This window comes from Strongylocentrotus purpuratus, unplaced genomic scaffold, assembly GCF_000002235.5.
Source record: "Strongylocentrotus purpuratus isolate Spur 01 unplaced genomic scaffold, Spur_5.0 spur5_scaffold_21, whole genome shotgun sequence".
Classification (NCBI taxonomy): Eukaryota; Metazoa; Echinodermata; class Echinoidea; order Camarodonta; family Strongylocentrotidae; genus Strongylocentrotus; species Strongylocentrotus purpuratus.
Window position 1 is genome coordinate 41,199,256 of NW_022145607.1, and position 66,964 is coordinate 41,266,219.

Here is a 66,964-nt window from a genome sequence, read left to right on the forward strand (position 1 = left end):
CTCAGCTTCTGATTTTCATTTAATAGATCAAATCTATTTTAAGATGTGACCTAGTACTCTAGAAGCCTTGTCTCAGAATTGGGAGTTTTCTTCAATTAAAGGTAATAGACAAGTTTTGAAGAGGCACCCCCTCTCAAAACATGAAATCGAAGCTCTTATTACCAATCATGTGAAAGAATATGTTTTGACTAATACGTGATGATACAAACTTTGCTGGGAAACCGCCTGCTTATTGATATTTTTGGTAAATTATCATATCGATCCGGCCTGGATAAATATCGTGAATGCACTTCAACATTGAACATTTGGGCATATATTTCTGGTTTTTAGCAAATTTAGGTTGAACTATTGCTATCTAAACCTCTGAAGGCAATATTTAAACAATATTGAATGTATATTTTGCACCCAAAACCCTTGAACCACAATTTTACCGCTACCGGTCTACATCTATAAATATTTATCTGAGAATAGGGATTTCCCCTCATAACAGCTCAGTTCTAATCTTTCACACTGTAAAAGGTCTCATGTAATGCGCTATAGTTCTCCTTAGAACTATAAGCTAAAAAAGATAATCAACAGTCTTATTCAAGACTACACCAACAGTCCTTTTCAGGACTACAAACCCTCAAGAAAGATTACTGAGAGTCCTTTTTAGTACTCCTCAATCCTCCCTCTCTCTCACATGTGCCGTGTGGTACACAGTACACTTCACTGACACAACAACTGTGTGTAATACAATATGAATATCACTTTAAAATCAGGTTTTAATTTTAACCATACTTGCATCACAAGCAGGAGTTCATGTTTTAATTTACATTGTATTAATAGTATACTCTCACGCTCCAAACAATACATAGATATATATATGTGACGTTTCATTGATAACAATTCTTGGCAGCATGGCAGATATTCTTCCAAATTTAATTATCAACATCACATCAGTAAGGCCAATTATTATACATTTAAAAACATTAAAATCAAAACGATTTCAGATGGTTTATTAAAATGCCCTTTGCATACATCATAGTCACAAACATTTTATATTGATAAAAGCGAACCGTCTAGACCTGGATACATGGGGGTAAATTAAACTCTGGTGTAGCAAAGGGTGGAAATACTTTTACATTCAGGTAGGGTCAATCATAACAAATAAAGCTGGGGTGATAATAATTGCCAGGACTTCATAAAAGAAAGTATTAATAACTGATGAGGTTAATCTAGATAAATAAGAATGTAATATGAACAATATGACTATAATCATTTTCATTAATATTATTATCATTCTTCTTATTATTGCTATTATTATACTGAACATGTCAAAGTTTTAGGGACAAAGAAACTGCACTGTGGGTTCTCGTAGAGAATTGATGCCATTTTGCTATTTAGCCGCATAGAGTGTTATCCATCAGAGAGTGGACTTCAATTTTTACAATCGAGCGGTCTTGCGAAATGCTTGCATCCTCTATCCAATAGAAGAACCAACCATAGAGTGCATAGAGTGGGTGGGGTTCGGAAGGGGATGAAATGCTCTAAGCACTTGCCACATTAGTAAAGGGGTAGGATCTCTGGCATATTTCACCTGAAAATATATAAAATATATAAGCCATTTTTCCTGCAATCTAAGGCACCTAGTGCTTACTGTAAAAAATTGTTTAAAGGGTTATTAATCTTCTTTTTTCTAATTTTCCTGAGGCTGGAAACATCATAGGGGTATTTCAGATCACAGAATGGATAAAAATTAGGACAGTTCCTTGTTTAAAAAGTTTTCATAATGTTCCTGCTTAGGAAAACCAATGGGCGGTATTCTGGCACTTTTTCTGACCTCTAAAATATTTGATATTAACTTTATAAAATAATCAGTATTCTGAGACCACTGTTTTCTCAGATTTTATCTTTCATTTTATCTTAATGTCTTCTTGCGTGCCCATTACAGTTAGGCCTATACTCATGATATGAACGACTTTAACGCTAATGTCCATCTTATTTTATGTGAAAGATAAAACGTTTGTATTACATGAAAGATAACGTAAAAGTTAGGATAGGGTAAGGGCTATTTTATCTCCAGGACACATGGGAAGTACAACATATGTTTTAAAATATGCAGCTAGTTACAAAATTATTTTTTTTAAATTGAGTGCAGACTACATGTCTCATGCAACATTCACGTAGGGTTAAAACATTGTATTTCAAGAGTTTTGACGACTACTATCATACTTAAAAAGCCTCTGAAACTACCTCAGTCATTTTCGAAGAAAATTTAGCAAAAAAGTATTTGCACTTTGAGGCAGGCACGCATAGTGAAAATTGTAATAATTTATGAATTTCCACTCTTGCCCAAGAGACTTGCAGACCGTGACTCTATTGGTTGAACATGAAGAGAGTGAAATCTAACAGCATTTTTTTGTTGGTTAGTGCATCACAAATGGGCATGTTTTAGTGAGATGAGATTGAAATAAAACAGTTTTTATAATACTTAGTTCAATAGAAAAACTGTAACAGTATTTCATCTTACTGAGATAAAAACTGGGACTTTATCTGAGATAAAATTAATCTTAGAATACCGCCCCAGAGTTTAAAAGTGGCTACTAAATCATAAATATCATGTATGTGCATGTATTGCAAAAAGCAAGGTTTATTTTGAGTTCTTGTATCAGAAGGGTGTTATAGCACCTTTGGCTTACATAGAATAAATGCCCTGATAGTTTTCATAAGCCTATAACGTCCAGCCTGTTTAAGTAGCTATGGTGGTTAAAAATATCTCATAAATCCATCAAGTAATTAAAATAGAAATGTCTAGATAAAATCTCATAGCCTTGTTATCGTCATAAAGCCTTCTTCTCTTCTTCTTTTGTTTTCTTTCTCCTCTTGAGCTTCTCCTGTTTCTCCTCCTCCGAGATGCTCCAGTAATCCTCCGTCTGCATCTCGGTGAGACGGGAGATGGTCCTCTGGAAGGCAAAGAGCTCCTCCTCTCCGGTGAAGATGCTTGCTTGGGAGAGCTCTGACCCCTGTAGCATCGACAGAGGATGGGAGAGGGAGAGAGGGAGAGAGAGAGAGAGAGAGAGAAAGATGGAGAAAAAGAAAGAGAGAGAGAGAGAGACAGATGGAGAAAAAGAAAGAGAGAGATGGAGATGAAGAGCGAGTGAGAGAGAGAGAGAGTGACAGAGAGAGAGAGTTAAAGAGAGATAGAGAGAGAGAGGTTTTTTCAAACTTGTGTATCATTCTTAACTGAGCTGAATGTGAGAAGATATTTGTTGGCACAAAATGGCTTTGAATGATAGTAAAGATAATTGATTTATTTATCTACCTATAAATCAATCAATCTATCTAATTTCTATACCTTTTATCTATTTATCCATCCATTTATCTATCCATACATCCATCAAACATCCATCCATCCATCTAATCTATCTATCTACGTCTAATAGAATAGGTTCATTAAGGCAACAATGTGCTGGATCTTGAGACTCCAATTCTCAATAAGTCTCCATCTTTAGCTGTTCTTAGTTAGCTTCTCAAAAGGCATTCCTGTCCACTGCTTGGTGTTATCAATCCATGTCTTACTCTGCCTGCCCTCTTTCTGATGATTTATTCTATGTTATTCTTCCATCTAGATATATGCCCAAACCACTGCATCTGTCTTCTTTCCGAAATTGTGATGAGGTGATCTTGTTCCCTATTATAACTCTACAATAGCTCTCTCACTATTTTGATGGGCAGGAGGAGTTTAGAAGGGACTAAACTATATCTATTTTCATTTACTGTATATCAAGATTCTATATCTCTGATCATTCAATCATTCAAAAGCAAGAAAACTGAACTGTCAATTAATTAACAACAGCATCATAATTACTGGGCAAGTCTTAAAAATTATGCCCATGCAATAGCCAAATGCAGTGAAACCCTTATCCACTTAAACATTGGAAATGTACATGCATTCTACGTAGAGTGTTTCATCAGTAACTGACGTATTCTTACAACACAGGCGTGGCATAAATATTGGGAGCCTTTTCTTTTTAAATCGAAATTTCCCTTTTTAAGGTTACACTCTTAGGATGGCGTATATAAAATTTATGTTGAACGTTGATCATTCATGTCATGGTTAAAACATGAGGCCACTATGCCCATACTATGCCCTTAAATGAGTCACATTAGATGTCCATCCTGCACAGAGTTTAGAAATCAACAAACACAATTTTCTCTATCTAAGCCACAGACATATCTTACTGTAAGTTTATGAATAGGATATTGGCCTTCTACTCGTTCACAACACAAATACTGGTCTAAGCTTAAAATTTGAAGATCTATGGCATCCAGGACCAAGTCTCCAATCCACTAAAACCACTTAGTCTTGGTCACAAGGTCCAACTTGGAACTGAACTCACCCTCTGTATGTTGAGGTCGTCCATGAGCATGAAGTTGTCTTCCATATCTTTCTGTGTCATGGCACCTGTTACAAAGAGATCTTCCACTGGTACCTCAGCACTGCAGATCAGTCTAACCTACGATACACAGAGAGAGATCAAGACATATACAGTGTCATACTTATGGAGGTGTCCTGGGGGGCGTTTCACAAAACTTGTCATCAGTGACAAATGACAGTTTTTGTTATACGCTACGGAAAACCTTGCTTCTGAGCTAAAGTATTATCAGCCTTGAGAGGGAGCTATACAACATAAAGAGTTTATTATTTACAATTTCATCACTTTAGACTCGATTTTAACCGCCACAATGATCATTGAATATTGTAAAATCGCAAATGCTTCCGAATATGTTTATTTCAACCAAATTCACGACCCCATACCAAAACTTGTGTAGTAAATACTTCAAAAGATATCTGGGACAGCTGCATTCTTAGCAAAAAAAATTTTTTTGCATTGATACATGTATGTATGTAGGATGCAAATTTCAATAAAAGCTTATGGTACTACTATAAGTATCAGAGTGAACAAATTATAACAACAGATGGCGCAATGCACAATGGGAGTTTTTAATGTTTAAGTGTCTGAGATTGACAGAGAGGGGGGAGATGGAGAGAGAGAGAGAGAGAGAGAGAGAGAGAGAGAGAGAGAGAGAAGGCTAGCCTAATAGAGAAAGACAGATGCAGAGAATATCTGACATGGCATAAGAGTAAACTCAAATTTCAATGAAGAAGCATATATCCAACTGACCTTTAAATCATAGAAGTTATCAATCATTGTGATGAATCGTCTGGCTGCTGACTTTGATCTTAGTGACATCTGAGGTATGTTGTGTACAAACACTATATCAAAGTTATGACCAATGGCAAGGTAGTCTCCAGCTCCCAATGCCTGTAATACAATACATACATGGATTGATAGTATATATTACCTTCATAGAAATAACATTCAGGCTAATGATTAATCTATGTTACATTTGATTGACATAAAGCATTTATGAGCGAGATGTCCACTGATAAAAGTCTTCTCTAATTCATCTTTATTAGACATATATCTTCAGAATGAATTCAAGAAAATTATCAACAGTTTAGAATAAGAAAATACTATGAACTTGACAACCACTAGGTTGTAAATTTCTCTTTGACATTAAAGAAGAAAGACATCCTCTTTTCACTCATAATGTAATAGAAAACGCATGCATAGAACAATGCACATTTCATTATGCTTTTTAGATTTAAAACCTACTTGATAAGAAATTTGAAGAAAGCGAAATGCGTTATTATATCATCAAAAGAAAAAGAAAATCAAACAAAAATAAATAAATCAAATCAAATCAAATCTTCTGTGAGTAGAAGAGGAGAACAAGAAGGTAATAGTGAAACATAGCTAAGCATTACAACAAAAGCTTTTAATGTTCAATAAAGGCATGTTCAGATGTGATGCAGCTAAATCACAGCAGTTTTTTTAATGATGATGTAATGTGTAATGCACTTCACATTCTCTGTATCTTATAATGCAGAGCTTGGTGAATCCTTGCATTACCCTTATTGCATGCAGTTGCCATTCTTGTTAATAGGTTAAAACAAAAAAGCAGCATATTTTTTTAAAGCTGATATTCTAAGCAAATAAATGTCCCTTAATTTGGTACCTACGGCAAGCATATGTTATTTATAAGTCTTTCAATTACATAGCATATCACCAAAAAAATCTGGCTACTCGAAATCCTTAATTGAAATGTCGAAAATATCCGCCTCTCTTTGCGCAGAAAATCAGTCACGGCGCTGGTCTACTATATATGACATCACGTCCGGGAAAGAGTATATTCACGTACCCGGATGTTCCATAGCAAACATGTGCAGGTTGATACGATTTTCTGCTTATTTTTGTTTCAAAGGCTGAAAAGTCTAATAAATCATAATTCTATGTACAATCCTTTATCTTCCCCTAGTACTTCATAGTATTAATATCAATTCCCCTTTTAAAAATTATGACATATACATGCCAACGATGTGCTATTAGTCGATATTTTCACCATGTAATTTTTGTTTTGGTGTTGAAATCGGCCCAGGCACGGAGTGAACAGTAGCTGTCTACCCATGCACAGTTCATTACCATACACTACAGCGATCTCCCGATGGTTTCTTCTTCCTTTTTCCCATGTCTTTCGCCTTCCTTGGCCCTGAACATCCTTCATCTACCAATTTTGACACCGGTAGTCAGGAGCAAGTTTTTGTTAGTTGTTTTTCTTAGCTGGCAACGTTGCTTTCATTCTCTTGCAATTGCCGATAAACATATAACTAGCGCAAGTACGTTCCATCACAAGCAAGCAGCGCCTCGAGCAGCAGCTTGGCCTTACCTCCCGATTCTGCTCGCTTCACGAACGTTCATGCATGCAAGAGCCGCATCACTAGCCAAAATATTATAGAGGAAGCGCGCTTGCATGATCTCGTTCAAGTTTGATATTTTACAACATAAAATGTTTAACTGGTACTGTAGGCCTATCCTTTTTTGAGGCAGTCAGACACATCTATGATAAGTGCTATCATAGTTCTAGACCTATTCGTTTTACAAAACTGCTCCTGTATCTTATCTGATGACAAGATAATGCATCCGCCTATTCATACGTGCACGATTTAACCTTGTTTCCTATTAAAGCAGTAAACTCGTTTTAAATCTCTACCAAATAGGTGAATATGAGGATATAAAAAGAAATCAGCGACTGGAAAATGTTGCTTCGTTATTCTTCATTCAAATGTAAACGGAAAATCCATCAAATATACTCCTTAACAACAACAAATCTAAGCTCTGACAAGATAGCATTTACCTAGGGATATCTCTGCCATTCACTCTCACTGAGCCCATGAGTCCCGTTCGTGACGTCACGGATAGAGGCCCGACTCTACACGCACTTCCGGGTTTCAGACTAGATAGTTTGGTAGAGTTTACTCGCATAAATTCACCATTCTAAACTTGTTTTTGTCAGTTGGACACCATTTAGTGTTATTCTGGGGGTTAAAAGCTTTCTATTGATGTAATTATCTCAATATTTGGGATTGTCTTAGAGTATCGACTTTAAGGCTATTTACTGCACCATATCTCAACAATCCTTAAGATTCACCATCATCACTAACCTTCAAACAAAGATCATCAAAAGTAAAGCTAGCTATCCTTCCACATGCCCTTGGTATCCTCACATCTCGGCCAAGTATTCTCAATGTCCTCTCTGTCACTTCTGTCAAGGATAGAGGCAAACATATTAGCATGTTGATGAAAAATAAGAACATTATCATGAAACCAAAATCTGTACCTTAAATAATAATAATAATAATGATATTCCGTGTTTATATAGCGCTCAATACATCGATCCAACGATGTGCCTGAGCACTTTACAGGTATATTATTACTCCGGTCATCGGATTCAGGCTTACCCGTACACAATGTAAGCACATTTTCCGCTCCCTAGGGAGCATTCCAGCCAGTCGCCATTTTACAAGTGCACACTTGCTCGTCCAACCATATGAACTTTCGCATCCTACCGGGTACCCATTTAACACCTGGGAGGAGAGTAGCAAGTGTAGGTAAATATCTTGCCAAAGGATATTAGTGCCATGTCGGGATTCGAACCCTTGACCTTCGCATCTCCAGTCAAGCGCCTTAAACCACTTTACCACTATTCTCGACAGTCACATATCTAGAGTAAGTGAATTTAGTTCTTCTCTACGGGTGCAAGTGTTTGACATCAAACAAAGAGCTTGAAAGAAGATTAGAGGCTACAGAGACCGCGTTCTTGAGAAAGATTATGAATATATTTCTCTAATTTTGTATTTTTTAAATTACTTTTAACTGGTTTCCATTTCCAATGAAATTCACATGGTTTCCCATTTCTAGGTTAACTTCTAATGTCATTTTAGATTTGCAATTTTTTTACACTTTTTTCGGTCATTGTATTTTACTTGGATATATTTTTGTACCATTTGTTTGTAGCTTTGAAATGTTTTTTAAATATGTAAATTCAGTAACAATTAAATCATTAAGGTTGGAAGTATTGAATAAATCTTGAATCTTGAATACATCATGGACAGAAAAAAATAATGCATGAAGAAGTGTTAAAACAAGCAAGAGTAAAACCATCATTCATCAACATAATAAGAAAGAGGCAAAAATTTTCAATTTGTTGCTCAAATAATTATACAGAAAGGATATTCTCAGAAAAAACATTAACAGGGAAAATTGCTGGAAAGAGAAGCAGGGGAAGGCAATGTCTTACATATTTTCAAAGCCTAAACAAAAGGGCAACCAAAAGTGAATTCAGCAATACCAGCTATTAAGAATAGCAGATAATAGACAGAAATGGAAGGTTGTGATTGTTGATGTCTGTAGCAGACCTTGTAATTGATATTGATGATGATGATGATAGAAAAATCAGACAGAGAGCTAGATAATTTTGACAAGACAAAAGACACAAACTCAAACCAAATTAAGTTTACCTTTCCCTTGTTTAGTGCACATCTTTGCAAACAATTGTTCACATATATTGGCTGCATCACACTCTGATTGGTTGAGGTATACTTGACCATCCACAGGAAGACCTAGAGAGAGAGAGAGGGGGAGAGAGAGAGAGAGAGAGATAGAGAGAGATGAAGAGAAGGGGAGAGAGAGAAGGAGAGAGAGGGAGAGACAGAGGGAAAGGGGGGAGAGAGAGATAGAGGAAGAGAGGGAGGGAGAGAGAGAGAGAGAGAGAGGAGAGAGAGAGAGGGAGATAGATAGAGGGGGGAGGGGGAGACAAAGAGAGAGAGAGAGAGAGAGAGAGAAGGAAAAAGAGAAGGAGAGAAAGAGAGAAATACACTAATGAGAGTTTTCTTCATAAAGACCTCAATAAATTCCAATTCTATAACCATTTTTATTCTTTAAATGTATTCAAATGCATGCTCTGAGATAAGCTTCACTACTCTATGTAAACATAATGCAATGGTGCCTCCCCCCCTCTCCTCCTGGTATAACTGATTGTGGGTGTGCAGGTGGACCATTACAACGGGGATTTCCCCCTACTCTTTTATCAATAGTGCAGTGGGTACCGAATGTGCAAAGGAGGTGACTCTTCTCTACACAGGGCCTCCATTTACCATCCTATCCAAGGGACGGAGTGTTTCCACTGTTACATAGCCTGCATCTATGAAACAGGGGAGGGGCACATTAACACACAACGCAGGCTTCAGTCATCCACCTACAATCTTTGGTTCAACAGGCAGCAACTTTACCAACTAAGCCAACTCGCTTCCTATCAAGGAGTTTACATATATATATATATAGATGAGGTCTTACCAGATAATTTTCTGTAGTCTATTCCAGAGTCTAGATTTAAAACATCACAGTGATTCTATAAGAACAAGAAGAAAAAAACATAATTATGAATCCACCATCTATTATGCCAATACAGCTACTCCAGACTTGTTCGAATGATACCAATTATATCTGTAACAAAATTCAAATATGCCTCAGAATACAAATATAAATATATAAATCAGAAAACAAAATATATTAAATACCACTGGCACTACCCAAACAATGTTGCTTCTCATCAAATTTGGTACGGTATTTTTCACTATGTACTTCAAAAGTATAATAGTCAAACAGAATAGTCAGAAAATTATTTTGCAGGTGGGACAGGCATTGCATTTATAAAGTTGTGGACAGTGGTGGGAAGAAAATTTTCACAAAGACAGAACTACTGCAAGAGCATTAATGTATTGTGCCACTAGTATAGGACTAAAGATACAATTTCACAGGAAAGAGGGGGGAGGGGGCTGTTGTTTCTTGCCTGCATCCCAACTATCTATGCTACACTTTATGACAGAAATTATATAATTTTGTCATCAGAATATACTAAATAAGATATACATGAAGCTTACAAAGATATCTTCTTGCCCAAATATAAGGTGACTTTGCCAGAATATCAGTTTAGCCCCCCCCCCCCCCCCCCCCATACATATACATATCAGACTAAAAGAGATACACATATTTCAGAAAATAAAGACAGTAATACCTTACCTTTAATATTGGTATGAAAGGGACAAAGTTGCTTCGTTGGAGACCATTCTTGTAGAGGTCATCTGGATGCCTGTTGGATGTTGCCACAACAACCACACCATTATTGAAAAGCTGTATGAAGAGACGCTTGAGAATCATTGCGTCAGCTATGTCTGTCACCTTCAAGAATGAGATAGAGAAAGAGAAAGAAAACTTCAATTCAATTGCTGAAATATTCTGTGTTAGCAAAAACAAACCAACCCTAACACAAACAAAACAAAATGGAGATTTCAAATATTATATTCCTGCACTTTGGAAAGATAAGGGACTGGTATTCCAATGCAGATCCGCATATTTTTTTAAGTATACTCAAATAATCATTCAAACTTAAAGTGTTGAGAAAAACAAACAAATGCTCTATGTCACGTAAATAAAAGTCCTTCAATTTTGCAGAAATTTTGTCAAAGGATATAAACCGATGTGAAATATACATGTACATACTGGGATAACAAAAGTAGTGCGCCAACATTTCTTGCGTGCATACTTCTATGATTAGATGCAAGTAACAACAGGAATATGGTTAATAATTCCTTTGCTTCTAGGTCAACTACCGATACCCCTTAGGATTTAATCCGATTATCACCCCCCAGAAAACTACTCCCTACAACAACCCCCCCCCCCCTGCCCCACCCTCACGACAACTAATTCCAGACAAATACCATCTGGTGTAATCACCCCACAGGCAGTTGTTTCAGTTTATTTAAGACAAATTTATAGGGGTAGTTATTGCGTGCGGTTACCGGGATAACAATTTTTATAGCGATTCCTTAAAATACAGTTTGTTATAGAAAGGTATTTCAATAACAGTTTTTGTTGTTGAATATTCACGATCAGTCAACTGGAACACATGTACAGTGTGGAAACAGTCGATATAACAATCTGTGTTGCTGCCCTGACCAAAAGAGACTGGTACCCCTTCTCTCACCTGGAACTCATCAAAGCACAGCATCCATGTCTCTTTGCTGATCTCCTCAGCTACTGGTGAGATGGGATCAAATGCCTGAGGTTTGGTGCTGTCCCTATCCTTAGGCATCTGTTTCTTGATCTCATGAATTCCTGACAAGAAAAAGGAGAATATTCATTCTTGATTGATTGCTGTTTGTTATTAAACGCTTTACCATTAACACGGTATTGTTATCCCAGTCACTGGATTCATCTACTATTCTGACTGGAAATCCAAAGGTCATGAATTTGAGCTAAGGCATGGGACTTATGTCATTGAGCAAGGCATTGTACCTACATTGCTCCTCCCCACCTACAAGTTAATTGGATTAGAAGGTGCGTACCAAAATGCTAAACAGGAAATGGAGAATGTGTTCTATAATGTGCATAATAGCACATGTAGTACATGTATACCAGTGACCGGGATAATAATAGTACTTTGAGCGTTTTGGTCAGTTAATAATATATATAAGAAACTGGTATTGTTATTATTATTATCCTTCTTGTTATTATTACTATTATGAACAATGGAATACATGTGTTTGTTACATGTGATTGATGCGTTTTTACTTCTGAATTCTCTTATTCTGCTACTTTAAATGTCTTATTGTGAGCAGAATACTGTTATATTTAGTTTAGTGGGTTCCATAAATCTACTCAATAAAATGGATGCATTTGATATTGCAAGGCTAAACCTATAATTTGTTTAAGGGCTAACACTGTAAACAAGCAATAAAGTGTCTGAAATCACTTTATATTTTATCTGTTATTAAAGCAGCACGTGAATGTATACTTGCAATAAAACAAACAGTAACATACTGTCAGTCACAATTTCAAATCTATGGTTAAAACATAAAAATGATTTAGTAGCGAATCGTAAAACTGAAGAAGTACCAGACTGCCGGATATTACACTTTTTTAATGATTCACATGTGTAATAAACGCAGCAGCGGCCCATCACTATCTCAATTTTTAAACAGATTTAATGAGGTAGTCGAGACGGAGGACGTTCATTACATTCATTACGTGACAAATTATTCTAACCCTGTTGTGTCACTGTATATTCAAAGGTGTATCATATGAACAGAGTTGAAAATTGGTTCTAAGTTACCATTTTGGGGGCTTCTTGAGCAGACGTTTAAAAAAAAGTACTCTATCTTTGTGGAAAAGAAGTACATTCGCATTCACAGCAGAGCAGGTTACTTAATAGTAGTAGTAGTAGTCTTTATTGGCCAAATTTTGACTACAAAGCTAATTTGATACAAAGGGCATCATTTTCACATCTTTGAGAAACGCTGTGAAAACATGGCCCTTTCCTGTATAATGTATTGCTATTTGAAAAACAAAAAGCAAACAATTTTTTTCCAAATCTGTGAATATCTCTGTAAAATTATCCCTTATTCGCAAAATGTATAATTGCCATGTGTACTCAAAGCCAAATGGAGTGATACCACCAGTTATGAGAGTACTGTGGTCTCTTAGTGAAGGTTATGGCATTATCGTGATCCGAGTCCCCTCTCATTTCTCTACACAGCTAGCTTGCGTACGGGGGACTTCAATCCACCTCCACAGACTGAGCACACAAACGTGTGTGTACACTGTGAATGAGAGGGGACTTCGATGACGATAAGGCCAAGGTTATTTTCTCCCACTCAAGAGGTATGGGTTTCGATCCTCGTTCGACACTTACTGTACATACTTGGACAAGTTGTTTTGCTTAACTAGTCCCTTCCTACAGTAGTGTACATGGGTATCTCGCAATGCTGAGATACTAATAGTTGGAGGGAGGGCCTGCAGGAAGAGCAGTATTAATACAGGGCCCTGTTGCACCCTGTTTATGGTAACTACCATGGAAACCTTGATTTTGATTTGCTATTGAGCCCTGTTACCATGGTAGTTGCCATTGATGTCAAAGTTATCATCAATGGTAATTTGTTATGCAACAGGACCCTGATGTAGCTATTTTGAGGAAAGTAAGACTAAACCATTCAGTAATTATATTGATTAGTATTATTTATGCCACTTACTTTTATGAACATCCAACATGAATGAATTGAAATGGATCCTCAACTTCTGAGCTACAGCCACGTCTTCATAGAACAAGTCCATCAGCATGGTCTTCCCCGTTCCTACACTGCCATACAGGTACAGACCTGCGGGCGCTGGTCTAGGCCTCTTCCCTAGGACCTGTATGAAATGAGATGTAAACAGTATTGCTGTTTAAGGTTCTTTTCAACATAAGGACATGAAATCAATAGAAAAGGTCTATCAGCATGGTCTTTCCTGTTCCTACACTGCCATACAGGTACAGACTTTAGGTCAGGTTTATAACTCTTAGCTAGGAGCTGGGAGGAATGAAGAGGTAATGGTCTTTGGGTTCATGGAAACAAGGAAAGACAAAACATGAATAACAAGGAAGGTTCTAGAATACATAACTTACAGTAAGGGTAGCAACACAGGTCAAGTTAATGAAAGAAATCATTGTTGAAGGGTGATTGGGTTCACATGAGATATATCTGAATGATAAATATGTGTTTTAAATTAGGCCTATTTCATATGGTTTTTATCTGTTGCTAAAACAAACTATTTAATGTTGTGGGGTATGTTTAGTAGTTTGTAAACCCAATGGAAAATATATATTATATAATATTATATATTGAAATGGGATAAATTTAAATCAACATGTTCTCTTCTGAAACTGGGTGGTCGCTGTAGCTAAATAGGGTGATGAGATTTAGTCAGTAGTCAATGGGTTCAATGTTCATTTGATAAAATCAATCATGTCAGTGGCATATATAGATCCCTCATTTCACCTCTTCCATTTGTTTCTTCAAATTCATGTTAAGCATTCTTTAAGTTCCTGTTCTAAATTCTTACCTTATAAAAAGATAACTTATGGGCTAACAAAATAAATGTAATGAAAATTTTGTAGTTCTTGCTTACGATCCAGCATTTAACACCTACATGTATTCATTGACCCTATTAAACCTGTTTTGCTTACATGAGCACTTTTAGATATAATACATGTACTCTAAGTTAATTTGAGATTTCCTCATGACAATTCTTGTGTATTTCAGTTTTTAAAAAAACCCAGAGCTCCTTCTTCTTCTTCTTCTTCTTCCTCGTTAAATGCTAATTCATGCAACGAAGATTACGCACTCCAGAGTGGTGTGTGCCATGTTCAATACGTGTGTAGGAATCAATCTAGGTGCAAGATATATACATATACAATGATGTGCTGTTAAAAACGTGGACAGCGAAGTGCTGCCATTAGCTTTCGAGTGTTAAATTGCTCAACAATCCAATTTATGTTTTTTTTCTTCTGCTGATCCATTTAGATACATGTCCATAAGCTTACACTGTACCTTCTCAAAGAACCCAAGCTCTTCTGGCTGGTAGCCACTAACAGTATCATGCAGTTGTTGTAACCGGGTAACCACCTCCCTCTGGTGATCATCGTTTTTCAATGCTCCACGTTCAATCAGGCTGTTATAACGATCGAGAGGACCCCTGCTGCCCTTATCGTCCAATGACGAGAGTGCCTGTGTGTGTTGGTGCCTTGTGACGAGTTGAGAGGCATTCCATGTGCACTTTAGGTGGTCTCTTTGTGGATGATCTTTTTATTCAAAGGAAACGAGGTTAACACAAAATATATCTTGAGCACATTAAAAATAATTATAGGCCTACTGTTTAAAGATTGGATGAATTCTTGGATAAGAGAAATAACTTCAGCAGAAATTTGCTGACAACTCAATAATATGCTGGGTCTATCTAGATCAATTTGGATAGTGGAGTTTTAAAGATACAAATGAAATATAAATTACTTAATTATATTAACCCCATTCAGTATTCACCTTTGAATTATATTAAATTATAGGGTCTACATTGTACATGCAATAGATCAAATATCTTTTCCTAATCTAATGCGAATCGAGCTCTTAAAGGTCGATATACATTTCGACCACGGGTTTTTACTTTTAACTTGCGCGTTTCACACCAGAACCGATCCATTTCCACCTCCACATTACCCTTCAGCTTTGTTAAACTTTCTTAAAGGTAACCCTGTAAACGATCATCGGATTGGCCGCCGATACCGATCCGATCAGGGGTGATCGGATAATAATTTCCGATCGCCGATCAATTAAAATGATCCTGCACGGAAAACATGCGGGCTGCCATCTTGGATTATAATGCATACCTACATTATAATCCAAGATCCAATCGCATGTTTTGCCTCTGCTCTTAGACCAACATTATTAATTTCAAAGTCATGAAAAGGCACTAAATATCAACAAACATGGTCTACAACAACTCTAAATGACAAAATAATCCCAGCCATGAATTTTGATTAAGCATTTGATAGCCAAAAACTTGAAAATTTTCGTCATTAAAAAAAAAAAAAAAAAAAAAAAAAAAAATTAAAAAAAAAATCGGCCGATTTTTTTTTGTCGATCTTCCGATCCGATACCGATCAAAGGTGCGAGGGTGTTGCTCCGATCTTCCGATCCGATCAGAGCCCCAACTTACAGGGTTACTTAAAGGTATTAGTATTACAAAGTTTTGGTATGGGATCATGAATTTGGTTCAAATGAACATATTGGAAGCATATGAGATCCTACAATATTCATTGTTCATTGTCGCGGTCGAAATAGACTCTAAAATTATGAAATTGTAAATAATATTAACTCTTTATGTTGTATAGCTCCCTCTCAAGGTCAATATATTAATTAAGCTATAAAACAATGTTTCTTGACTAAAATCGACCGAATAACTATTCCCGTTCTGAAATTATAATATCACAACTACATATTCTAAGATTTTCATGGTCGCAGCTACCAATGTACGGCCGTAGGCTAGATCTAGACCTAACTAAAACTAAAAGTTAGTTAGGAGCTAGAGTCTAGACCATTTCATTTGAAATTTATCAAAATTTACCGGGAGCACCGGTAAATCTTTATATTCAACTTTTTTCGAAAGCAGAAGTGTTTCAGAGGCTAAAGATTCTAGTGTTTTTAATAAATCCACAGGGGCATCCAAATATATCAAATTGTAAAGAATCACTATCAACTTATTTTTCAAAATTTCCCAAAACTTTGTAATACCTTTAAAGACTACCCTACATAATATTCAATATGTGGGGCAACGTACTGTGACTTTCCTGATAAGTATCCTCTTAGTTCACATTAAAAACTCAGCTAATAATGAATATTCCTCCACAAAAGCTTGCAGTCTGTTATATAAATATCCTAACATTAAAAAAATTGTACTTACAATCCAAATGTCTTTGTAGGCTGGCGTTAATAACGATTTGCCGGGTCCTTCTTAGGACGCAGTACGAAACAAATGACATTTTCGCCACAGGAGTTACGTCACAGTATTTGGTTACGGGGTCAATGAACTTTGTGATGCAGTATACATAACGTAGGTACAGTACAGGTGCATGATTGTGTCGCCCGCAGTACAGGGCACAGAAACGTATTTCATAGTTCTGGGGCAGGGTGGGGGTCAGTTACTCTGGCTTTCAAAGAGCCCTGGAACAGGCACGTAGCCAAAGTTTGATGTTTGGGGTGGGGCACATACTTTACATGTAATCGATCGAGGTAAAAAAAAAGGGGGGGGGTCTAAAAAAGTTCAACCGATCTTGGATTTTTTAAAATAATTATTAATTAATTAATTTTATTTTATTTATTTATTTATTTATTTATTTTTATTTTTTTGTTGTTGGGGGGGGGGAGGGGCACGTCCCCCCGTGCCCCCCCCCCCCCCGTGACTACGTGCCTGCCCTGGACCCGCCATCGGTATTGTATCTATTACTTGTATTGGTGTCATAATAAAGTCAATGGCGGCGTTTCGGGGGTGGGGAGGAGGGAAATGGCTCCCATGATTTGCCCCAAAAGGCGATCTTAAAGTTACACTGGGTGACTAAAAATATCGATGTATGATCAGCCACCGAAATGTGTAGTTTACCCCCTGCCCCCGACGAAAAACCCTGGCGCCGCACTTGTCCCCCCCCCCCCCCCCCCCGATTAAAATGTCCTAGAACTGCCCATGGAACTGTCCATGTTAAAGAGCACTTTTATGACACCATGATTGAACTTCTCGATTGAGCTTGACACTAAAGCTTATCATATCACTGAAGTACTTCCTACGAAGTTTAGAACAATTACCTTGACCAAGGCTTCGCTCCTGGGTTACATTGGGGCAGTTGCACACCTAATCACTGGTATAGTATATAAAACGGTGTATGCCCACATAATTATATACAGGGAATGTATCAATAAATTAATGTGCCCCTTTCTTCTTAATGCAAATTAGTAGAATCTCTCGACCCTTAAAGTACTAGGCATGCATGAACTAAATAACCCCCCACATCCTTTTTTTTTTCTCTCTCTCTCTCTTTTTCCCCCTTCTCTTAGTCACTGCATGTCCTCGTAGTTTCCAACTAATTAGCATTATTTTCTTTTTGAGAAAGCTACCCCTTTTTAACTTTAAGAGTTCCCATAGCATGTTCTTCCGTATTCTTCTTGATATAGGCCCATGGGTATATAATTCCAAAATTAGTGACCCACTTTGGGACATTATTGGTGTTCCTGTTACATAAGGAACCTACACGTATGTGTGGCTCTGAGTAAAGATTTAAATAGTTGAGTATGATTGTTAAGTGATTCTAGGTATGAGGATGAAATATTATGCTTGGAAATCACTTTACAATCTCACTCCACTATTTAAGTCTTTACCCAGAGTCACAAATACGTGTGAGTTCCTTAAGTAACATGGACACTAAAAATGTCGCAAAGTGGGTCCCTAATATACGGAATTACACATATTTTGTCATACGCCGTGCGCATGTTCCCCATTCTTATTTAATGACTAATTTTCCACCTTTCCTTCTACTTCAACTCAATACCAACTTAATAACTCAATATTGCCCTCATATTATTATATCAATCATTCAATTTTTAATTTGTAATACCCTCCCCGTTCCCCCCAAATTATTCATTGCGATATGTTGTAGGCTTTCTCTCCACTGTACTTCACTGCTTGTTTCCGTTGCCACATCCGTTTAAAAGTGTCAAAAATCACAAACTGGAACTAATCAATTGTTTCGTTCGGTCACTTCGCTCTAGTTTTTGTATGATAAGGGATTTATGCGAATAATGTGTATTACAACTAAAATCATTAGCTTTTCTGTTAGAATAGCAACACAGTTGTGTGCAGTTGGTTAAGAACAGGGGGATTGCGACGATTAATACTACAATTCACCCTTCAGATGTCTGTTTCTTCTCGAACGTGAGTATCCGATTTACAAAGTTCTTTATCTTACGTTAGGCTTATCAATATAGTATATCTATAAATTAATCAGTATTATACCCATTCAGATTGATCGCACATATAATGGGGGTAGTTGCTTTATACGCCCTCCAATTTGCTTTGTCGGTCTCTACATTGAAAAGTATTACTTCATATTTTGCAAAGTATGTTTTATTTTCTTATAAGACTGAATAGATAGGCGTGATTAGTAATCAGTTCACTTCGAAATCTAAATTAAACATGTATTAGTAATGATAACTATGCAATTATATTTCTCAGTTTACCGATACCGTTACTTAAATATACCCTGGCTCTAAAATGCAATCTCACAATTCCATTTCCGTCTTGTTCCTAGTTTCCTATTTTACTAGTACTATATTTTACTAGGTCACTTACAATTTGCTTATGGATCAGTCCTGTTAATCAAATCGTTGAAGTAATAATGTTAATTATGCCTGTTTTGTAGTTTTAAGATGATATTATATTTTATATTGCTGCTTTTACTCTGTTAATTTTTCAGAAAAAACAATAAAAACAGAAAAAAAAAAAAAAAAAAAAGTAATAATGTTAATTGTATTATAAACTGAACAATTAACCCAACAATCAATCGATCAATTCAAGGTTTATTAAAAACATATGTCGTAACGCAATGGCTGAATTAGTCATATGTACAATTAAAAGACTCATTGCATATTTCAAACATAAAATACAGTTACAATTGATTCGCCAATATTGAAATATGTATAGTTAATATGGTAAGATTGCTATGGTAGCAAAAATAAGAAAACAGAATATAACATGAAGGCAGAAAAACGGAGAGGAGAAACATGAAGAAAAGAAGTAAAAGAGGAAGTTGTAAAAATGCATGTACATAAAAAAAAAATAGAAAAGAACGTATTCTTTTCATAACATTGCTGACGTTTGATATTGCAAGTATTTGTATTATTGCTTAGAAAAATGATATAAAAAAAATTATTTAAAAAAAACACAAAAAACAACAACTTTGGCACTCTAACATTCCTTTTCCTCCAGATATAAAGTGGCTATTGAAGGGAAAGGGAACAGAATTGTGTTATTTTGGTTTTTAATTATCTTATGGAGAGTAAAATCAGGAATCTGTGAAAAGAGTATAATACAAATCTTTAAAAGTACATTAATTCATCTATTTTGATTAATTGGGCTTGGCTTTATTGAGAAGATCGACAAAGTAAGGTATGGGACTATTTCGGAAACGATTGGTTTTGCACTTGAACTGTTGATATCTAGATGCATGGCGTAAGGAAATGGGTTTGCTTTTCCGAAGAGGTAACCAGGTACTACATGTTGGGCGTTTAGCTAGCGAAATCCGGACAAAGCTTTACCCTTCTGGATTCAAGCGTTGAAATATCACATATTTGGCAAGCATTGGTATAACTTGTGTATCGTGGACCCAACATGATTGTACATACTCTTTTTTTTTTAACTTGCTCCAACAACAACAACAACATTCCTTGCTTATATACAAAGGCTTAAAATTTATTTCGTGAAAAACAACACAACAACAACGATGAACTTCCTTATGATAATGGTAAAATAAGAAATATGTCAAAGTTAATTCCTCAATAACGCAATCATTGTCAGAAAGAAATATTTTCTTGTCGCTGTTTATAGGTCTATCGATCCGCCACAGCCAAAAGATGGCGACTCAACTTCTGGCGGTTCAACTGATGGCGATTCGACCGATTCTAAAGTCGCCATCCCAAGACATCTTGGTCTATGGGGTTGTGTGTGGCATACGGTAAGAAATAATTCAATTGAATTAACCCACGCCCCAATATTTCTTGTGTTCAGACTGTTAACAAGATATCTACAGTATTAGTATAAAATTATCATCTTGTATCAGGATGATTACCCTACGGACTATCACCACAACTCCGGACAACTACTCCAAGGACAATCACCTTGAAAAATCTACCTCTTGGACAACTTCCTCTAACAATTTGACAAGGACATTCCTCTTTGAACACCCCCCCCCCCCCCATCAACGGATAACAAACTCCAACCGTATACAAAACTGCAACATAATTATAACCAAAGCTTTTTTATCATTCAATAAATTAACGTAAGGAAAACATTTCACGTTTTGCCGCGCCGTTTGGTATCACGAAAAATAGGCATCAAGTAAAACATAATACACTTTGCCACGCTTGCCATTTTTTTATATTATCGACTAAGTTTTCAAAGATCCATGCAAACTTTTTAAATTCAAAATGTCTGAAAAAGGTCTGATATGACCGGATCAGCAACCTGTCCGGACTTACAAAGCGTGTGTAACCATGGACTTGCTTCGTAGGTCTATGGTGTAACTCAAGCGCCTCTAGATGCATATCTTTGGCGCAACATCATTTACGCACGACGCATGCACAAGACGTCATATTGTTATCTGCGCTCAAATCCCGTAAAGGCATTATAGGGTTATGCTTACAATTAAACACAATGTTTTTACATTTTGTATTTACCTTTTGTACGATATCGACATTACATTTACATGTTATCAGTTGTTTTTACTTTACATCTCTAATTCAATACCCCCAACACCTTCGAATATAAGTCTAGGTTATTATTATTATTATTATTACTTTATCTTTCCCCTGAAAATATTTATGTAATTTCTTGACAATTATTGGGACCATCAACGTGTCAAGCCTCAATATGTTTTTAATGATGGTCCCTTTAATTGTTCATATTTTGTGTGAACTAATTAAATGTACTTTGTATTTTACCTTCAAAATGATTTGTATGATATTTTTATGTTTGATGAACTGAAGAATTAATGGAGACTGACCATGGGGCGTCAAACATCGCCTCGGTCGGTGACGCAGTGCTACGTCAGCAAAATAACGCCTCGTGTGCAACATGCATGACCCATCTAACCTTTGACCTTGATTTGACCCCTGACCTTTAGGTCGGGAGTGTCATCGGCACGGGCATCTTCATCTCGCCTGCGGGGATCCTGCGGGGTACCGGTGGGTCGGTAGGGCTAGCCCTCATCTTCTGGGTAGCTTGCGGTGTTATCCAGACCTGCGGGGGATTCGTCTATGCCGAGCTGGCCGTCATGATAAAGAAGTCTGGAGGTAAGTATTTAGAAACCAGGCAGCGTCAAGTCTTTCATAACAACTACAACACCACCACCACTACAACAACAACCCTTCTCGAGTTAAAGCCCTTCTGGCTCTCGACAGACTGATGAGAAATATAATTACTAGTATCTCATCTGGTTGTTAAAATTATTTGTTTCAGTTTTTCGCTACAGATACAAACAGAGATAGAACTTGAAAGAGAGAGAAAGTGTGTGAGAGAGAGAGAGAGAGAAAGAGAGAGAAGGGGGAGAGAGGAAGAGAGAAAGAGAATAAGAGAGAGAGAGAGAGAGAGAGAGAGAGAAGGGGAGAGAGAGAGGGGGGCAGTGGCGTATCCATGCCTTGTCCTCAGGAGGGGCAAAACATCTCAAGTTACAATGTGATCCATATAACTAGTAAGAAACGAATTTTTGATGCCCTAATTTGTTTGCAATGGGGGGGGGGGGGCATTGCTCGATATGAATTATCATTGGAATTGGCTTGTGGCTATTTTTCGTGCATTCCTATTATTCTAACCTAACCTACGAACTGCTGCTAGGCCATAACTAGTTGCCCTAATTCTTTTTCACTTTTGGAAATCTGTCAGGAAGGGAATTGCCCCCTTTCACCTACGCCAGTGAAAGGGGGGGGGGGGTGAAAATCAATCAGGGAGGGGCTACTAAAGAGGTACAAGCATATGATCCTTTCGATGACTTCATCCAATGTAATTTACCCATATTTTGTTTTATTCGGGAGGGGGCCATAGCTCTGTAGGTATACGCCACTAATAGCAACCCCACTCCCTTCCCTAGCTGCAAGAGCCAGTTGATTCATGCTCTTCACGTATTTACTCAAAATACCTTGCAGGGGAACTGACTTTCCTCCATGATGCCTACGGTCCCGCGGTCGCCTTCCTCAAGCTTTGGATCATCGTCTTCTTCCTGACCGCTGGCTCGGCCATCGTGGCCATCATCATTCCGGAGTACCTTCTCACTCCGTTCTTCCCCTGCTCGGGTCCGCCCATCCTCGCCGTACGATTATTGGGCATCTGTGTTGTATGTGAGTAACGTCGTCAAAATAATGCTGCGGAGCCGGGCGGGACCAGAGTTTCGTTATCGGGGTGGGGGGGGGGGGGGGGGGTAAATATCGAAAGAAAAACTCTGACAAGCAAATAAATGAATTAATTATCAAATAAATAAATACAAGATGAGTAACGCAATACCTAAATAAATGAATAGATGTTAAGGGAATGAATAAGTGAATAAATAAATAGATAATAAATGAATATATAAAATTAGACTCAGTGAAATTGAGGGAGGGTTGCCGGATCCAATTTCTCATTTTTTGTTCTTTCAACAGACAGTTCACTGTAAACTGAGAAATGAGGTAAAGAAGAACATTACAGAAGTTGCTTTTAGGCAGAAAATATAAATGGAGACATAGCCTAAGTCATATGGGATATAAGGAGGGGAATAGAAAGAAAGAACACAGAGAATATGACATGCAAGTCAGAAAAATATGTCTATATAATTGTTTTACAAACATTTTTTACACACAATTTCGATCTTTTCCTACTTTTATTAAAGTGTTCCTTGTTGGAATAAACTGTGTGAGCGTCAAAGGACCTACTCGCTTTGCTGGGTTCTTTACGATCACCAAGACCATCGGGCTTATAATCATCATTGTCACCGGCATGTATAACATCGCTACTGGTAAGTCGTGACTCTTCCTTCACTCTCTCTCTCTCTCTTTCTCTCTCTCTCTCTCCCTCTCTCTCTCTCTCTCTCTCTCTCTCTCTCTGTGTGTCTGTCTCTCTCTCTCTGTCTCTCTCTGTCTCTCTGTGTCTCTCTTCTTTAAAATTTCTTTCACCTTTTATTTCATCATCCAAAGTCACTAGCTAAGATATAAAAAAGTATAACCGTATACCTTACTGCCCGAATAATTGGATCTCTAAAAAAAATCTTCTTGGAAGCCCCCCCCCCCCTCCTTTTCGTACGCCTATGACTGCAGCAGAGAAGCGGTGTTGCCAATTTCGGATATAAGTAGCTTTCTATTGAGTTCTTCTTCAACTGGGACGTAAATTTTACACACTCTCTTGAAGAATATAGTCAAATAAATTAGCAAGGCACATAAAATAAAAAATAAAAAATTTCTTCAAATGCCGAACCTTCCCGAATGTCATGTTTATACTGCAATATATTAAGGCGCAATAATAAACAAAGCAGCAAGAGTGACAAATATTTTACCCTTTTAATACGCTATTTATAACCTATGATTTATATTGGAGTGCGAAATCACAATATCCTGAAGCAACACGTGCCTTTAGGACCGTGAACTTTTTTTCCGTTTCAGCCCTTTCTATTTATCTTTGCATTTTTACGCCCCATTCAACTGCCATCCGATACATGTGCCCCCTGTTCCACCCTTAGAAACGCCACTGCAAAATATACAAAAACGCCACATCGCTGACCGAATATTAGTGATTTCAAAATAATTGGGGGGGGGGGGTGGGGGAGGCAACAGATAAGGTGCAACTGAAACTAAATAATATTTAGTCTTATAATGGACATCCGAGAGCTAATAATCCACCTTCTTTGTTTCTATTACAGGTCACACGACTTACTTGGCAAACGCATTCACTACTGGTAGCCCTAGTATAAAGCTCCTACCCATAGCCTTCTATGCAGGAACGTATGCCTACGGGGGTTGGTAAGATTTATAACAATTTTAATAATGATATATAATTATACCAACATGTCAGATCACTATACAAAAAAGGCACTATTAAAAGCCATGCACTGTCAACGGCTGTCATGTTTTGTCAGCGGTTAGGCGACGAAAAAGTCAGTCAATTTTATTTTCATATTTCATATTTGACATTTACAGTAGGGAAAAGGATGTTTCATGAGTGTTTATATCTTTTCTCAGTTATCTGAACGTACATTTTCTAATAATATATACCTTATCGCTTGTTAAATATTGCCATGAGTTGTGATTTATATGTTTATGAACTGAATGATGTTTAATAAGTTTTATAAAAACAATACAATCCAATATATAAATACACATAGATACATGAACTATATTAAATAAATTTGTTGCTGTTGTTGTTGTTTATTTAATTATCTTTTCAGGGATACCGTGGCCGCTTTGACAGAAGAAATAAAAGAACCTAAAAGGTGAGATAATCATTAGAACATCATGAACATTTTCTTCTAATACATTTGTTTTAAAAAGATAAATAAATGTAAATGACACTTCTAATTACAGTAAGCATGTATTATTACCCCAACCCTCCTCATTATTGTTTTCTTATAGACAGGCACGTAGCCAGAGTTTGATGTTTGGGGGGGGGATCACATATATGTAATCGATCAAGGTAAACAAAAGGGGTAAAAAAAAAGTTCAACCGATCTTCGAATTTTTTGGGGGCACGTGCCCCCCCCCCCCCCCCCCCCCCCCCCCCCCCCCGTGGCTACGTGCCTGCTTATAGCTGCCACGATACTATTGCCTTTTGGCAAGATATGAATGTGTAATAATAATAATAATAATAAAGACATCTTTATAGCGCGACATATCCACCCAGAGGGTGCTCGAGGCGCTTACAATGATCGAGCTACATAACATACTTAAATACAATTTTACTTACAATACATTACACATTACACATAAAAAAGGAAGAAGATGATATTAGTTAAAGTTGTGTAGCTGCTACTTTCCACCTAGGTAAAGTAATTCGATTCCCTGTAGAAAAAAAAATTGTATTATTGAGCGCCTAAGCATGGGAAGCCCAGCAATGCCAGGTACCCATTTACACCTTGGTGGATATTGGCAAATGTAGAATGGTGTCTTACCAAAATATGACGTTAGTACCGGGCTGGGATTCGAACCCTCGGCCCTTGGAATGAGAGTCAAGTGAATGAACCACTGTATTACGGCACATCCTCTCTTATTATCTTCCAGAAACATTCCTCTTAGTTTAGTCATCTCTATGGTAACCATCATTATCATCTATGTGCTGACCAACATCGCTTACTTCACTCTTCTATCACCAGAGGAAGTGCTTAGTTCTTCAGCTATTGCCGCAGTAAGTATAGCCTATACCATCCCTATGTTCCCGGTTGAATCCCTCCCCCACACACACATTTCCTGAGATATACGTGATCTAATCTCAAACAGTCTTATTGTACATAATTAATAGAAATATCATGTAGTGTTCACTGTCTTCATTTTAACTCAGATTGATGGAGTATTTCTGTTTCTCATTTGCCATTGGCAGGACTACAGCGTTAAAGCGTTGGGTAGCTGGTCTTGGCTTGTTTGGTTCTTCGTTTCTATGTCGGCCATGGGTGCTCTCAACTCAGTAATCTACAAACGTGGGAGGTATAGTCTGCTGTCTCATCTTTTAATCTTTCGCTTTCTCTTTCTGTTCCACTGCCATATACCCTGAGGATATCATATCTTATAAACCTCGCTGGATCTCACGACGACGTTCAAAAATCGACCAAGTACAATTTCGAAATCCTTAATTGTGCACCAAATTTTCGAATGTTAGAACATTACAATGAATGCAATGACGGATCCACATCGGCCGCCCCCCCCCCCCCATAAAAACGGGGGGGGGGGGGAGAGCAACGGAAGAAAAAAAGTAAAGCAAGAGAAAAGAATTAGGTAAAATAGAAGAAAAGAGGAAAAGGAGAGAGAAAGAGAGAGAGAGAGAGAGAGAGAGGAAAGAGAGAAAGAGAGAGAGAGAGAGAAAGAAGAGAGAGAGAGAGAGAGAGAGAGAGAGAGAGAGAAGGGATTTTATATATAATATGTTATATTTTATACACAGTATTATACAAATCGCTATGGCCTACCGTTTAATACGATGTCACTCAACATAATTGGCCTACACAGTGTCGGTACTCTTACCTGTTGAATCATAACTAAAGTTAAACCTTTGAAATTATTTTTGTTGCCCTAGATATGAAACATATTCATAACTCACTGATCTCATCTTATCAAAACTGTCTTTGCCCTCCATAATCAGGCAACTGTTCGCCTTGGCTCGAGAGGGCGTGCTACCGGAGATCGCAGCCATGCTCAACGTCAACTACTACACCCCTATCCCTGCGACCTTCGTCACCCTCATCGGGCTCATCTACCTGGTCGAAGACGATATCTTCACTATCATCGCGTACGTGGGCTTCGTTGAAAACATCTTTGACACGATGACGATTGCCATAGTGCCCTATTACCGATGGAAGTACCCGGATCGGGAGAGAACGGTCAAGGTGAGCAAAACAAGAAGTCACGATCCTGACGGAAAAGGAATTTTTTCTGTTTTGTTGCACCAAGGACGGACCCCGTGATGAAATAGGGAAACTACTCCAATATTTTCTTTCCCTCTATATAAGATACATAATTATTAGCATTCGTGTGCGCCCCTTCCATTTTAGGTCGACTCCCATAAGCCCACCAAGCATACATTGATGTGGGCGCGACGGGTGCCCTCTCCTTATACTCTACTTAAACAAAAGACCCCCCCCCCCCCCCCAAAAAAAAAAAAAAAATAAATAAATAAAATAAATAAAAAAAAAAAAAAAAATCAGAGTATAATATAATATTTTGGAAATTACTATCGGAAATGCTTTTTCCCAAAATGTAACGTTTTTCATTTAGTAGTTTTCCTTGATGAAGGTGGCGATAAAGAAAAATTATACATTATTTTGAATGACTTCAGTTTCCTTTTCTTTCCATTTTAGGTACCCCTAGTATTGGCTTTTTTCTACATGTGTTGCCAAATCTTCGTAGCAGTTCTTGCATTCTACTTGGACCCCTTGAATAAAGCAATCGGCATGACTGCCGTCCTGACGGGTCTTCCCGTCTACTTTGCCTTCTATCACCCAAGGTACAAACTCAAACAAGAGTGGGTCAAGTCTACTTCAGGTGAGAACCCTGTTCTTCTTTGTTAGAATGGATAGGGGTCGGACCGGTCGGTCATTGTGACGTAACCTAGGGGGGGGGGGGGTGTTTCACAAAGATCCTAAGTCGAACTTACCTCTAAGTTGGACTTACAAATTATGAAGAGCCATTTGTAGCCTTAAAATAAAATATTTTCAAATGCAAAAGTTCTAGTGTTTAGACTTTTTATAAATTCCACATCAAGAACATGAAATTTCCCATGATAATATACAATATAAATGATTTGAATCAACATTATATGCCATTTAAAATAACTTTCACAAAATATTTTCATAGATGCTAATGGCCCTCCATTCAACTTAGGATCTTTGTGAAACACCCCCCAGGTCCAATCATTGAGGGGACACTTGCGTCAGATGCTAACAAAGTAGATGAAATGAAAAGAAGCCCTTTATGAAAAACAAATCCTTTTACATTAATTTGGGAGAAAATTTAAGAATTAGCGATCTTTAAAATATGTCATTAGCGCAACCTTTCAGTTAAAAAAAAAAATCTTATTAAGAAGACAAATCGACATGCGTTCATCTGCATGTTGCTTTTACGCTTTATAAAGAGTCATCATTAATAATTCGACAGCAATTAAAGCTTATCTGTACTAATTTACAGGAGGGATTATACTGCCCTGCAAGGTCACTTGACAGGTGGTTATCTCATCAACTCAGCTCTCAGTTAACATAAGAAAAAGAGGATCATGGGAGACCAATGGTCACCGATTAGGCATTGTTTGTTATATAGAGGGCGCAAGTAGCTACAAGTAGTGCAGTGGGCCTTTAAACATTACAAATAAGCTATGAATGGTGACTTTCTCAAATAAAAATCATTCAAAAGCTCCATCATAAACGAACATTGTCATGTTGTTATTCTACTTAAGAGCCTGTTCGCTTATACTTTATTGCATAATGTTTTTAATAATTATTTTCTTTTACAGTGAAGCTGACAAGATTTTTCCAGAAGCTGTTCAACTGCGTTCATCAAGAAAAAAGGACCTTTTGAATTCCATTGAAATTCAACCCACTATGCCTCTGTATCTGAAACAAATGTATAACTTTGCCTCTTCTCTAGAGTATGACTTTGTTGTAATGATTAAAGTTTTCTTCAAATAGTCCTTGTATTTCACACAATTAATGCTACAATGAGAAATTACATTGATGTTTATAAACAATGAAGATTATTCAATGTAACATTCTCGACTATGGTAAAATGTCAAGATGAATTTTGTATGTATTTACTTTGACAGTTTTTTGTTTCATAATAACCTAACCTGCAAATATTCTAAGGTTTCTTTTAACACTATACTTCTAATACTTCTAGATAATATTTTCAGATACTATAATAATGAACCCAAATTAGCACAATTCAACATTGATATTCTAGCTACGAAGATCGAGCTATAGTATTGTGGAAAAGATCTTCTATGAATATGATATCATCGTTTAATGATGATAACGAATTGATTGACATTTTCCGAGCGTGATGATATTTGTCACATTCGTATCTAGTATATTGTACAAATGGTGATCATATGAATATTATTTCATTTCTTTTCTTTCAATAAAAATGATATATTCTTCATACCTTTATTTCTTTTGTCATGATCAACAGGTATGGAAACCCACTGGAGTATTTGAGAGTGTGTTGGAAAGGGGTAATGGTATTCCCTAATTAATGGGGAACGAACCATTAAAACTATATCCCCCCCCCGTAAAGGAGGAGAGAGAGAGAGAGAGAGGGGGGGGGGGAGGGGGAGACAGAGAGATAGAGAGAGAGAAAAAAAATAGAGAGAGAGATACACACACTTTTTGTTATTACATAGGGTTTTTTTTTTATTGATTCCAAACAATACAAATTAATTTTAGAAATAAAATACATTTGTTTTTCCTTGACATGAATTCAAAAACATTTTCATTACATAGATTGTACAATTGATGAAAACAAAAATGAAAGCAGTTGTAACATAAAACAAACAAAAACCATCCAACCAAACACACTACTACCTCCCCCCTTCCCACCATGCGACCACACACAACCCGACCACACTTCAACCACACGCTTTTCCTAGCCTCCTCAGAATACCCCAAATTGGAGCGACAGACAAACAGAAACAATATATTAAAAAAAAAAAAAATTAAACGAGGCTTAAAAGTTCATGAAAGCTTCACTTGTTCCCACTTCTGTAAATGTAAGGCCAATTCACCTGCCCTCCCTACAATATTCTTTTCTTCTTCCCTAAATTCCAACAGTTCTTTTATAAACTCCCCCAAAGACAATATTACAGACTTTCCCCTGCATTTATATATCCAATATTTCATTACAAAAATAATTGTATTAAAAATCTTTATTCGTGGGGAGTTACCGGACAACCCTAAATGAATATCTATCCAGTCGATAGACCTTAATTCCCTTAGCTCAAACTTAGCTATTAAATTTTGCCATAATCTTTGAACATGTACACACTCCCAGAACAAGTGTAAATATCTCCCTACATACCTCATTTGAAAAATCTGAAACTTCCCGTCCATCATGAATCTTCAAGACAAATAAATTTCGTAACTTCTCTATAAAATATTCATAAACCTTCCTCGATAATACATCTCTGAGGAGCTTCACGGTACAGTTAAACTGCATTAAAATATCATACTCTTTTACATCCACTAAACTCCAGTTATCCTTTTCCCGCTTCTCAAAATAGCTTCCCCAATACTCCATACATCAACAATTTTGTTTACTTTTAACCCCAAATGTTGAAAATGAGATATTGCCCGCATGCCATTTCAGCAAAAATATCTTGAATTGAAATAATATTGCGTGTAAACAACTCCTCATCAAAAATCATTTTCTTTTTCAATAAGAAATCTTTATTGTTAAAAATAATTGGATTATTCTTTTCTTCAAAATTCCTACAACCTTCTAACTCTTCCCATGCTTTGATCATTTCTAAATAGAAACTTAGGGATTCGATCTTTCCCATTTCATATAACTTCAAAACATATTTTCTGTATTTCCGATATGACCCACTTTGGAACCACTAGTGAAGCAAAAACGTAATTTAATTTACATAGACCTAATGCATATGTTTTTAATAAATGATTTTATTTCAAACACCGTCCCTCTGTTTCCACCATCCGAGAAGTCTTTTAATCTTGCTTAAAATCCCCTTGCTTAAAATCTCCACACACATACACACACACACACACACACACACACACCCACACGCGCGCGCACACACACACACACACACGTTTCTAAGCATGTTACCCGGGTTTTGCGATTAACCCTAATATCGAGAACCGAAGTACCTATCGGAGAATTTGATTAATATGTTTATGGAATATGGAGCGATGATAATAATCATAAATACATTTTTTACAGACAGTCCCTGTCCACTCTAATTATGCTGGTTTGTGAGCATCATGACTTAAACAGAGAGTACAGGACCAATGTGGATGGAGAGAGAGAGAGAGAGAGATGTGTAGGTGTATTTTCATATAGGCCTATCTCTCTCTCTCTCTCAATGTCCAGTTATCAATTAATTAAAAGTGCTATGCCACTATAGGTCCGGCCATGACAAACATACATTTGAAGACTTTGTCTAATTTTAGCATTTTCATACCATTCAATAAAGTTGTATATAGATTTCCGTACTCGGATTGACTGCGGCGAACACATGCCAAAGTTTTATCATGTATGATTATTTTCATAGCCATAAATACACTAGCGGTATATAATACGTAGATCCCTATCAAAGATCATTAACTCTGGCTTTTAAAGAGCCCTGGACCCGCCATCGGTATCGAATCTATTTATGTGCAAGATGTTCAAGATTACAATTACTGCGTGAAATTAAAATATACAATCGCAAACTGGAGCCAACAAAATAATAAGCCTATAGCCTATATACCTCTAGTATATTTATTGCTATGAAAATAATAATACCTGATATAACTTGGGCATGTGTTGGCCCCAACCAATCCGAGTATCGAAAATCTATACAACTTTATTGAATGGTATGAAAATTAGACAATATTCTCATTGGACCTTCCATGTCAAAATGTATGTTTGTCATGGACCTACTCTAGTCTGCTTCATATTGGCATAGCACTTTTAAAATAATTGATAACTGGACATCGAGAGAGAGGGATATGAAAATATACCTACACATGTCTTCTCTCTCTCTCTCTCTCTCTCTCTCTCACACACACACACACACATACACACACACGCACGCACACGCACACACCCACTACAATCACATTCACCACAGAGGCACACCCATATATCTTCACACGTATACAGATGTTGGCTTCAGGAGGGACTATCGGGGGAAAAAAGAGGACAAAACCTGAGCTTACTATGATCATCCTGTTTTGTGTTGTGGGGGGGGGGAGGGGGTTCCAGGAAAATGTAATGCTTGACTTGACTCTTCTGTGACTAAGCAGCATTTTCTTAATTGTATAATATTTATTTAGTTATTTCATTTCTAGAGCATATCAATATTGTCACCATCAAACATTAGAACGACTTGCTAAAAGGGAAGAGCCTAGTTGAAATGAGAGGAACGGGTCAGTGAAAGTTTGAGCCAATTCCGATTAAAAATATGAAGGTTAAGCATTTTTGAAGGTACGTGCGATCAATCAATCACAAAAGAGCCACACTAACGTATCTTGGGAGGTCCTCTCCAATTTACTCTGTAGGCCTACATTAAAATTTCATAAACTTTCATTTCCTTCGCTATTGATGACAGGATAGAATTTGTCCATTCAGGGGTTGTATACAAACATATTTGCAATGAATATACATGTATTTAGGGTGCATGTATGATTGGAAATTTTCTCGAGGGAAAATAAAATTTCTGAATTGTGTGTCTAGTACAGAAGCAAATGGAAGGGACCTCGCAAGATACGTCAAAGAGTTGCCAATTTGTGTTTGATTTATCGCAACTTGAAAACTTCATAATTTTCTTAATTTTAATCGGAATTGCTCAATATTTCACTGACCTGTTCTTCTTCATTTTATTACACCACAAAATTCTACCATACTTGGCTTTACACTATATTTTAAAACGTAAACCATCATCTTTAAAACATCGAAAAATCGGGAATGAAGGTTAAAAAAATTAGACCGATAAGGCATGTAATCATGTCAGAGAAAGAAAGAGAAAGACATCTAGACTGACTAAAATGTATACTACAAAGTGAAATCTTTTACTATACCAAGCACATGAATTTATATATTTATATATTTGTTTTAGATGAAATGTCTGGTTTACAATTCATACCAAGTCTAATCTGTTGGTACAACATTTTACCAACGGTAATTCAGTTTGAAATTATATCCATTCGAAACTCTTAAACAGTCATGATTTATAGTCAACAACTAAATTATTATACCCCTTGTGAAGTTGATGATTTTTTTTGTGTGTGTTTTACGTAAATCAAGTAATTAAAGTAAACTGATTGAATTTTGCCATCTGCTAAATACTTAGTAAATGCAAATTTTAATAAGCGTTGGTGATTTTACAATGAGAGAGTGCATACAAAAATGGCATCTTGCTTTGACAAAAATAGATAGATAAAAATTATAATCGACAATGATATAGTTCTTACACAAAATGTAATCAGCATTGACAAAAAGTATTACAGTATTACAAAAAGTAATCAATCAACAAATAACATTTTGTGTTATCACAATCTTTTGTATAGGCTACGCTGTCTTCACGAAGTGACGGTAGTGAACAAAAATTGCTTTCACTTTGCGTTACGATTTTCCTCACTACCGTCACTTCGTGAAAATAGGGACGTAATATGGCCTGTGATTCATTAGTATACATGGCAATGTAAAGACAAAATATGATAATCTAAAGACAATAGTTGATGTCTATATTTTATATCTGTTAATTGTGAAATTGATAATAATGATGATTCTTCTACTACTGCTACTGCTTCTTATGATAATGCTACTATTCACTTGTGTATGATGCTTTTTAAGCTTGAAATTATTAGTCCAGCCTCAGCTATGGTATTGACCAGGCCGGGGCACATAGAGTTTTGAAGAATAGATTCGATCTAGTTCTAAATTACTGCACAGATTATGATAGGCACCTTTGTTATTATGATGGCTTCTTGAAAGAAAACAAAGAAGAATATCATTGAGCATTGAGCATCTATTGTATGAAAATTAAAATAAAGGAACAAAGTACTAATGCAATTTTGATTAAAGGGAGCCGATTCTGAATTATTTGTTTCTTGATAGTGTGAACTTCTTCCCAAACCCCAAAGAAAACAACCCTTTCTGAGGGCAAGGACGAAGAAAAAACGCCGTTTTTTTTTACTCAATTTGTTTTTGTGTTATACATTTAAGAGTAGAAACTTTTGTTATTAGTGGGTTAAAAGGATAGACTTTCCCTAAACAAAATTGAAGAAAAAAAGTTGATTTGGAATATACAGTGTTTGTTTGTTTGATTGATTTTATTTCTGCGTTCAAAAAGATACAAATTCGAATTCAAGGTACAATTATTCGAACAATAACAAATACAATGACTAAAATGTTTACAAAAGTAATTAAATAGAAAATCATGTACAATTATGTCATACAATAAACATGTACGAAGCATACAAACAAGATAAGAAATATAAAGTAAATATTTCAAAATAAATTAGAGAGGTAATTTAGAACGCAGGAGACCACCATCGTGAGCGGTTAGGCTGGTGATGGATGGCGGCCTCATATACATTGTATACAGTGTATATATATATATATTGCAAAAGAAAATAAAGGAATAATGGTTGAGTAGCATTAGCACTCCTATTGCTGTCCTCCATTTTGAAATATTTGTAAAAGTTGAAAAAAATATCCCCCCTAGGACCCTTATTCTCTTTTTTTTTTACATTGTATTTATTTCGACAAGTGTTGCCATACTGGTTCTATTCATTTGGGATCAGATCATTGGTCCTTAGGTTGATGGTCAGATTCTTTGCCAGTTCCTTCCAGAAATATTCTTGACCTCCCACATCCTCTGTCCAGTGGAGGTAAGGTCTGCCGTCACTGAGGAACAACCTCGCCAAGAAAGGCATCTCATCATCTGGGATGTCTTCGAGGAAGACAACGACTACAAATTCGGTCTGGGTATCACTCACGTGGTCCATGGCCGTACGGAACTTGAGCATGAACCAGCGATCACGTACGGCGGCTCTGCTGAGTAAAATGATGGTCTTGTAACTCCGGCTCACCACGTAGTCAACGGCATCCAAGTAGTACATACCCGGTATGAGGTCTGCGTCACCAAAGATGTTCCTTTGAAACTGCGGTAGATGGTCTTCCAGAGATGGTCTCAGATTTTCGCGAATCCATTCTTCGTCGTCGTCATAGAAGATGATATTTACGTCGAACTCATAGTCGTTATGGTTGCGCGCGTCTAGCCTCTCTCTATACCCAATAACCGCCAGTTTTAGGAGGAAGAGTTTGTACCTCAGCTTCCATCGCTTGCGATAGACGAGCAGGAGGATGACAACCAAGGAGACGGGGACAATCGGAATTAAACTGAAAATGGCATAGTTGAACGGACAGAGTTCAGTGGGATTAAAATGAAGTAAAGGTTTATCACGTAGAGGAGCCAATGATAATGGTGCACACAGAGTCTGTTCCTCATTGGCGAGGCTTACTGTTCCATTCAGCCAATCTAGAAGCCACTCGAGATCACATGTACAAATAAGTGGGTTTTGGGAAAGATCTACCAGTGAAAGAGAAGAATGGATTGGTCTAAATGTGCTCTCGTTTAGACCCGTTAGCTTGTTGTTTGCCAACGAAAGGCTTGTAAGCCCTAACCCTGTGAGTAAACCAGTATGAATCTGGTTAAGATTATTACCTGAAAGGTTCAGCTGCTGAAGTGATTCTAAACCTGTAAACACAAGAGGGTGAAGGTTTGAAATAGCACAGGCATCTAAACTGAGCTCCTGTAGAGCTAAGAGATGATGGAAGGTCCCAGGTAGCAGGCCTAATTTGGCAATGCCTGGATTCTTACTCATATCCAATGTCGTAAGATTGAACAGTCCTTCGAAAAGAGAAACATTTGTGGCTGGATCCCAAAGATTATGGGACGATACTTTTGTGTCTTGTATGTCCAAATGAACAAGATTCATCGAGTTTTTGAAGGATTTCCCAGGGTTTAAAGGATTTTCATATAAAAAAATGGTGTTTCCTTCCATAAGAAGCGACTTTAAAATCGGAGTGTACAACTGCAAATACAAGATACTGCATCCTGACAAATCAACGGTGTGGATGTTATCTAGTCCTGTAAAGGATGTCAAATAAATACTAGCAAGTCGACTGTTAAAGCTTAAGTCTAAAAGGGTTAAATTTTGCAAACCAAGGAATGCAAATTTCGTAATTTCTGTCAAGGAATTCAGGGATAAATACAACTCAATGAGGTTGATTGTCCAAGTATGATTACCAGTATTTATACTCCTTACCTGATTAAAATTTATGTTCAACACTTTCAGCGCCTGCATGCCGTCAAAAAAGTTGGGTTCGATTGTAGCTATTTTGTTACGACTGAGAACAAGTTGATCGAGCAGCGTCAAATTCGAAAATTCTTGAGGGAAAAGACTTAAATTAACATCATCGACTTCAAGCCTCTTGATCTGCGAACGAGAGATTCCGATCGTTAGGTTTCTCAGGATTTCGGGTGTCCGAGAGTGGCCTCCGGCATGTCCGATAATCAATGAGTGGGTATGTAGTGCAGCAATAGCAATGGGATCAATCAACTTGATGGGGTTTCCACCAAGGTCCAGATTATCAGTTTGACACAAAAAGGTGAAAGTTTCCTTCGTGAGCTGTTCAATGTAATTATCAGAAAAGCCAGCATATCCTACTGAGCCACAAGTACTGATATTAATGAAAGTGAGGTGGTTGTAACCTAATCCCAGGTATTCTATGTGTTGGTTCCATTTTAGGGTGTTGTTGGGAAGGGATTTCAAGTTCGATGCTGTCAGGTCCAGGAAGGTCAGCTTACTTGCCCATCTGAATAAGCCTGTAGCTGGGAGCACAAGACTGGGATTGACCATTATACACAATTTCCCCAACTTCTTGAGAGGGTAAAAAGCGGTGGGTTCTATTACTCTGATGTCGTTTGCTGAAAGATCCAAGTGGGTGATCAGGGGGTATCTCTCGAACGAGAACTTCGGGAGGACAGTGATGTTGTTGTCAGACAAGAAAAGTTCTTTAGTGTCTTGTGCAAGATTTTGAGGAACCGAATCAAGACCTCTGTTACTGCAGTAAGCTTTTCTTTGGTCTACGTTTTGGTAACATCCCTGACGAACGCTTCCTGTATGCAATCCTGAGGATACAATCTCCATCGAGCCGCCTTGGAAGGCTTGAAGCATCATGGGCAAGAGAAAGGCCATGACCAATGATGGGAAAAGAGATGAATGGTGTTTGAAAGACATGGTGTCCTTTATTCGTCTGTAAAGTGACAGAAAATTAATTTCCTCGAATTGATTTAGCCGACCATTATTAGTAGAATATAATTGATAATGATTAATGATGCATTCATTAGGGAGACAATGATAGCTATATTACATTCACTACGAGTAAAATATTTATTTTGAAGATGATTAGTTAAACTGAAATCCATTATGAAATCATCGTATCCATAAAGCCCGAAAAGGTTCGTAAGCAGATGATTATAACATGTTTGTTGAAAGCCTATAATTGAAACTTGAAATATATTTAAAAGTTTGCACATGAAGTGATCTTTCGTAACCTTCGGAATGGATAATAAGAAAGAGGATTATATTAATAGAAGTCCATGGTCACGAATCGAGGACACATGGCATCACAGGCGGGTTTAAGGGGGATGGGGGCACAACTGGCCCGTACCCCCTTTTGAAACCTAAGTGGTAGATATTTAATACGAAAGACTAAGAATGTGCCCAAACCCCCTTTGCCTTTGTAGATGTGTTGTGGCGAAGTGGGTAAGTCGTCGGACTGTGAATTACAGGGTCCGTGGTTCGAGTCCCGCCGCGGCACTAATGTCCTTTGGCAAGAAATTTATCTACACTTCCCACTCTCCACCCAGGTGTTAAATGGGTACCGGTAGGAAGGAATTCGGCAGCCTAGCATAGCCGGGTAATGTTGGAGCGCCTTGAGGACCTTGCAAGGTCTATACGTGCGCTATATAAGAATCCATTATTATTATTATTATTATTATTATTTAAATTTTTTTTTTGCTCGTCAGAAAATCTTCCCCTCTTTTACGAGATGCTGGATCCGATCCTGCATACCATTAACCAAAGAAACAATATCGCGGTTTTTCCTTCTTTTGTTGAAAAATATCTTGAATTGTAACGTACCTCTACTTTCTGGAGACCGAGGAAATTACACACCACTTGAGATACGTGGAATTGGTAAACGTGTAAAATGAAAGCAGACCCGACTAAAATCACTGACGTGCATCATCTGCTATCTGCACATACAAGCCAGTTCACGGAATATGACATTTGAAGAATTTAACCTCTGCCATTTCTACCAGGATGTTTACTGTTTCCTTCCTGGTCAGTGTGTATATTGTTAAATTCGTTTCTTGTTAAATGAATGTATGAAATGAACGCTAGAATTTTGAAATGCGATTGTGGGGGGAGGGGGCAACGAGGAGGAGCACGTGTTTCCCGCTGAAAATATTAGTATTAATGTTATTATAAGTATCATTACTATTATCATTATTGTTATCATCATTATTATTATTATTATTATCGTTATTATTGTTATTGATATAATGATAATGATGATGATTATTAGTAGTACACTGTCGCTCATATAGTTGGAATATTTTTTTTTACCCCAAGTTATGGAATTATTTTGACAATGATTTATTCCTAATAGATATAGATAATAGTATTCATTTTCAGATTGTATTGAATAATAATTTGCCAGTGTTTGTTTTTCGTGACTGCTAAAGCATATGTACGCTACTATGCTTATCAACTAGGGGACCTACGCACATAAATGACAGTAATGTGGATTAATGCCCCACAAAAGGGCACTAATATAGCACATCGACACGGTTTTGATCCTGGGGCCTCACAGTTACGAGGCCATTGCTTTGCCACTGAACCATGAATGTGCGTAGCGGGGGCTAGGGTAGGGGGCAGTTAATAAATTATCAATAATTCATTGAATTCCCCCCCCCCCCGGTCCCCAACAGAAAAAACATCTTCTGTGTGCCCATGCCATGAGCCATAATGCCTGACCGTACAGAGGATTTTTTGTTAATGTGTATAACAAATTGTGTACCTTTTCCTAATTGATTTCTCCCCAACCCCTCTTTTATTTTATAGTCCTCCTCTCCTCTCTTCCTCTCTTTGTGCAACTTTTTCTCCATGATTTCTCCGTACTCCTCTCCACCCCTCTCTCACTCTATTTCACAAGCACACGTACACACACACACATACAGACACACACACACTCTTTCTCTCTCTCTCTATCTCTCTCTTTTTTTCTGTCCCTCTCTCTCTCTTCTTTAATTAGTTATCCAATGTATACATTTTTGGAGAATGTTTGGATGGAAATCAATAAGGTTTGAATTTGAATTTGAATTCTTTACGGGGGGGGGGGGGGTAGGATTAAAGTGTTTACTTTTCACCTTTTATGATTTGTTCCCATTTAATTAGGGAATACCACCACCGCTTTCCGACGGAAATACTCTAGTGAGTTTCCCTTCCCACCCGTTCGACCATGACAAAGCTTAACACTCAGAAATAAAGGTATGAAGAATATAATATATTTATTTAAACAAAGAAAGAAACGAATAAATGATCACCATCTTTATAATATACTAGACTATTAATGCCAATGTGACATATATATCATTATTGCTTTGCTAAAAAGTGATTCAAATCAAATATTTACCTTCTCGTACCTGGTTAATCGTTATTAATATTATCATTAAACTATGAATATGTTCATAGCAGATCTATTCCATGATCCTAGCTCTTCTGAGCTGGAATATCAATATAGAATTGCGATAATTCAGGGTCATTAAATTCTGACAATATTATCTAGAAGCATTAGAAGTATAATGCTAACAGAAATCTTATAATATTTGCAGGTTATTATGAAACAAAACTGTCAATGTAAATACATAAAAGTAAACAGTGACTTACATTTTACCATAAAGAATGTTACCTTGAACAATCTTCATTGTTTAAAAAACACAATTTAATTTCTCATTGTAGTATTAATGTGAAATACGCGGATGTATTTAAAGAAAATTGTAATCATTACAACAAAGTCATACTCTCGAGACTGAGGCAAAGTTATACATTTATTTCAGATACAGAGCAATAGTGGGATGAATTTCAGTGAAATTCAAAAAGTCTTTTTTTCTTGATGAACGCAGTTGAACAGCTTCTGGAAAAATCTTGTCAGCTTCACTGTAAAAGAAAATAGATATTAGAAACATTATGCAATAAAGTCAGCGAACAGACACTATATCGAGTAAAATAACAACATGACAATATACGTTTATGATGCAGCATTTGAATGATTTTCATTTCAGACAGTCACCATTCATAGCTTATTTGTGATTTTTAATTGCTGTCGAATCATTGATGATGACTATAATTTAAGTGAAGCATAACAATAGCATGCAGATGAACGCATATGTCTATTTGTCTTTTTATAGAAGAATTTTCCAAATTAAAAATTACTGAGAGTTTGCGCTAGTTACGAATTTTAGACATCGCTATTTCTTAAATTTTCTCCCAAATTAATGGAAAAGGGCATTTTTCGTTTGGGGTTTCTTTTCTTCATTTACCTTGTCATCACCTGACGAAAGTGTTCCCTCAATGATTGCACCAGGGGCGTTTCACAAAGTCTTTTTTTAATGACAAATGACACAAATCAGTGACAAATCTGCTGATAACCAATCAGAAGCAAGGATTTCAGTAGCTTATAACAAAAACTGTCATTTGTCACGGATGACAAGTTTTGTGAAACGCCCCCAGGTTGCGCCACTACGACCGACCCCTATTCACTCTAACAAAGAAGAAATGGTATTCACCTGAGGTAGACTTGACCCACTCTTGTTTGAGTTTGTACCTCGGGTGATAGAAGGCGAAGTAAACGGGTAGACCCGTCAGGACGGCAGCGATGCCGATTGCTTTATTCAAGGGGTCCAAGTAGAATGCAAGAACTGCTATGAAGATTTGGCAAGACATGTAGAAAAAAACCAATACTAGGGGCACCTAAAATGGAAAGACATGGAAACTGAATTCGAAATAATGTATAATTTATTTTTAACGCCGGGGCGAGGCCCCACTTCCATCAAGGATAAAGAGATTTTTTAAATTTGTACTGCTAACTAAAAAACGTTACATTCTGGAAAATAGTAATTCTGATAATAATTTCTGAAATATTATACTGTATTATATATCTCTCTCTAGAAAGCTAGCCATCTGATTGGTCGAAATTGGAGTCGTGATTTTGGCCATTCCCGTAAAGAAACGAACAATGTCAGTACCGGTCAATAGTCCATGAGTGAGATTCTCGCAAGATTCCGGGTACCGGGAAAATAGTAAAATTTTGCTGCGATCCCCATTGGATTACGTGTTAAAACTTAGTTTGTGCGAGCGCGGCTACCATACAGTGCTTTTTTCTGCGATTCATTTAGTCGCTACATTTTAGGTTTTTTTAGTTGCACACAGCGCAGACGACCGCCGATCTTGATTGCAGGCCTACATATTATCTTCGATGTTTTTAGTTTCTAAATTTTATTTTAAGTCCTTTAAAAGTAACTTTAAGTAACTTTAATATTCAATTTAATAACTCATTTAAAAGGCAATATAAAAAATATTTGATTGGAAATTATTGATTTTTTTGTTGTTGTTGTTTTTGTTGATTTTTTATTTTGTGTTTTGGTATATGATGATACAGTATTGTTGGTACTTGTTATTTTTTTGCAATATATATTCATACATTATTTAAATTGTAGGGTCGTACACTCTTACAAGCCTACCCTTGGCTTTTTACGTACGCCTCCTTTTCCATTCATTTTTACAATATTATTATGAAACTTATGTATTTATTTTTTGTACCATTTTTACTAAATGTTGTATATAATGCTATTGTGTTTTATATTTGATGTTGTTGTATTTTTATGAATTGGAATAAAGATTGAAATGAAGTCCAAAGAAGGTAAAAATGGCTGAAGCGACTCTTCTTAGATTTGAACTTTTTGATGATGATCAATTACAAGACTTGATTAATTCTGCGGACAGCAAGAACACCAACAATTTCGTGAAATTGTCCGTAAAAATATTCGAAGACTACCTGCAAGTTATCAACACAGACCTCGATAGCGTAAACAAACTTCCGAATTCGGAGCTGGACAACGTACTCGAAAGGTTTTACGCTGGTGCTAGACCAGCCTTTAGACAAGCCTCATGTCTTATAGACGCCGAGCGACTAAAAAGAGACTAAAAAGAGTTCGCGAAAACCGAGTGAACGCCAGAGCGAGTGATTTGGAGGTTTATGGAGTTTTATGGATTTGTATGACAAAAGTTGCTGTTTGAGTTAACTGCAGGGGTTAACTTGTAAATACTCCTGCTTTTCCTATTCTACTGGGGCAAATTCTGCTTTCCCTTATGTTCTACTGGAGTACAGTTTTAAGTTGATGCTGATTTTTAAATGCGAAGACCCCATGCCCGGCCCCCCATTCCGGGAACCGGGAACCACATGCTTGTTCCCAAAATCTCCGGCTCGTATCAAAATTTAAAAAAAGGTCTACCCGTATTGACTTTACACACCGGACTTATCGGCTGAAAGGGGGGGGGGTGCTGGGAACACGCATATGCGTACCCTAAATAACACTGAGTGGGTGGGGGGGACCCCAGGATTCTATTGATTACTTCTGCTTTTACTGTTCTACTGGAGCAAAGTCTGCATGTGAAGACCACATGATTGGTAAGTCGCCCATGACTATTCTGTGACCTTTTTTTCTTTTTACAGTACAAGAATAAGAATACAGTACAAGTACAAGAATAAAAGATATAATGACTGCTTTAATATTCAAGGATTGGCTGTTTTACAGGCTCTCGGGGACGTTGTATCTTGCTATCACTCCTCGGCGCGCCTAGGGGTGATATCAGGATATAACGTCCACTTGAGCCTATAAAACAACTATTCCTCTCATAGCAGTCATTATACACTGTTGTTCATAAAGGTCGAATAATTATTTTGACCCCAATTTATGGAATTATTTTGACAATAATTTATTCCTAGTAGATCGAAATAATAGTATACATTCTCAGATTTTATTGAATAATAATTTTCGAGTGTTTGTTTTGCGTGACTGCTAAAGCATGTGTGTGCTACTTTGCTAACCAACTAGGGGACCTAAGTCCTTCAGTCATAACTGACAGTAATGAGAATTAATGCCTCACAAAAGGGCATTAACATTGCTGATCGACACGGTTTTGATCCTGGGGCCTCAAAGTAACGAGGCCATTGCTTAGCCACTGGATCATGACTGAACGCAGCGGAGGCTAGGGTACGTCGCCGCCCCCACAAATACAAAAAAACAAAACAAAGAAAATGCAATAAATTATCAATAATTCATTACATTTTCCCCCGGTCCCCAACAGGAAAAATTCCTTTGTAGCACGATGTATTATAGTTCAAGGCATGCCCACATAGAGGATTTTATCTTGGCGGGCTTATGGGAGTCGACCTAAACTGGAAGGGGCGCATATACGAATCCTAATAATTATGTGTCCTAATAGAGGCGAAGAAAAAGTTGGAAGTAGTATCCCATATCGCGGGGTCCGCCATTGATACAACACATCAGAAATAATTCCTTTCAGGGCAGGATCGTGACTGCATGTCTGCTTACCTTGACCGTTCTCTCCCGATCCGGATACTTCCATCGGTAATAGGGCACTATGGCAATCGTTATCGTGTCAAAGATGTTTTCAACGAAGCCCACGTAAGCAATGATAGTGAAGATATCGTCTTCGACCAGGTAGATGAGCCCGATGAGGGTGACGAAGGTCGCAGGGATAGGGGTGTAGTAGTTGACGTTGAGCATGGCCGCGATCTCAGGTAGCACGCCCTCTCGAGCCAAGGCGAAGAGTTGTCTGATTGTAGAGGGCAAAGAATAATAGTTTTGATAAAATGAGGTCCGTGCATAATTTATGAATATGTTGCATATCTAGGGCACTGAAACAATCTCAAAGGTTTAAATTTAGTTATGATTTAAAAGTTAAGAATACCGACACTGTAGATGTAAAACGGTAGGCCATAGCGATTATGTATTAATTTAACAAATAATAATCCTTCTCTCTCTCTCTCTCTCTTTCTCTCTCTTTTCCTATTTCATATTCTTTCTCTTTCTTTACTTCCGTTTCTTCCGTTGCTCTCTCTTCCCCCTTGTTTTTTTACTAAGCCGCCAAAAATGGGAAGGGGAGGTGGATCCGCCACTGCATTGTAGAGTTCAAACCTTTGAAAAATTGATGCACAATAAGGCTTTCGAAATTGCACTGAGTTGATTTTGAAAATCCTCGGGATATAATGGCAGAGAGTCAGAGAAAGAGATAGTGACAAAGATTAAAAGAGGGGACAGCAGACTATACCTCCCACGTTTGTAGATATTAGAGTTCAGAGCACCCATGGCCGACATAGAAACGAAGAACCAAATAAGCCAAGACCAGCTACCCAACGCTTTAACGCTGTAGTCCTGTCAATGGCAAATGGAGAAAAAAATACTCAATCTCAATACAAAAATCAATCTAAGTTAAAATAAAGAGAGTGAACACTACATGACATTATTATTAATTATATAAGACAAGACTGTTTGAGATAAGATAACGTATACCTCAGGAAATGTGTGTATGTGTGTGTGTGGGGGGGGGGGGGGGGGGCAGGGGGAGGGAGGAGGGATTCAACCGGGAACATAGGGATGGTATAGGCTATACTTACTGCAGCAATAGCTGAAGAACTAAGCACTTCCTCTGGTGATAGAAGAGTGAAGTAAGCGATGTTGGTCAGCACATAGATGATGATGATGGTTGCCATAGAGATGACTAAACTAAGAGGAATGTTTCTGGAAGATAATAAGAGTGGATGTGTCGTAATATAGTGGTTCATTCACTTGAATCTCAATCCAAGGGCCGATGGTTCGAATCCCAGCCCGGCACTAACGTTCTTTGGTAAGACACCAGTCCGCATTTGTCACTCTTAACCAAGGTGTAAATGGGTACATGGCATTGCTGTTGAAATAATGATTACAGGGCCCTAATATATATATATATATAAGGATGAATAGCATTGATGCTGATGAGGATTCCTTTGGTAAACAAAATTACTATCATCATCATCATTGTTATTATCATTATCATTGGTATTATCATCATTATCATTATTATAATTATTACTATTGTTATTATTATTATTATTATTGTTATTATTATTATGATTATTATCATTAGTATTATTATTATTATTATTACTACTACTACTACTACCTATACCACTAATACTCCTATTATTACCACCGTAATCATCATTATCATTATTATTATCATGAATATTACTGTAACGCCAGTGGAAACCAAATTTCTATGTAACTTGTTTGCAAAGACCAAATAAAATATCTTGTATCTTGTATCTTATATCTTGTATTAATACCAACATCATAACCCTTTGCTTACGGGAACCGGTGTTCCCTAGGTTTAGTCTATGGGACCTATACAATTCAGTAGTCAATAGGCCTTAAAGATAGTATGTCCCTTTTGCAGCCAACATCAAATTCTGTAGAACTTTGCAGGAATTATGAATATGTCATGTATGTCCTACAGGTATCTGTGAAATTTAAACATTAGCAGAATCTTAATATTCAAATTATGCAAGGAAACCTGTTTACTTGCTAGACTTCACTGTCAGACACTATTGAGTGACTGACTGGCTTTTTTGTCATCTTTGGTAATGTATACATAAAATGAGCTATAAAGGGTACATGAGCATTTGCCTACATCAATAACCCACTTCTTGTAATGGCCAAAAATAAACTGATTGAATCTTTGCGCAGCATAAAACGTACGACCATTCGGAACAATGGTCTGAAAATCAGACTATTACTTACTGGCTCTATAGCTCTTAAGTCGATTCAACAACTAATAGTCGTTAGTTTCCCACTTTAAGACATTTTCAAGCCCCCCCCCCTTTTTTTTTGTAAGGGAAGTTCTGAATTAGTATTATCTTCCACATGCCGTTGGAATTGAACATTTTCATTTTTTGGGCCTGCACATACGACATAGTACATTTAAGTTGAATAAGATGGTCTCATTAACCATGATAGCCAAACTTTCTAGGGCCCTTCAACTATATTCAGCGGGGCTTCCCTTGAAAAGGCGCTCAATCATTCAACTCATTTCTTCCTACATGGAACCGATTTACTTCACTAGGGTGGAGAGTGGCAACTGCAGATTCATACCTTGCCAAAGGAGAATAGTAACGTGGCAGCTATAGGAAAACAATAATGGGGAGGGGTGGGGTAATAATACATGCCTACTTTAATTAGAAGTGTCATTTACATCTATTTATCTTTTAAAACAAATGTATTAGAAGAAATGTTCATGATGTTCTAATGATTATCTCACCTTTTAGGTTGTTTTATTTCTTCTGTCAAAGCGGCCACGGTATCCCTGAAAAGATAATTAAATAAATAACAACAACAGCAACAAATTGATTTAATATAGTTCATGTATCTATGTTTATTTATATATTGGATGTATTGAGTTCATTAAACTTATTAAAACATTATTCAGTTCATAAACATATAAATCACAACTCATGGTAATATTAAACAAGCGATAAGGTATACACTATTAGAAAATGTACGTACAGATAACTGAGAAAAGATATAAACACTCATGAAACATCCTTTTTCCTTGTGAAAAATACTGTAAATGTCAAATGTAAAATATACAAATAAAATCTGTTCGTCGCCTCACTGCTGAAAGACCATTACAGCCATTTACAGTGCATTGCTTTTAATAGTGCCCTTTTTGTAGTGATATGACATTTTGGTATCCAATTCAATCCAATTCAAAAGACATTTGATAAAGCGCCTTTTCCTTGCAGTTACAAGGCGCTGCACACACGCTCCACAATGTTTGGGCCACTTAAAAACAAAAGTTAGACACTTCTCATCATTAAAATTGTTACAAATCTTACCAACCCCCGTAGGCAAACCCTCCTGCATAGAAGGCTATGGGTAGGAGCTTTATACTAGGGCTACCAGTAGTGAATGCGTTTGCCAAGTAAGTCGTGTGACCTGTAATAGAAACAAAAGAAGGTGGATTATTAGCTCATTACAAGACTAAATATTATTTAGTTCAGTTGCTGTTTGTGGCATATCTAAAAGGGGAACAGGGGGCACGGGCTCCAGGCGGCAATTGAAAGGGGGCGTAACAAATGCAAAGAGAAAGAGAAAGGGATGAAAAGGAAGATAAATCACGGTCCTAAAGGCATGTGTTGCTTCAGGATATTGTAATTTCGCACTCCAATCGGGCTTCCCCGAAGATATTTTAGAGATCCCATTATTCGGGCAGTAAGGTATATGCGGTTATACTTTTTTAACCTTAGCTAGTGACTTTGGATGATGAAATAAAAGGTTACAGAAATGTTGAAGAAGAAAGAGAGAGAGAGAGAGAAAGAGAGAGAAAGAAAGAAAGAGAGAGAGAGAGAGAGAGAGAGAGGGAGGGATGGAGAGAGAGAGAGAGAGAGAGAGAGAGAGAGAGAGAGAGAGAGGAAGAGTCACGACTTACCAGTAGCGATGTTATACATGCCGGTGACGATGATGATTATAAGCCCGATGGTCTTGGTGATAGTAAAGAACCCAGCAAAGCGAGTAGGTCCCTTGACGCTCACACAGTTTATTCCAACAAGGAACACTTTTATCAAAGTAGGATAAGATCGAAATTGTGTGTAAAAAATGTATGTAAAATAATTAAATAGACGTAATATCTCTGACTTGCATGTCTTATTCCCTTTTCCTCCTTTATATGCCCTCCTTTTTATATCGCCTATGGCTTATGTCTCCATCTTCTGTACTGTTTTTCTCAGTTTAAAGTGAACTATCTGTCGGAAGAACAAATATTGAGAAATTGGATCCGTCAACCCTCTCTCAATTTCGAATCAATATATTTTATTTATTCAATTATTTATCTTAAATTCATTAATTTATCAATTAATTCATTTATTTGCTTTTCAGAGTTTTTCTGTCGAAATTTGTCCTCCCCTCCCCCCCCCCCTCCCCCACACGCCCTCGACAACACAACCCTGGTCCCGCCCGCCCCTGCAGCACACAGCGTTACTCACATACAACACAGATGCCCATGAATCGTACAGCGAGAATGGGCGGACCCGAGCAGGGGAAGAACGGAGTGAGTAGGTACTCGGGGATGATGATGGCCACGATGGCCGAGGCAGCGGTCAGGAAGAAGACGATGATCCAGAGCTTGAGGAAGGCGGCCGCGGGACCGTAGGCATCGTGGAGGAAAGTCAGTTCCCCTGCGATGTAATAGAAGGTGTACGGGTAAAACCAGTGGCGTACGCAGGATTCTTTTTTTCAAGGAGGGTGCTTGAAAATTGAAAAATCGATATTTCGCTCAGTGGGGAGGGGGGGGGGGGGGTAGTGAGCAATATAAATATTTGCCTCCCGTAATTTGAAAATCGCATTTTTTTTTCATTTTTTTTTTTTTGGGGGGGGGGGTAAAGTAAAGAGCCATATGTGCCCTCTCCCTAATGAAACAAAATATGGGTAAATTACACTAGATGGAGTCATCAAATAGATCATATGCTTGTACCTCTTTAGTAGCCCCTCCCTGATTGATGTTGCACTCCCCCCCCCCCTTTCACTAGCGTAATTGGTGAAAGGGGGCATAATTCTGCCCCTCCTGGCAGAATTTCAACAGTGATAAAGAAATGTAGCAACTCTTTATAACCTAGTAACAGTTTGCAGGTTAGGAAATTAATGAAATGACAATTCATTTCGAGCGATGCCCCCCCCCCCCCACCCTATCACAAACAAAGGGCCTTGAAAGTACATTTCTTATGAGCCAGAAGGCAGAAGGGCTTTAACTCATGAGGTTTGTTGTGGTAATGGCGGTGGTGGCGGTGTTGCAGTTGTTATTTTGCAAAGACTGGCTTCTAAATACTTACCTCCAGACTTTTTGATCATGACGGCCAGCTCGGCATAGACGAATCCCCCGCAGGTCTGGATAACACCGCAAACTACCCAGAAGATGAGGGCTAGCCCTACCGACCCACCGGTACCCCGCAGGATCCCCGCAGGCGAGATGAAGATGCCCGTGCCGATGACACTCCCGATCTATTAAAAAGTCAGGGGTCAAATCAAGGTCAAAGGTTAGATGGGTCATGCCTGTTGCACACGAGGCGTTATGTTGCTGACGTAGCACTGCGTCACCGACCGAGGCGATGTTTGATGCCCCATGGTCAGTCTCTGTTAATTCTTCAGTTCATTATAGACATTTAAATATAATACAAAGCATTTCAAAGATAAAATACAAAGTACATTAAATTAATTCGCACAAAACATGAAGAATTAAAGGGACCATCATGAAAAACATATTGAGGCTTTACAGATTGATGGTCCCAGATAATTGGCAAGTAATAATATAAATATTTCGGCGAAAGAGAAAAGGTAAGGAAAAACAAAAGTGTTGGGGTTTTCATGTTAGCAATAATGTCAGTCTGAAGAAAATAAATATTGGGGCGTAGGTAAATAAATTGAACTATTTCTTACCGTATGCCACACACAACCCCATAGACCAAGATGTCTTGGGATGGCGACTTTAGAATCAGTCGAATCGCCATCAGTCGAATCGCCAGAGGTCGAGTTGTCATCTCCTGGCTGTGGCGGATTGATAGACCTAAAATAGCGACAACGAACAAATTCTTTTTGATAATGACTGCGTTTTTGAGGATAATAATAATAATATTTAATTTTTATATAGCGCTTAATACAAGTGTCTCGAAGCGCTTTACAAATATACTATTACCCCGGTCATTGGATTCAGGATTTAACATCGACATATTCCTTGTGGTACCATCCTGGAAGTTCATCGTCTTTTTTTTTTTTTTTAAGAAATGAATTTTAAGTTTTGTGTATAAGCAAGCCATTTTGTTCCTGTTGGTTTAACTTTGTTAAGCGCAGATTCTTCAGTTTATAATGTAATTCACATTATTACTTTAACGACTTGATAAACAGGCATATTTCCTTATAACAAAAAACAGGGTTGATCCATAAGCAAATTGTAAGTGCCTTTGGTTGCGTTTATCTAGCAAATTTTTGGCTAGAATCAGGTTTCTCAAACGTCTTTCAGGCAAATTTAGAAGTAGATAAACGCAAAGCCTTTTTCAAACGTCTTTAGATATGGGCATATCTAAAGACGCAAAAAGGTGCGTTTTGAATGTGACATACAGCCAGAATCACGTTTCTGAGAGATCGATAAACGCAAAGCTGTTTTGAACCTCACATACAAATATGATCACCCAGGTGTTGTGTACAAGCATACGTGTGAAGTTGACCTCCGAGAAACTGTCTGCTTCCCGGGTCAAAACAGCTGGGCAGACACAAGGCCTTTATTTTGAATCGTGAAGGGTCGATAAACGCGACATCCCGCAAATCACGATCGTATAGTGGGGTACGATATGTACATATCTAGTGGCAAGCCTAGATAAACGCGCTCCTAGTAAAATATAGTACTAGTAAAGTTACCGGGGGAATAAAACGGAAATGGGAATGAGATTGCATTGTAGAGCCAGGGTATATTCAAGTAACGGTATTGGTCAACTGAGTAATATTATTGCATATATATATATCATTACTAATACATGTTTAATTTAGATTTCGAAGAGAACTGATTACTAATCACGCCTATCTATTCAGTTAGATAATAAAATAAAACATACTTTGCAAAATATGAATTAAGATCTTTCAATGTAGAGACCGCAAAGCAAACTGGAGGGCGTATAAAGCAACTACCCCCATCATATGTGCAATCAATCTGAATGGGGATAATATTGATTAGTTTATAGATATACTATACTGATGAGCCTAACGTAAGATAAAGAATATTGTAAATCGGATACTCACGTTCGAGAAGAAATAGACATCTGAAGGGTGAATTGTAGTATTAATCGTCGCAATCCCCTTTTTTCTTCAGTTAACCAACCGAACACAATTATTTTGTTGCTATTTCAACAAAATGCTTATGATTTTAGTTGTAATACACATTATTCGCATAAACCCCCTATCATCCAAAAACTAGAGCTAAGTGACCGAACGGAACTTGAGTTGTAAAGAAAAACAATTGATTAGTTCAAGTTTGTGATTTTTGACACTTTTAAACGGATTTGGCAACGGAAACAAGCACTGAGGTAAAGTACAGTAGAGAGAAAGCCTATACAAAATGTCGGGATGACTAATCTGGGGAACGGGGAGGGTATTAACAATTACAAATTAAATGATTTATATAATAATATGAGGTCAAGGGTACAAGATAAGTAATTGAGTTGGTATTTAGTTGAAGTAGAAGAACAGGTGCAAAATTAGTCAATAAATACAAATGGGGGACATGCGCAAGGCAAAATGTATCAAGAAGAATACGGAAGAACATATTACGGGAAATTTAAAAGTAAAAAAGGGGTAGCTTTCTCAAAAAGAAAGTAATGATAATTAGAAGGAAACTACGAGGACTCTGACGAGAGAAGGACAACAAAAAGAAGAAAAAAGGATGTGGGGTATATTTAGTTTAGGCATAGTACTTTAAGGCTCGAGAGTTTCTATCAATTTTCATTGAGAAGAAAGGGGCACATTTATCGATACATCCCCTGTTTATAATTATGAAGGCATACACCGTTTTATATACCACACCAGTGATTAGGGGTGCAACTGCCCCAATGTAACCCAGGAGCGACGCCTTGGTCAAGGTTGTTCTAAACTATAGGAAGTACTTCAGTGATATGATAAGCTTTAGGTCAAGGTCAACCGAGAAGGTCAATCATGGTGTCATGAAAGTACTCTTTAACATGGACCGTTCCATGGACAGTTCTGGGACATGTTTAACTGGGGGGGGGGGTAAACTACACATTTCGGTGCCTGATCATACATCGATATTTTGAGTCACCAAATGTAACTTTAAAAGGTAGCCTTCTGGGGCAAATCATGGGGAAGGAGCCGTTGACCACCTGCCCCCCCCCCCCCAACCCCCACCCCCTGAAACACCGCCGTTGACTTTATTATGGCAGCCCATACAAGTCATTTTCCTCGGTGGGCTCTTGCTTTATACTCCTGGACTTTTTACCTTAGAGTCTGCAGTCAAGAATCTAAAACATGAAATTAGATTGTAGTACTGTGAACGACGGAATTGTCAGGAATACGACCGACTACCACAGATCATTAACTCTGGCTTTTAAAGAGCCCTGGACCCGCCATCGGTATTGTATCTATTTATGAGCATGATGTTTAAGATTACAATTATTGTGTGACATTAAAATATACAATCGCTAACTGGAGCCAACAAAATATACCGCTAGTATACTTATGGCTATGAAAATAATGATACATGATAAAACTTTATTGAATGGTATGAAAATACTAAAATTAGACAATATCCCCATTGGACCTTCCATGTCAAATTGTATGTTTGTCATGGACCGACTCTAATCTACTTCATATTGGCATAGCACTTTTAGATATTTGATAACTGGACATCGAGAGAGAGGGATATGACAATACATCTACAAATATATTCTCTCTCTCTCTCTCTCTCTGTCTCTCTCTCTCTCTCTCTCCCTCTCTCTCTCTCACACACACGCACACACGCACACACCCAAACACACACACACACCCACACTTTTTTTCTCTCTCTCTACATATCTCTCTCTTTTTCTGTCCCTCTCTCTTCTTTAATTTATTATCTAATGTATATATTTTTTTAGAATGAGCCTATCTGTTTGGATTGAAATCAATAAGGTTTGAATTTGAATTTGAATTCTTTACGGGGGGGGGTAGGATATAAAGTGTTTACTTTTCACCTTTTATGATTTGTTCCCATTTAATTAGGGAATACCACCACCGCTTTCCGACGCACTCTCATATACTCAAGTGGGTTTCCCCACCCTCCCGTTTGACCATGACAAAGCTTAACACTCAGAAATAAAGGTATGAAGAATATAATATTTTTATTTAAACAAAGAAAGAAACGAAAGAATGATCACCATTTTTATAATATACTAGCCTATTAATGCGAATGTGACATATGTATTATTATTACTTTGCTAAAAAAGTGATTCAAATTAAATATTGACCTTCTCGTACCTGATTAATCGTTATCATCATTAAACGATGAATATGTTCATAGCAGATCTTTTCCATAATACTTGCTCTTCTGAGCTGAAATATCAACATTGAATTGCGATAATTCAGGTTCATTAAATTCTGAAAATATATTCTAGAAGTATTAAAAGTATAATACTAAAAGAAATCTTAGAATATTTGCAGGTTATTGTGATTAAAAACTGTCAATTATTTTAGATACAGAGGAATTTATTAATAGTGGGCTGAATTTCAATGGAATTCAAAAAGTCTTTTTTTCTTGATGAATGCAGTTGAACAGCTTCTGGAAAAATCTTGTCAGCTTCACTGTAAAAGAAAATAAAAGGAAATAATTTGTGGTAATGAATGGAGGACGGGTATAAATAGTGACCAATCCAACTAAATCGTAAAATAAAAGGGAAAGAAAAAGTAACATGAGGTGGTGTAGAAGCAGAATAAACTAATAATAATATGTTACTGGGAAAGAAGTGTTTAAGTCTGTTAAGTATACCAATATTTATTGAGAGGACTTTGCTCGAATAAGTAATGTGGTTTTCCAAGATAAATCACTATCAATATAAAGTCCCAGAAATTTAGTGCAGTCGGCTTGTTCTAGTTCGGTATAATTAAAATTGACATAATTAGGAAGTATTTTTAACGTATATAACTAAAAAGCCTATTGTGAGTTTTGTCTATATTTAGTAATAACTTGTTTGAAATACAGTAGGCTTGCGGGTGCACCATGTGAGAGAGAGAGAGGGAGGATTGAGAAGTCCTGAAAAGGACTCTCGGTAATCTTTCTTGAGGGTGTGTAGTCCTGAAAAGGACTGTTGGTGTAGTCTTGAAAAAGACTGTTGGTTATCTTTCTTAGCTTATAGTTCTAAGGAGAACTATAGCGCTTGGAGAGGATGAGTGACGGACGGGAGTGGCTCGACGTTTCGAACAGATTGACCTTCGTCACTCCGGTGATCGGCATCGTTTTTTTATTTCAAAGCTTCGTTAATCACCCTCAAACAAAATACGCATCACCACCAAGTAGCAAAATACAGGGGCGGCGGAGCGTCTTCCAAAATAGGGGGGGGGCAACAACAAAGAGGGCACTTTCTGGAAAAAAGGCACCTACAAAGGGAAACATTAACAAAACATACACCATTATTAGACATCAGTTTATACCCCTACATCGTCATGGTTGTGATTACACTACCAGGGATGATATCAATATTTGTTTCTTTCTTCACGCGGTACAATGTACTGTGGTTTGTGAGGTCCCAGTACCAAACAATATTACAAAGCAGACAAAAAACAAACCCCATTAAGTATAAGCACAATCTAAAAAAGAAAGACTGAAAGGTTCTTCTATCAGTAACATAATTATAAAATCTGTAAATACAAGCGAGCGTAGCAAGCGCGCTCTAAGAAAAAATAAAGAAAAAGGGGCTCTAAGTCGCCTTGAATTAGGGGTGCATGTTATGGAGAAAGGAAAAATAAGCACTTATCAAAAGGAAAAACGACGGTTATTAGAAAAGAAAAGGGGCACTTTTCCTATGTATAAAGGCGCTTTAAGGGGGTACCTGAAAATTGAAGGCACAGCGACAATCCTCCCCCACCGGGAGTGCCGCTTGGCATAATGGGCAAAAGTAAGAGAATAAAACCCGGAAAATCATGTAATGTCAGCAAAATTTGTAAATCACTGGTATCGAATTAGAAATAAACCACGGTTTGAACTTTATTTGGAGAGTCAACTGCCCCCCCCCCCCCCCCCATCAGTACGCCGGTGCCAGTGACCCTTCAATGACTGGACCAGGTTGCGCCAATGACCGAACCCTATCCACTCTAACAAAGAAGAAAATGGTACCCACCTGAAGTAGACTTGACCCACTCTTGTTTGAGTTTGTACCTCGGGTGATAGAAGGCGAAGTAAACCGGAAGACCCGTCAGGACGACAAGAATGCCAATTGATTTCCTAAGGGGGTCCACGTAGAATGCAAGAACTGCGACGAAGATGTGGCAACACATGTAGAAAATAACTAATACTAGGGGTACCTAAAATGGAAATAAAGGGAAACTGAAATCATTCAAAATAATGTGTAATTTTTCTTTAACGCCGGGGCGAAGCCACCCCCCCCCCCCCCCCCCCCCACGTCCGTCAAGGAAAACTGCTGACTGAAAAAACGTTATATTCCGGGAAATAGTAATTCCGTTACTAATTTCCGAAATATTATACTCTAAATTAGGGAGGGGGGGGGTCTTTTTGTAAAGTAGAGTACAAGGAAGGGGCACCTGCCGCGCCCAAACCAATGCCACTCGGTGGGCTTATGGGAGTCGACCTAAATGGAAGGGGCGCATACAAATGTTAATAATTATATATCCCATAAAGAGGAGAAACAAATTTGGAAGTAGTTTCCCTACTTCATCGCGGGTTCCGTCATTGGTACAACAAATCTGAAATAATTCCTTTTCGTCAGGGTCGTGACTTCTCGCTTTGCTCACCTTGACCAATCTCTCCCGATCCGGGTACTTCCATCGGTAATAGGGCACTATGGCAATCGTCATCGTGTCAAAGATGTTTTCAACGAAGCCCACGTAAGCCATGATAGTGAAAATATCGTCTTCGACCAGGTAGATGAGCCCGATGAGGGTGATGAAGGTCGCAGCGATAGGGGTGTAGTAGTTGACGTTGAGCATGGCCACGATCTCCGGTAGCACGCCCTCTCGAGCCAAGGCGAAGAGTTGCCTGAGGAGGGCAAAGACAGTTTTGATAAGATGAGATCACTGCATAAGTTATGAATATGTTTCATATCTAGGGCAACATAAATAATCTCAAAGGTTTAACTTTACTTATGATTGAACAGTTAAGAGTACCGACACTGTTGGTATCAATCATGTCAATGATCTCAGTGACATCGTATTAAACGATGTATGAACTTCAAGCCCCACTGCACTACTTATAGCTACTTGCGCCCTCAATGCCTTATCGCTGAATATTGGTCCTCCATGATCCCTTTTTCTTATGTTAATTGAAAGATAACCACCTGTCAGTGACCATGCAGAGAGGTCTAATCCCTCCTGGCCAGACTGGTGCAGAGGGGCTTTGAAGCCTATGAACACGACTGGTTTTTAATATACTTTAGGACGGGAGACTACAAAATGTGGGGCATAATAATAGTTTAATAACGGTAGATCGCAAGAAAAACGATACGTAATTTGTTCTCAAGAAATCAAATTGAAGAGGAATTCTACATGTTTGGATTATCATTACAGCGGCTGATCAAGGGTTTCCCAAAGGGGGGCTGGGGGTGCGGAAAGCATGTTGCGATCGCGTAAAGGCGAGCCCTTCGGGGTGGAGTCCGTCCCAGGCGCTCTCGAGTTTTAGAAACTCCTGCTTCAAGGCAGGCGCGTACGCAGGGGGGGGGGGTTTGGGGGGTTAAACCCCCCCCCTTTGAAAAAATTTTGTGTGTAAACCCCCTAAAAAAAACCTAAAACCCCCCCCCTTTTTAATTTTTTTTTTTTTTTTTTTTTTTTTTTTTTTTTAATTATTAAAAAAAAAAAAAAAAAAAAATTATTCTCATGGCCGACCTAAAAAAGGTGACCTTACCCCCCCCCCAACGGAGCAAAATGTCAAATTTCCAAATTTCGAGACCAAAAAAAAAAAAAAAAGTGTCCTCTTACCCCCCCCCCCCCCGCTTATTCAGCGGTCGGCTGAGTCGTTGCGATTTTTTTGGGACCAAAAAAAAAAAATTGTGTCCTCTTACCCCCCCCCCCCCCCCCCCCCCCCCCCCCCCCGCTTATTCAGCGGCTGGCTGAGTCGTTGCGAAATTTTCGGACCGATTTATAAATGTTAAAACCCCCCCCTTGAAAAAATCCTGCGTACGCGCCTGCTTCAAGGTAACCGTTTTGAGCGATAGAAACACACAAACATTCTCTTTCACTATTCTACTTTCATCCGTATGGCAAGCCGTTTTAACATTTATTCCCATTTCTTGATATCAAGAATTACCAATGCTTTACAACAAAACAAATCATTTCTTGATAACAAGAATTCATTTCTTGATGTCAAGAAATCAATTCTGATTTATAACGCAAGAGTTGTGCAATACTTTGCGTTCGATTTTTTTTTTCTTCATTTTTCCCTCTCTCCCCTTTTCCTCTCTTTTTCTATTTTGCCTTCCGTTCTCTTTTTCTACTCCTTTTTCCTCCGTTGCTCTCACTTCCCTATTTTTAACGCTGCCAAAAGGGGGGGGGGGGCGATTCGGGCCCCATCTGGATCCGCCACTGCATCGTAATGTTCGAACATTCAAAAATGTGATGCACAATTTGGCTTTCGAAATGGCACTGATATTATTTTTGAACGTCGTTGTGAGATCCAGTGAGGTTTGGAAAATATGATATCCTCTGGATATAATGATTCAAATGATTTTATTTCTCATGCAAAACATAATACAAGAATAATTATATCACAACAAATATGCAATGAAACGATGAATATAATGGAAATAGCACGAGAAAAGATAATGGCAAAGAGGAGAAAGCAGGCTTTACCTCCCACGTTTGTAGATGCCAGAGTTGAGAGCACCCATGGCCGACATAGAAACGAAGAACCAAATAAGCCAAGACCAGCTACCCAACGCTTTAACGCTGTAGTCCTGCAATGGCAAATAAAAAAAAATTCTCCATCAATCTTGTTTAAAAAGAGAGAGTGAACACCACATGATAATAAGACAAAGACAATGGAATTGTTAAACGGTTGCTGTCTGAGATTGGCTCATGTATATCTAAGGAAATTGATAAATCAAAGCAAATATTCAGTACTAACTGCACATAATTCAGTTTGAAAGGAAATTCAAAATACTGCCACTAAACGTTCATAACTTCATCCGATGCAAGCCAGTCAATAGGGCGCCCTTTCCTCGCAATAACAAAGCGTCTCACAATATACCTCTATGAAAGTGGGCCATGCATAGAATAGAGAAAGAAATCAATTCAAAGGACCTTAAATCTACGATTCCTAGCAAAATAGATTTAAACCAACCAGTGATAAGAAGTATCTTCAGGTGTGCCATTTCAACCCCTTTATGTCTGAAGAAAAGAAAACATTCATACATGAATGCATTCGCTTTAAACTTTTAGCTATTCTGAGTCACTTATCATTTAAAAATATTGTTAGATCATTTGTGTTTGTGTGTGTGTGGGGGGGGGGGGGGGGCGGGAGGAGGGATTCAACCGGGAACATAGGGATGGTATAGGCTATACTTACTGCAGCAATAGCTGAAGAACTAAGCACTTCCTCTGGTGATAGAAGAGTGAAGTAAGCGATGTTGGTCAGCACATAGATGATGATGATGGTTGCCATAGAGATGACTAAACTTAGAGGAATGTTTCTGTAAGAAAATAAGATAATAAGAGTGGATATGTCGTTATATAGTGGTTCATTCACTTGAATCTCAATCCAAGGGCCGAGGGTTCGAATCCCAGCCCGGCACTAACGTCCTTTGGCAAGACATGAGTCCGCATTTGCCAATCTCCACCCAGGTGTAAATATGTACCAGGCATTGCTGGGCAAATAATAATTGCAAGGCCCTCAGGAAGAACAGCATCAATGCTGATGAGTATTAAATAAAGATATTATTATTATTATTATTATTATTATTATCATCATTAATTTCATCAGCATTAGCTATGTTGTTATTATCTTCATCATTATTATCAATATTATTATCAATATCATACTCATGATATTTGGATGGATAAGATAGTCTCATTAAACATGGTGTCCTAATTACCTAGGGCCTTTCAGTTACACATAGCGGGGCTTCCAATGATAAGGTGCGCTGTCACTCAATTAATATCCTCCTACAGGGAGTCGATTTACTGCACCTGGGTGGAGAGTGGCATCTGCAGATTTATATCTTGCCAAAGGACAATAGTATTGTGGCAGTGATATCAAAACGATCATGGGGAGGGTGTGGGGTAATAATACATGCTATGTAATTATTTACTGTAATTAGAAGTGCCATTTACATTTATTTATCTTTTTTAAATAAATGTACTTGAAGAAAATGCTCATGATGTTAAAATTATCATCTCACCGTTGAGGTTGTTTTATTTCTTCTGTCAAAGCGGACACGGTATCCCTGAAAAAGATCATTGAATAAATAACAACAACAGCAACAAATTGATTTAATATACATGTAGTTCATGTATCTAGACCAAAATGTTGGATTGTATTTTGTTCATTAAACGTGTTAAACATCATTCTGTTCAGATACATATACACCATAACTCATAATACTATTGAACACGCGATAAGGTATATATCAGAAAATGTACATACATATAACTGAGAAAAAATATATAACACTCCTGAAACACCCTTTTTTTTCTCGTGAAAAAAGACTGTAAAAGTCAAACGCGAAATATGAAAATAAACTTAACTGATTTTATTGTCACCGCACCGCTGTAAGAACATTACAAGCATTGGCAGTGCATGGCTCCAGTGTCCTTTTTGCAGTGAAACGATATTTTGGTATGATAATAATAATGATAATTTATTCATACAGCGCATTTTTCATATACATGTTCAAATGCGCTTTACAACAGAAGAGGTGAGTTTTGAGATTTTTTTAAAAAAGGTATTGGGAGATTGCTAGTTGCAAAGAATATGGGTAGGTTATTCCACAGTTTGGGAGCAGCAGTTGTAAATGCTCTGTCACTAATAAAGTGTGGGTAGCATCTTAGGAGATGCATGGTTCAGTGTGACGCCTTGAGAGGAGCGAAGGGAGTAGCGGGATGGTTGCGTATAATACTAATATTTCAAATCTTACCAACCCCCGTAGGCCCACGTCCCTGAATAGAAGGCTATAGGTAGGAGCTTTATACTCGGGTTACCAGTACTGAATGCGTTTGCCAAGTAAGTCGTATGACCTGTAAATACACAAACATAATAAGATATATAGTTTATACCTCTGTTTTACATTACAAGACAAAATATTATTTAGTTTCGATTGCTTTTTGTTGCACCTTATGTGTTGCCTCCCCCCTTATGAAAACGTTTGCTTGGATTTGCCTCATTTACATTAGCCACTCACCCCGAAGCCGCCTGACCAAAAGACTTGCGAGAGTGGGCGAAGTGTAATTGAAACTTGCTATTTTGCTCATCTCCAACGTAAAAAGAGACGTTTTTTCGGACAAAAGTACAGAGAAAGTGCATATGTTTTTTTATATTATACTTTTTGAAAGGTTACCAAAGTGACTCCCGGGCACCCCAATGCTGGAAAGAAACGCACTTTTTTGAAAACTTTACTTATTCATGCAAAAAAGGTTATTTGTTGTGCACGCAAGTCAGATTGAGCGGATGATACAACGTTTCCATATGCATCCCCATAATTTTGAAATAACTAATATTAGGGCAGTGAAGTGGCTTATTTGTTAATGTCGCCTTGGTGTTTCTAGGGGGGCAGGGGGCACGTGAACCGGGCGGCACTTGAAGGGGCGCACATAATGCAAAAGAGAGGATGAGGAAAGAGAAAGAAAGAGAAATTATAGTCCTCAAGGATTGATTGCCCCAATACAGAGAGTAAATTGTATTAGAAATAGAGTACTGAAGGTTCAAGATGTTAAAAAAACGCAGTCGTTTTGCTCCTTCGTATGTGTTGCTTCAGGATATCGTAATTTTGCACCCCAATATGAATTATAGCGTATAATAACTAAGTTAATTGACTTTATATATCTCTCTTTAGAAATCTAGCTATGCCTCTCAAAGCAGTCAAGATATCTATATTCGGGACTTTTAGATATGCACGACGAGAACGTGGACTGCTGCATGTGAAATCCGTTTAAGGCAATGTGACGTCCTTTTGAAGACTGTCAATACTACTGGGCCAGAAGGGATTAGACCATACAGCGAGGTCACTGACAGGTGGCTATCTCATTAACTCAGCTCTCAACTAACATAAGAAAAAGAGGATCATGGGGACCAACAGGCACCGATTGGTAAAGATTTCTATATAGAGGGAGCAAGTAGCTACAAGTAGGACAGTGGGCTTCAAGGCACTGCCGGGCACTGCCAGTCCCTCCAGAGAATGCGTTACTTTTGCGTTTTAGTTGAAGAAGTGAATAGAAAACTACTTTGTCTGAAATTTGCAACTCAACTGCTCCGTTGCAGTCATAGGCGTACGAGGGGGGGGGGGGGGGGCAGGGGGGGGGGGCTAGGCACTCCTCCGAAGATCTTTAGAGTTACAACTATTCGGGCAGCAATGTATAAGATTATATCATTTTTAGTTCTTAGCTAGTGAATTTTGATGATAAAATCGAATGTTTTAGAAATAGAAATAAAGACATAGAGAGAGAGATAGAGGGGGAGAGGTGTGAGGGCGAGCGAGAGAGAGAGAGAGAGAGAGAGAGAGAGAGAGAGAGAGAGAGACAGAAAGAGAGAGGGAGAGAGAGAGAGAGAGAGGAGGGGGGGGGGGGGGGAGAGGAAGAGTCACGACTTACCATTAGCGATGTTATACATGCCGGTGACGATGATAATTATAAGCCCGATGGTCTTGGTGATCGTAAAGAACCCAGCAAAGCGAGTAGGTCCTTTGACGCTCAGACAGTTTATTGCAATTAGGAAAACTTTCATAAAAGTGGGATAAGATCAAAACTGTGTGTAAAAAATGTTTGTAAAACAATTATATAGACGAATATTTCTGACATAAAATATCTGCTTTATGATTACATTCCCTAATCTCTATTTTTTCCTTTTTATTTCCCCCTCTTTATTGCCCTGCTCGCTATTGTCTCTGTCTATATTTTAAGCATTTTAAGCCTTAAGCATCTTCTATACTTTTCTATTTAAAATTATTTTTCTAGATCTCGATCGACCCTTCTCGGATTTTGTGTGTATGTGGGGGGGGGGGGGGGTTGTCTGTCGGAAGATCAAAAGATGAGAAAATGGCTCCGGTAACCCTCCCTCAAATCCAAAATAATTGTATCTATTTGTTGATCTGTTCATTTATCAATTCACTTATTTATTCACGTTTTTATCTATTGATTGATTTATTCATCTATGTATTTATTTAACTATTCATTTATTGATCATGCATTTATTTGTTTATCGTTTATTCATTTATTCATATTTGATTTGTTACCTCCCCCCAATAAACGAAACCCTGGTCCCGCCCCTGCACCATTATATATAATGACGTCACTCACATACAACACAGATGCCCATGAATCGTACAGCGAGGATTGGAGGCCCCGAGCAGGGGAAGAACGGGGTGAGTAGGTACTCCGGGATGATGACAGCGACGACAGCCGAACCAGAGGTCAGGAAGAAGATGATGATCCAGACCTTTAGGAAGGCGACCGCGGGACCATAGGCATCGTGAATAAAAGTCACTTCCCCTGCAAGGTTAATGTAATAGAAGGTGTATGGGTAAATACGTGAACAGAATCAATAGACTGACTCTTACGGGGAAGGGAGGGGGTGCTATCAGTGGCGTATACCGACAGAGTCATGTGCCCCCTCCCGAATACAAAAATGGGTTAATATATTTATTACACTAGATGAAGTCATCAAATGGATCCTAAGCTTGGACCTCTTTAGTAGCCCCTCCCTGATTGATTTTGTACATCTCAACTCCCCGCGAGCGTATATGCAAGGGGGTAATTTGCCCCTCCAGCGATAGCTCAGTCGGTAGAGCAGTGGTCTCGTAATCCGGTGACCCGGGTTCAAAACCAAGGCGATGCGCTAGTGCCCTTTGGTAAAGGCATTAATCCTCATTACCAGGTCCCTCGGAGAGGACCTAAAGCCGTCGGCCGTCTGGTTGCTTACTTACAATTATTTATCTTAGCAGTCAGGTAAAATAACCACCACCACCACCATCACATATTTCAAAGGTGAAAAAGAAATGCAGCAACTCTTTAATATGACCTAACAGTTCGCAAGTAGGGAAATAATTGAAATGCACGAAAAGTAGCCATAGGCGAATTTCAATGAAAATCCATTTCGCCCCTCCCCCACCCGTATCGCAAACAAAGGGCACAGAAAAGTTTTTTTTACTACAGTTACTTGGATCACATTAAGTTGAGACGGTTTGCTCCCAAGGACAAGGTGTGGATACGCCAGTGCCCCCTCTCTATCCCTTCTCTCTCCCCCTCTTCTATCTTTGTTTGTATACCTGTAGAGAAAAACTGAAACAAATAATTTTAACAACCAGATGAGATACTAGTAATTATATTTCTCATCAGGCTGTCGAGAGCCAGAAGGGCTTTAACTCGAGAAGGGTTGTTGTTTTAGTGGTGGTGGTGTTGTAGTTGTTATGAAAGACTTGACGCTGTTCTGGCTTCTAAATATTTACCTCCAGACTTTTTTATCATGACGGCCAGCTCGGCATAGACGAATCCCCCGCAGGTCTGGATAACACCGCAAACTACCCAGAAGATGAGGGCTAGCCCTACCGACCCACCGGTACCCCGCAGGATCCCCGCAGGCGAGATGAAGATGCCTGTGCCGATAACACTCCCGACCTAAAGGTCAGGGGTCAAATCAAGGTCAAAGGTTAGATGGGTCATGCCTGTTGCACACGAGGCGTTATTTTGCTGACGTAGCACTGCGTCACCGACCAAGGCGATGTTTGATGCCCCATGGTCAGTCTACATGTATATTAATGATTCAGTTCATCGAACAAAATAAAAATCATTTCGAAGGTAAAATACAAAGTACATTAAATTAGTTCACACAAAATATGAAGAATTAAAGGGAACCAATTGCTCATGAGACCAGCAGTGTTGATCGCCAATGAGAACAGCAATGATGGTCTCACGGGCTTCTGAAGTGTTTTCACAGGTTTTGCGAGACCGTTATCCCATGAGACCGGTACCAACGGTCTCTCTGGCCTTTTAAAGTGTAATCACAGGGTTGCGAGACCGATAGGTTCTTAATTTGTAAATTTCTATAATCTCTTTTGTCGCGATTTAGATCACAATATTTGGGTCCATCGATGCCGTTCTCGACAGAAAAAGGCACGCTATGGTTACCTACTGAGGCAGAGCTATAAAAGTTACCTGCCGTCTTTGAAGGGCTTGGGAATGATTGAAATCTCAGCAGTATTCATGCAATGAAAAAAATATATGCTATTCATGGTCTTATTTGCAATAGAAAAAATTGAATTAGATGATTTTCTAGTTTTGGACACACCATACTCTCATGCATCACGACATTGTACACGTGATAGGAGGCCTATATATATTTCGGCGAAAAAGATAAAGTAAGGTAAAGTAAAGGTTTTGGGGGTATTGAATTAGAGATTCAAATTAAAAACAACTGATAGCATGTTAATGTTATGTCGACATCGTACAAAAGGTAAATGTATAATGAAATAATGGAAACAGTGTAATTATAAGGATAAGCCAAACTGCCTTCACGGATTAGTGTCTCCACTAATCGCGCGATCCCCTAAAATACACCCGTTGAGGGTGTGTTATTTCCTCCACTGATTGGGCGCGCGACACGGATGCAGTCCAGGCAGTGGACTAGGTGATAGTCCGTGGGGGTAATCATCCTCATACAAGATGATGTTTATGTGCTGTAGACTTTATGTTAACAGACTGATCACAATAGATGTTGGGGCGTGGGTTCATAAAATTGAATTATTTCTTACCGTATGCCACACACAACCCCATAGACCAAGATGTCTTGGGATGGCGACTTTAGAATCAGTTGATTCGCCAGAGGTCGAACCGCCAGAAGTTGAGTCGCCATCTTTTGGCTGTGGTGGATCGATAGACCTAAAACACCGACAAGAAAATATTACTTTCTGACACTGATTAAGTCTTAAAGGCATTAACATCGACATCTTCCTTATAGTATCATTATCGCCATTATCATAACAAAGAACAATGTCATCGCTGTCGTTGTTGGGTTTTAAAAAGAAGAGAAATGAAGTTTAAGACTTTGTACACAAGGAAGAAATTCTATTTTGTTTTTGTTGGGTTTATTCTTCAATTTATTGTGTAATTGATATCATGACTTTAGGCATTTTTCCTTAAATTTTTTTCCTTAAAAGGAGATTGTAAGTGATCTAGTAAAATATAGTACTAGTAAATTTGCAAGGCGAATAAGAAATGTAAGAAAAGTTAGAAATGAAATTGCATTGTAAAGCCAGGATATATTGAAGTAATGGAATTGACAAACTAAATAATTGTATGGATATCATCACTAAAACATTATGATATTTCGATAGGAACCGCCCATTAATTACGCCTATCTATTCAGTTTTTTATAAGAAAATAAATGCCGAATATGAAGTAAGATTTTCTAATGTAGAAAACGATAAAGCAAATTCGAAGGCGTAAAAAGCAGGTAATCCCACTATATGGCAAATCAATCTGCAAAAGGAATATTTACTGATTATTTTATAGAAGTACTATACTGATGAGCCTGCCATAAGACAAAGAATTTTGTAAATTGGATACTCACGTTCGAGAACAAACAGACATCTAGAGAGAGAATTGTAGTTAATTCGTCGCAATTAGCCCTTTTTCTAAACAATCGAACACAACTTGGAAAAGTGTTGCTATTCCAACAAAATGCTAGCGATTTTAGTTGTAACACAAGATATCCGTATAAACGCCCGATCATCTACAAACTATTAGGCAAAGTGATCGAATTAAAATTTGAGTAAAAAAATTATTTGTTCAAGTTCGATTTTGATACTTTTAAACGGATGCTGTAACGGAAATAATATGAAAGTAGTTCAGTAAAGCGAAGGCTTATACAAACTACCGGAATTACTAATCTGGGGGGGGGGGGATGGGGAGGGATTATTTTGAGGGTTAGAAGTGCAAGATACATTTGTTGCGTTAATATGATGGGGTTGAAATAAAGTAAAAGGAAAAACTGGTCAAAAATGAAAATGGGGAACATGCAACAGCGCTCGGCGCAAGACAAATTATGGAAGAAGAATATGGAAGAGTGTATTCTGGGAAATTTAAAAGTTAAAAAGGGGTAGCTCTCTCAAAAAGAAAGTAATGCTAATTAGTTGGCAACTACGTTGACATTGACAAAGAGAAGGAAAACAAATTAATCAAAAAATCAACAACAAAAAAAAGGATGTGGGGTATATTTAGTTTAGGCCAAGTACTTTATGGTTCGAGAGTTTCTATTAATTATCATTAAAGGGCCAGTCCACTCCAACATTACTTACTGTCGATAGAAGCAGCAAAATCAGACAAAACAATCAAAAAAGTTTGAGCAAAAACGGATCACTAATATAAAGTTATGAACTTTTAATGACATGAAAAACTTTGAAAATCACAAGACAAATTGGCAACTTCCTCATGAGTCTGTGGCGCCATTGCCTCACTATCCACTAATTGTTTTTTTTTATATCGATAAAATAAATTTCCCATGTTCCCCTAAGAATCTTATTTCCTCACACCAGCATTCAAATCGTATTGGTAGTAATATGTTCTTCAAATGCAATCGCATGACCATAACTGGTCCAGGATGGACGCCCCGATCGAGATCAAGGTTGTTCTAAACTCCGGAAGTACTTCAGTGCTATGATGACCTTAGTGTCAAGCTCAATCGAGAATCAATGTCAATTCATTATGATGTTACAAAAGTGCCCTAATATTTAACATGACAGTTCAAGGACATTTTAAATGGGGGGGGGGGGGGAGCATTGGGGCGGGGGCTACAACCCATTTCGGAGGCTGATCGTTCATCGATATCGTGAGCCATCCACATTAACTTTAAGGTAGCC

At 37.9% G+C, this 66,964-nt stretch overlaps 5 protein-coding genes across 5 annotated transcripts; 1 reads left to right on the forward strand and 4 right to left on the reverse strand.

The window, feature by feature from the left end:
- Positions 1-2,217: 2,217 nt before the first annotated feature.
- On the reverse strand, positions 2,218-16,821 carry LOC115928088 (AFG1-like ATPase). Its single transcript, XM_030994814.1, has 11 exons — positions 16,719-16,821; positions 14,813-15,063; positions 13,475-13,634; positions 11,431-11,561; positions 10,467-10,625; positions 9,741-9,795; positions 8,906-9,007; positions 7,550-7,650; positions 5,169-5,309; positions 4,383-4,499; positions 2,218-3,005 (listed from the first exon to the last, which is right to left on the reverse strand). The coding sequence occupies exons 1-11, from the start codon at positions 16,795-16,797 to the stop codon at positions 2,823-2,825; spliced, it is 1,479 nt and encodes a 492-aa protein (XP_030850674.1). The 5' UTR covers positions 16,798-16,821; the 3' UTR covers positions 2,218-2,822.
- A 1,739-nt stretch (positions 16,822-18,560) lies between these two features.
- LOC105439766 (Y+L amino acid transporter 2) lies at positions 18,561-29,392 on the forward strand. The gene is made up of 12 exons (XM_030994815.1): positions 18,561-18,737; positions 20,409-20,535; positions 21,703-21,871; positions 22,721-22,912; positions 23,440-23,565; positions 24,463-24,562; positions 24,988-25,032; positions 25,817-25,940; positions 26,133-26,236; positions 26,886-27,129; positions 27,601-27,784; positions 28,749-29,392. The coding sequence occupies exons 1-12, from the start codon at positions 18,718-18,720 to the stop codon at positions 28,811-28,813; spliced, it is 1,500 nt and encodes a 499-aa protein (XP_030850675.1). The 5' UTR covers positions 18,561-18,717; the 3' UTR covers positions 28,814-29,392.
- A 5,323-nt stretch (positions 29,393-34,715) lies between these two features.
- Positions 34,716-37,260, reverse strand: LOC115927999 (toll-like receptor 4). The gene has a single exon (XM_030994481.1). It carries the CDS (start codon positions 37,258-37,260, stop codon positions 34,741-34,743), a length of 2,520 nt encoding a protein of 839 aa, XP_030850341.1. The 3' UTR covers positions 34,716-34,740.
- A 2,430-nt stretch (positions 37,261-39,690) lies between these two features.
- Positions 39,691-51,158, reverse strand: LOC100894131 (Y+L amino acid transporter 2). Its single transcript, XM_003725381.3, has 12 exons — positions 50,991-51,158; positions 49,638-49,764; positions 49,034-49,202; positions 48,191-48,382; positions 47,638-47,763; positions 47,045-47,144; positions 46,468-46,512; positions 44,789-44,912; positions 44,443-44,546; positions 43,704-43,947; positions 40,875-41,058; positions 39,691-40,245 (listed from the first exon to the last, which is right to left on the reverse strand). Exons 1-12 carry the CDS (start codon positions 51,008-51,010, stop codon positions 40,181-40,183), a joined length of 1,500 nt encoding a protein of 499 aa, XP_003725429.3. The 5' UTR covers positions 51,011-51,158; the 3' UTR covers positions 39,691-40,180.
- Positions 51,159-55,526: 4,368 nt separating this feature from the next.
- On the reverse strand, positions 55,527-64,959 carry LOC586929 (cystine/glutamate transporter). The gene is made up of 11 exons (XM_030994401.1): positions 64,859-64,959; positions 64,022-64,094; positions 63,557-63,725; positions 62,409-62,600; positions 61,704-61,829; positions 60,035-60,134; positions 59,300-59,344; positions 58,468-58,591; positions 57,753-57,856; positions 55,688-55,947; positions 55,527-55,540 (listed from the first exon to the last, which is right to left on the reverse strand). The coding sequence occupies exons 1-11, from the start codon at positions 64,957-64,959 to the stop codon at positions 55,527-55,529; spliced, it is 1,308 nt and encodes a 435-aa protein (XP_030850261.1).
- Positions 64,960-66,964: the final 2,005 nt, after the last annotated feature.

Coding starts and splice junctions, on each gene's coding strand:
- LOC115928088 (XM_030994814.1), bottom strand. CDS start 16,797: ATGTCATTTGTTTCGTACTGCGTCCTAAGAAGGACCCGGCAAATCGTT. Junction 13,635..14,812: donor AGCTTGGGTTCTTTGAGAAG/GTACAGTGTAAG, acceptor CATTTCATACAG/GTCCTAGGGAAGAGGCCTAG. Junction 3,006..4,382: donor ACGACCTCAACATACAGAGG/GTGAGTTCAGTT, acceptor TCGATGCTACAG/GGGTCAGAGCTCTCCCAAGC.
- LOC105439766 (XM_030994815.1), top strand. CDS start 18,718: ATGTCTGTTTCTTCTCGAAC. Junction 21,872..22,720: donor CATGATAAAGAAGTCTGGAG/GTAAGTATTTAG, acceptor AATACCTTGCAG/GGGAACTGACTTTCCTCCAT. Junction 24,563..24,987: donor ACGTATGCCTACGGGGGTTG/GTAAGATTTATA, acceptor TTATCTTTTCAG/GGATACCGTGGCCGCTTTGA.
- LOC115927999 (XM_030994481.1), bottom strand. CDS start 37,260: ATGTCTTTCAAACACCATTCATCTCTTTTCCCATCATTGGTCATGGCC.
- LOC100894131 (XM_003725381.3), bottom strand. CDS start 51,010: ATGTCTATTTCTTCTCGAAC. Junction 49,765..50,990: donor ATGTCTATTTCTTCTCGAAC/GTGAGTATCCGA, acceptor TCGCTATTTTAG/GTCTATCAATCCGCCACAGC. Junction 44,547..44,788: donor GTTCTTCAGCTATTGCTGCA/GTAAGTATAGCC, acceptor TGCCATTGACAG/GACTACAGCGTTAAAGCGTT.
- LOC586929 (XM_030994401.1), bottom strand. CDS start 64,959: ATGGCGACTCAACTTCTGGCGGTTCGACCTCTGGCGAATCAACTGATT. Junction 59,345..60,034: donor ACGTGGGCCTACGGGGGTTG/GTAAGATTTGAA, acceptor GATCTTTTTCAG/GGATACCGTGTCCGCTTTGA. Junction 57,857..58,467: donor GTTCTTCAGCTATTGCTGCA/GTAAGTATAGCC, acceptor TTGCCATTGCAG/GACTACAGCGTTAAAGCGTT.